This window comes from Anabas testudineus, chromosome 13 (assembly GCF_900324465.2).
Source record: "Anabas testudineus chromosome 13, fAnaTes1.2, whole genome shotgun sequence".
Taxonomy (NCBI): Eukaryota; Metazoa; Chordata; class Actinopteri; order Anabantiformes; family Anabantidae; genus Anabas; species Anabas testudineus.
In genome coordinates this window covers 17,970,433-18,026,785 of record NC_046622.1, presented here as the reverse complement: position 1 = coordinate 18,026,785, position 56,353 = coordinate 17,970,433, and the positions used below count along the sequence as shown (strand labels likewise).

The window sequence follows — 56,353 nt, the reverse complement described above, 5'->3', positions numbered from 1 at the left end:
TAATGGAGGGTGGTGTATGCTATACAACTTTGCTGGAAGATGAGAAGGCATCCTTCCTGGAGTCCTCCGGGAAAGCTCCCAACCAACAGTCTATCCCGTGTAACATACTTGTTCATAATTTATTTACGCGGCAAGCTTACCCTGGACTCTGCTGTCTCTCCCTCTCTATGTGTGTGTTTGTGTGTGTGTTTTATTGCAAATATGGGAGTTTCTGCTTGTGAACAAGACCAGCACGGCTATGTATCCAATACAATAGTAGATGATTAAACCTCATACTTTATTAACACATTCTCTGTGTGGCTGGCATGCCAGGATCAACCCAATCATGAACAAGAGGGTGGAAATTTGGAACATTTGGCCCTGTCAACATGCTGCTCTGTCGACCAGTTACAGCGTTTCTTTCTATACTGGCATTTAAGAGCCAGTACAGATGGTAGTGTATCAATACTCGGTTTAAACGGGGCTCACAGCCACATTTCTAAATCAGCCCCAGAGATACGGTTGGCAGTATCTGTTTCCTGTCTTTCTCGGGTAAATTTTACAAATTTGGTTGACTTGTGGCTCAGTGCGTCGTCATGATGTACGCGACTGCAGATGCCTCTTTTATCTACACTTGTTTTTTATTGCGAGGGATAAATTCATTACCTGTGTGCCTGTTACTCCCTCTGCCCGTCTTCCTCTTGCCTCTCTTTTCTCACTCATTAGCTTTTTTTCTACCTGAGCTGACCGCACAACCTTAGCATTCACACATACACACAATTTTTTCAGCCCCCCCCCACCCCCTCCATCTCCTCTAACCCAGCCCCTCCATACTTCAGTGCGTCGCTCTCTCCTCTCACAACTCTCCTTCTCTGCCCTTTCCTTATGCCTGCATCCCTCCTTCCTTCCTTCCTTCCTTCCTTCACTCTCTCTTCCCACTTTACCCTTGCTCCCCCTGCTCTCTTCTTGTTCGCTCTCTCACTCCTTCCCCTCCGTCTCTCCCCTCTCCCTCGTACTCTTTATTAATTTATTGGGTTGTTATTCTCTTTGCCTGACTCTGCTAATGAAGGCAGGATGCAGATGAGGGCGAAGGTCGTCTCCGTAGCGATCGACCCTACCGCCCCGCAGCATGGCACTCTGACTGGCACAGGTCAGTGGCAGCTGTCAATCAAAACACACACACACACACACATACAGACACACGTGAACATACAAATTCACATGCATACTTCCTCTCACACACACCATCACTAAAGTAAATTCATACATAAAGCAGCATAGCATTGTATGACAAATAATAACATTTAGAATAATTAGCTGTACTAATTCAGATTCTTTAGAAGAGAACTTTGTCCCAATACTACTTATTATTAGTTTATCACCCCTTATCATGAATTGTACATGTCTGTGAGATTGTAAGCAATTCAACTTTTTCATTTTGATGTAAAGTCATGAATTTCACAATAGTACCAGTTTATTTAGTAAACCTAGCAACCATATATTTAGTCTACTGTCTTTCATATAATGAGGTGAATGGTGAGACATGTGCGGCGTACAGTAGAAACACTTCTCTATGTAACAATTTAACAGTCTTCACAATAATTATAAAGCTGAATTGACGCATATAAAACATGCCATTAGAGTAGGATTTATTGCAGAGTTCTCCTAATAAACTGCATTAGTTTTAACTAATAAACTTGTACTGTAGCTGAAACTATTATGTAACGTTGTTCATCTTTGATCCAGTATGAAAGATCTTAAAAGACATTCATGGTGCACAGAAGATGAATGCCTAAATATTTAGTTTCTCACTCTTCTTGGTTAAAATTGCAGCTTGTAATCATTTCGTTTGACTAAAAGGCTGCACTACTGATGTTCCCGTCAGCCTCGGCTATTTTGTCAGATACTCTTGAGTTTGGAACCTGCCAGTGCTAATGTGCTGGAGTGAGGCGGAGAGTCTGGTAAACATTTTACCTGCTAAACTGCTGCATGTTGAATTTGTTGCTGTGAGTATCTTAGCACACTGACACTGGCATTTAGCTCATCACTAGTCCTAAGTGCAGCCTCGCAGAGCCACGAGCATGAGCTTTTCTGTCTTGTTCATTATATCGAGAACCTTTTGGGGGGTCTTGACCCGCCCCCTCTGATGGGAACTATTGTCTTACAAAATATCAAATGTAAAAGGCATCACCCCCACACCTATACACACTAATATAAACATAATACTCAGGAACATTCCTTTAGTGTATTAGCACATACAGGACATGGAGGCTGGTGTGTCCACAGGTTAAGTGTCTGCCCTGTTGTTCATTGGCCTCAACATGGTGAAGACCTCTGAATCCCTGCGTCCTGCATCTCAGCGCTTGTAGCACTTACAACCTCTGCTCTTCATCACAGCATGTCAAGAGATTGTGTGTGTGTGTGTGTGTGTGTGTGTGTGTGTGAGTGTGTTTGCAGAGGCAGTCTGCGTACAGACATCTTGTATGCATGTCGATTTTTGTTCATGGTTATTGTTGTGGGTTTATTTGTGTGCTCAGCCATGTTCTTGAGCGTGATCACCTGCATTTGGGCGCCTGTGAATATGCATGCACACACACACACACGCACGCACGCGCGCGCGCACACCCATATCTCTATTAGCAGTATAGTAGTGTTAACAGTGTTATGCCATGCGTGAACCTCCCCACCTTTCCCTCATATCTATGCAAAGCTGGGTTCCTGTCAATCAGTCACCTTGGTGACATAGAGCCCCACCTCCCCAATTAGAGCTGACAGGGCAGGATTAGGAGGGGGGCGGGCCCCCGCCGACCTGCCTACGTGTCAATCACGCACCGGGCATCCACACGCCTGTTTACTGTCAGATCCCATCTCCGTCTGTCAGACTGCACGGCAACCATCGCCCAGGGAGGAAAGGAGGATAGTGGGGGGGGGAGGCGGAGAGTGGGGAGGAGGAGATCTGATCGGAATTAACTATGCTTCTCCCCACAGACCAGCCGTGCTTTTAATTCATGAAAGGGATGAGAGGAAAGTGGGAAGAGAGAGGGAGTGATAGAGGAAGGAGAGCATTTAAAACCCAGAGCAGGGCCTTCTTTAGAAGTTTTCAGAGTGATGTTTCTTCTCGCCCTGACAATCACTTTTCTTCTCTCGCTAACTCTCTCTCCTGTCTTTCCCGCTCACTTAGACTTCCTTCGAAGGTGTGCTTCATGTGGCCTGAGAGCTGCTACGATTCATGAGCAGCCTCCCTCTCGCTCTGAAGTTATTTGACCCTTTTAAAGTCGCACAAATATGTGTTAGTATTTTTATTTTTTTTTTTGGTTAGAGAGTTAAGGTCAATTTATTTAGTTCTGCACATGCTCATGCAAATTTGTGTCTCTGTTTCAGTACGTGTCTGGGAATGAGGGTCCTGCCTACACACCTACAGTATGTGAATACATAATGCTGTTGTGCTCCTCAAACTGTGTGTGTTTTAAAGCAGTGTCATGTGTGCAGAGTTCACACAGTGCTAATGTCTGTGTGTTTTCCCCCTGTGAACCCCTGGCTCTGTGGTCCCCGGCCTGTGGATTTCTTCCTTTTTAGGCTCTCTGGTGGTGGCCTTACTTTGACCTTGGTGCCCCCACTCTAATCCTTTAGCAAATGAGGGCCTGTGTGGGGCTGAAGGGGGTGTTTGGGGGTCTGAACCAAGCCACAGTTTTAGGATTAGAGGAGCAGACTGAAGGTCTTGGGCTTATAAGGGATGAAGAAGAGGGAAACAATAGATTGTTCTGAAATAAAAGGAAAGATTATTGTCAGCTCCAACGCCAGTGGTCATACATGATGTCTCATTACCTCAGACGCTATGTTTAAGTCTCCGTATGTTTATTTGTTCTTTGGTTATCAGGATAGAAATCTAATTAACATATTTCACTGACAGTCGTAGAAAGGCCTACCATGATCCAAATAAGATTTTTTACTTACTGCCATGTTCTTGTAGACATAGCTTACATTACCTGGTTACTTAAATATAGGCCATGGTGAGACTGCAACCACAGTTGAAAGAATGAATGTGATAGCATATCATCAATAAACAATTTTTTGATTGGCTAAAGCTCACTTGCTAGTAAAGAGTCATGACTTGATGTCATTCTATAAAATAAGTCAAGAACACAGCATTCACACATCATCACTTTTTAAGTTGGTGCTGGTAATTAGTTGGACTTATTTTATTAGCCAGGACTTTTCATTTGGAGTGTGCTCTGTGATTGGTCTTCATCAGTTCATTAAGAAAATACTGTATCTGGAAATTTTTCTAGGTTGCTAAGTGTGTCCTTTTAGAGATTGTCCTGAAAAACAGCTAAACTTAACATAAAGATCAATAAAATCATCACTAGCAGTGACAATTCTGACATTGTCATGTTGTTTTCATGATGTCATTACACTAAATATGTTTTCATTTACTCTGATCCAGATTTTTTTAGGACAACATAACATAGATTACAGGTCACATGTCTGGAAAGTTTGGCAATTTCGAAAAATAAAACCACTAAAACTAAAATAATTTATTTGTTGATTTGCTTGAAACTTTTTTAATGGACAAAAATACCAAGAAAAGATTTTCAGTGATTTCACTGATCAGCTCTTTGTAAATATTAGCAAATTTATAGTTTGATGTCTGCAACAAACTCAGTATTTACCAGGTTTGTCTTTGAACTACACTTTTTTTAATCATTTGGGAACTGAGGATACTAATTGTTGTAGTTTTACAAATTTAATATTTGCCCCTATGTGCTGGGTACAAGACTTCAGCTGCTCAGGAGTCTGTTGTCGTCTCCTCTTCATGCTGTGCCATACATTTTCAATAGGAGACAGATCTGGACTGCAGACAGGCCAGTCAAGGACACACACACTGTGTCTACGAAGCCACACTGTGTCAGGATATGCAGAATAAGGTCTGGCCTAGTCCTGCTGAATTATCCACTGACCTTTCAGAAAAGGCGTTGCCTAATGACCTAAAATCCTAACATACGTATGCCTTCACTTCACTTCATCATATATACGCCAGTCAACTATGCCATACACACTGATGCACCTTTCACTGACAACAGTCTTGATGGCATTTAGCACTCCGGAGGCCTCTCATGCAGTGCCACCTCAGGGTGTATTTCAGGCATTCAATTCTAAATTAGCTTATATTTACAAAATACAATTAAGTTGGCCAGTAAAAAAAAATTTTTTTTGTACTTTTGTCAGATAAATAAAAGTTAACGAGAATTGACAAGTCCCATTTTTACTTTTACTCATGCACCCCAACACCAAACATCACAGCATACGGCAAACTGAAGCAGGGCACCATGTACTCTGCAGAGTGATGCCCACAAATGAGATAGAGAAGGTTGGGGTCTTGCAGTCTGTCATGGGCCAACACTGTCATCTCTGGTCTACCACGTCAATACAGCATTCAACAGTTAACCCAGAGGTCCGATCTTAAAAGCTGAAGGAGGCGTATAACTTTAATGTTTACAGCTATGTCACTTATTCACTGAGTCGCTCATGTGCCAAAATTCACTTGAATTTAAAGAAAATGAAATACTTGTATTCACAAATTGATGTGAGAAACTAGATAATCTGTTTTAATATAAACCCTTCAATAAATGGATGCAGTTATGAACAATAACTGCAAGAAAGAGTAATTTGTTGGAAAGTGCTATCTTAATTTTTAGTAAATAAATAATTACTTCTAACATGGTATTTGCCTTCTCCCTAGATTTACCAAGTATGTTTAGTAACTGGGGGACATTGAAGAGGTTACCTAGTAATATTTTCCTGTATTTCATAAAATATTACAGCCATGGCAGATGTATAACTCCATGTGATTCTAGTTATTTCTATTTCTTGCTTGCAGTGTCTGTTAAACATATCTATTGTATTGTGTCTGTATGATTGTCAAGGTGAATTAATAAATGTCAGTTTATCTTGAATCTACCGTTTGTCAGCTATCATCCAATATGCTGCTGACAGGTGTACATGTACCATGTCAGTTCTGTTGATAACTGTATGCTCTCACTATTTGTTGGGAGCAGGCGTATGTGGTTGGACATGTTTGTGTGTGGTTGCATTAGAGATGCGTTCCAGGGTTGTGTCTGAGACGCAGCTCAGGTGTCTGTTGGTGTCTGTTGTACGACCTCGCTGCAGGGAACGGGCTATCAGGCTGAGAGGGAGGCTATCATGTTAATTACTTTACACACACCCCGTCAGCCAAGCGTGCAACACAACTGCCGCGCGCACGCACAAACACACTTGCTCGGGGCCCCTGCGCACATACGCTGCCGAGCACACGCGCATATACACACAAGATCAGCCGTCTTTCTTTCATTTTGTCGTTTTTCTGTCTTCCTGCTCTCGTTGTTTGAAGACCTTGGACATCTATTCCCTTTTGCTTTCAAGAAAGATTGTTTTATATTCTAATCAATTCAACTCCGTCCTGTGAAATTAATTGACATTCATTCAATGATTTTATATTCCTCTGGGGTTGTTCTTTTGTTTCAGGCTGTCAGTGAGCTGCAAGTGAGTTCGGGCTAAATGTTTTGTCATCTCACACTCCAGGGTAAGCCTGCTCCAAAGCACGAGCTTGAGGTCAGCTTAACCTCCTCGCAATCTTGTCTCTCGTCGCCTTTCCCGCTCCTGAAAGGGTGGGGGATAACAATACAGATTTGTGATCAGAAACTTGTGTGAAGCTCATTCTTCTGTGGCAGCCTTCATATGTCTCCTCAGAAGGATTTTCAGGTGTTTGAAAGGCGGAGTCCAGCACTCTCAGGCCGGGGAAACAGAGGAGCGGTATTGGCTGGGGCAGGTTGATGGCTTTAGTTAAATGATGCTGGCACGCAGAGGGATTGCTTTGGGAAGTTGTCATCCATCATGATTTTAGAATGACTCAAAGCAGCGGTCTGCTTTTGGGGTTATGGTCTAGGGTCCATGATTGATGTGAAGTGGATGTGTGTGTTGGAGGGAGGAGTGAAAAACAGACTGTGAGTTTTTGTGTGCTATAAATATGCTTGCAGATAAACTGTACCTCTGTGTGTAGTGTAGAGTGTATTTTCTTCTTCTCTGTTTTATGTTTTTTTGAAGAAGCTAATGAGCGTCCTGTGGATTAACGTTACTCTCAATCAGCCATTTGTACATTAGTGCCTGGATGCATCCCTTTGTATATGTTTTTGTAATTCCTTAATCTGAAGCATTTTGTCTGTCTTTGCCTTTCTCACTCTTCCCTTTTCCAGAAGTCTCACCAAAGTAAATTCTTCAATTAGTCTGATCCCAATATTCAGGAGAGATCATGAAGAGGGGCCCAGCCAATCGATGTCCAATTAGCAAAGCTCCCTAGCCCAAAAAAGACCGGGGGTGACAACTATGGTCATTTTAGTACACAGGAGGTCAGGGTGGGGTCTGGAGTCGAAGGTAAAGGTTTTGGGAGAAGGTGAATAAAGAGGCAAACGGAGGAAAGAGGCGAAGCACCAAAAGCAGAGGTAGAGAAGAAAGCATTGAAAGTCTGTAAGTGGGTGGAGGTGAAGAGGGAGCATTGGGGTCTGAGGAGGTGGGGTGTAGATGTTAGATCCTCAATCAAGCTGTGTAAGGACAGTGTAATTAATCCGTTGAAGATGTCTGATTGCAGATGACTTTGGGAATACCAGAGTGGTGGCCAAGCCTGGGGGAAGGGGGAGGGCAGGACACAAGATGGATGGAGGGATGCGGGGAGAGGAAAAGTGGAAGGGCAAACAGAGGGAGAGAGGGAGATTAATTGAGACAAGGGAGATACAGTAGCTTTTAAATGAGAAGGATGAGTTTTGGTGACAATGCAGAAGAAGGAAGGAAAGAAAGAAAAAGAAAGATCTGATCATACCGGGGTTAGGTCGAACCATTACTCACAGCAGTGTAAAGGGATAAAGACCTCCACCAGACGCCACATGTGTGTAAAGAAAGAAAGAAACGCATCTGCTAACTCATTCCTGAGTTTCTCGTTGCTAAAAACCCTCTCTCCTATGAGACAAATGAGTGTCTATGCTGTTCTAATGCTAATATGCTTTTAAGGCACTATTAGCTGGCAGAGTTTTGCTTATATTTAATGGACTATTAATTTGTTTGAATGCATTTTGTCTCAGTGGCTACAGTACCGAGTTGGCTTGGCTTTAGCTCAGCTTCTGAAGAGCATGTGATTTACTTACCCACAGCTATTTGGAGACTGAGCCTTTTAAGTCTAATTAAATTTGATAAAGCAGAGTAATCATCGGAGTACTATGGCGAGTACTCATCATACTGAAGCAGTGATTTTGTTCTATCGTGATTGAATGTTTTCATCAAGGGTTTTTTTGTTTTGTTTTGCATTCGTGTCCGATTGGGTTTTAAGCTGCATTCGATTCTTTGCATTTTGCTGTTGATAGCAGAGCAAATGTTCATAGTTTTCAGACAGATTTGAAATTCCACAGCTCTCGCGCACGTAGGTAGAAAATGCTGACAAAAGTTGAACTCTCTAAGTGTTTGGCTTCTTTCATGGCAGAGGAAGCAGGCCAAATCTTGACAAGTCGAAAGGCACTTTTGCTCTCTTGACAATTCAAGTCAAATGGGTGCACACACCTGTACAAACAGTGCAGTCTGTAAGCGGTAGCACAATGACACATATTTGTTGTTTGGGCCCTGCGCTGTATTTTTTATATATTTGTGACGTCGGTTCTAGAAAGAACCTGTATTAAACTCCCTCACTGATGTACTTAAGCCAGCAAATTGCTTTTTAAATGAAACAGTTACTATCTGGTTGAAGCAGGTTTCAGCTTTAATAAGTGTTTACATTAATGGCAAGTGTACTGTGTAATGACTGCAGTTGTTTTGTGGGAGCAAATGAATCAGCGTATATATCTTTTTTACATTTAATTTCAGTGCACACACACATTGGATGTTTCAAGTTTCCATGGCACACTTGTATTAGTTGTATACAGGACTACAATTGGCTTTCCAACTCACATCTGTTATTAACCTGATGAGGCTTTTCTTAGCCTGTACTGCATTCAGCTTCACTTTGCATGTAAGGCTCTCTGCTTTCATTGTTCTCTTTAGCAAGTGAAATACGACGAAATATGACGTCAGGTGACTGACTTTGTCAGGCCCACTTAGACATACATGCCCTCAAATGTCTTGGTTGCATTGTGTATATGTTCATAATTGCTGCTCTGATGTATGGTTATGATTTCAAGGCTAACTGCAGGAGGTCTGCACCCAAACCTAATTTCAAGTTCAATTCTGAGCACTGAACCAAAACAATGTGATTACTGTCCGCATGCCGTCATCTCATATTAAAGATAAGGGAGTGATTGAACAACATCATTATACTTCAGACTGTATAGTTCGAGATAACAAGACGAAATGCAGCGTTTGGGTTTCTCAGCTATTCAGTTACAACATGAGTTCCATTCAATAATTAATGCAAAAATGCAAACCTTAACACATTCAATGAATAATTAAAAATGATCATGTTAAGTTGACTGCTTTTCATGTTTTCCCAACACTTCTTGTTTATTGAAATCCCCATGGCAACGATGAGAAGGGGTGGGATTGATGGCGATGCTGTAACACTGATCAGTATGACTATATTTACACTTGTGGGATGACATTGTCATACAATGTAATTTTAAATTGGAGTTCAGATTAACCCTCATTCTTTCTCTGTGACATTTAGTATTTGAATGGACTGATCCAATGATGTGATTACAGCAGAAATGAACCATCTGTGCAAGCCTGTTACCTCTAGACAAAATGCTTGTCATGTATGAACATGTATTTATATAATAACTTTCTGCCTTCATTGATACTGTAAATCTGCTAAAAGCTACATTTGTGTCCCTCCTGCCTCGAGCTGTTTGGCTTTCTCAGTAGAGTATAGCATGTTTTCTGAGAGAGAGCTGGGGATACACGAGGTCCTGAATAGGAAAAAAAAGGTGAGTAGAACGGGGGCAAAACAGGAATTAGTGGAGAGAAAGATAAACAGAAAGATGACAGTCTGAGATAGAGTGATAGGGAGATACAAAAAGACTGCGGAGAAAATTGTCCAGAGTGGAGAAAAACACTGACAGGCAATGGCAGAGTAGAGGGTGAAATGTAACAGACAGACTCAGGGAAAGCAAGGAAGAGAGAGACAGGCAGAGACAGACAGAGAGAGAGATAGACAGTGACAGAGGGAGAGATAGACGAGCTGTGTGAGGATGCAGAGAGTGTCCCCCTCTCTCGGCTGCTGCCAGAGGCAAACAGACAGCCTCTCTGCTGGTGGAATGCTAATGCAACAAGCTGCTCCTCTCTTGTCTTCCCTCCCTTCTTTACCTTTCTTCTTCTTTAACTCTGCTCTGTGCAGAAAGTTTAGAACTATAGACACAAGCATATACTTTGATAATGGAGACCCCAGCGCCTTCATGTTATTTGCACTTTTGCAGATCTGTAGTTGGTTCTGCAACTCAGGTTCAGCGGGCGTCTTCTCATTTGAAAATAATGATTTTATAGGGGGTGACTGTGTGTGTGTGTGTGTGTGTGTGTGTTGAGGGGAATTTTGGATTAGTTATTATTTGACCTCTCTCCTCCACCTCACCCCTGCTAAGTCTTACACTGACATCATGTTTGTCTGCAGCTCAGTAGCCATGGCTACGCCGGTGTCAGTGGGGGGTTGCCATGTCAGGGGCCAATCGCAGGTCAGTCAGTCGACCTTTCTCTGTCTGTGTCGCAGTCGGCTGACCTCTGACCCCCAGCTCTGAGCCTCAGCCTGACCAAAAGACACAAAGCAGTTGTTCGGAGGTGATAAATGTCTGGCTGGCTTTATGGTCCAGGCAGGTTGTTGCTCCATCATTTCAGACATTCACATCACATCACGTGGAGAAATGCCCGCAAGTAAAGACGACGGTTATTTTTCCTCTTGAACTCCGGCACATTTTCCTGCTGCGGTGACAGTCATCAGTTCTCAACTTCAGACAGGACATAACCTTGAGTGCAACGAGTCGGCTGAGCCTGCACCCCCCCGCCCCCCAAACCACCCTACCCCTTCCCCAGTCTGCCTCCCTGCCCGTGTGTTGGTCTGTCTGCGTGGAGATGGCAGCTTCTGAGAAACGGTGGCACACTCTGAAGTGTGATCTATTTAGATAGCGGCAAGGTTCTCTCCCTGCACACACGCACACAGGCATGCGCGCCTGAGCTAAACGCGCACCGCGCCACAAACAAGCAGAGGTGTGAGCACTTGCAAACACAGACCTGTGTGCGCACGGACACAAAGAAGCAGAAACGGATCTCTATTCTCTCTCTCTCCACACACACACACACACACACACACACATGGACTGCAGTCTCTTGACATGCACTTGCTTGCTTGACAAGTCATCTTAGATAAGCGTGAGTGACAGGTGGGGAGTGTTGACTACTAGTGTGTGTACAACAGATATCACCACTTTATGATTATTGTGTCCTATGTATTTAATCAGGTTTTGTATTATTTACTTCTAAAATAACAGGATCCATCTCTAATCGACGTGGAGCAGGATGGATTTATTCCCGTCTGGCTCTTCCTGTAGAGTTCGTCTTACATCGGGTCAATTTTTTTTTTCTCCCTCTGTTTCATTTTAGTTGTTAATTTCCCTGCCACCGTTTTCTATCGCTGTTCAAACATATTACACTGCCTCTGTCATCTAGATAGAATCTTGTCAGCTTTTTGGCAGCAGTTGTATGTTCAAACTGTATTTTGAGGACTCAGGCCTCGTATACCCACTCGCTTACACTCCCCTCCTCCACTTCCTTTATCCCCAGGCCTCCCCATGCTCCATTCCTCTATTTTCTTATCTACTTTCTTCTCCTGCTTGCTCCTCTATGTCATTGCCAAATCTCTCCTGTCTGCTCTTCTCTGTCTTCTCCTCTCCCTCCCTCCCTCCTACTGCTCTCTGTTTCTTTTACACACCCTCTTCTCTCTCTATCAGTCTCTCTATTCTGTGACTGCTCTGTCTGGTCCCCCTGTGGCACACCGTGTCGTGTCCCTAATTTATTTATAATTAGTGCTCTTTGTCGGGATGCGCGGGGAATGTTAAAGTACACACCACCTCGCTCTGGGTACAAATGGGCTGGTGTTCCTCCATCCTTTCCACCTGCCCCGGCTGCCCAACCAACACGGCCACTGGGATGAACAGACCTTACATCCCAGGCACAGAGTCTTAAAATTATAATGACTGTACACTACAAAAAAAAAAAAAAAAAGAAAGAAAAAAAGTCGTAAAACACTTATTTTATAAGAACAAATCTGATTTGACGTGCAGATTTTATTTTTCTCTGGTTTTAGGAAAATAACTCTTAAAGACCAAAACGACTTAATAAGGAGAGTTTGACTGACACCTGCTGAGATACAGATACACATTGTCAGTGCACTCACCTGTGCAACGCCTGAATGCAAAACAGAATAACAAGATGGGACAACATGTAATCTGAAAGTGTAATTTATTAAACATCCTGTTGAATTTTAATGGCCATCACTTGTAAAGTTGAGCTGTTTTGGTGGATGCAGAAAAAAAAAAGATATATATTTTTTTATCACACCACATTAATGTCAATACCGCCGTCACACATAACGTACATGACCAGGAATGACAGCACTGACAGGACGGCACTGTGTGTGTGTGTGTGTGTGTGTGTGTGTGTGTGTGTGTGTGTGTGTGTGAGTGAGAGAGATCAGCCAGGAAGAGCTTTTGTCCTTGGGCTGAGAGGGCACCTGGCTCCTCTTCCCGTCCTTGTGATCTCTCTGTTCCCCCACTCTCTCGTGCTGCTCTATCCCTTCTCTATCTGTCTCTTCCTCTCTTCTCTTGACTCGGATCCCTTCATCCCCCCATCTCGCGTTCTCCCTCTCCACTGCCCAAGGCGATGCCGTCCTGCAGGCTTTGATCAGGGGGCCAGGGAGGAGAGAGGAAGTGGGTCAGAAAGTTGTGCTGGAGACTGCAGGAGAACAAGGCTGGAATATCGAGTAGGTGAGGCTGGGAGAGGGAGAGATGGGGTAATCTAGTGAGAAAGTGATAGAGTGAGAGAGGGTGAGATAGTGGCGGAGGGGGAGGATGTGGGTAAGGAGGAAGAGGTGGGGGGTGAAATGGGGCAACCGTGAGAGGTAGTGGGAGGGGTCTGCCTGAACTCAACGAGTAGAAGGAGATAAAAAGAAAATGAAGAGAGCAACAGGAGGAGATAGAGGAGAAGGACGTGGGAAACGAGAGGTGTCTTCATTTGCTGAGAGGAAAAAAAAGGACAACACATTTGTCTTGAACGTGATGCTCAGCATTTAAACAGCAGGTTGGAGGATAAGAACCGGTTTTAACTAATCTACACAGTGCAGGACAGATAGTTCAGCACAGTGTGTGTGTGTGTGTGTGTGTGCGTACACAGGTTTGCATAGGCCTTACCGCGTGTGTGTGTGTGTGTGTGTGTCCCGGCAGTATAGCGCTTGACTGTGGCTCTTTGTTTTTTTAGAGATCATTAAGATGCATGGTTTATTAATATTCAGATCAAACCATTAATATTCGCAGAGTGTTTCTGCTCTCCTTGTGTCGTCAGCTCACCTGGGACCAGGGAGGGCAGAGGGGGAAGAATGGAGGAGCAAGGAGCGAGGATATGTGGGAGGAGGGGGGCAAAAGGAGGAGTTTAAGGGGTAAATGAAGGAGGAGAAAGACAAGACGACAGTAGATGAGGAACAAAGTGGGAGCGGTGGCGATGATTTAGAGGGACTTCTGGAGATGAGAGGAGCAGAAGGTACAGTGGGGGGCAGGAGAGGTCCTATGAGGGGTCGGGTGTATTGTGATGGACAATCTGGCTGCGCAGGGCTGCGGGGCGGGGTTGGAAGGTTGGGGCGTTCTGGGGGTCGACCACTGGGACTGTGAGGTGAGAGGGGTGAGGGATTTTAGAGGGGGAAGCAGGGAAGCAGAGGGGGTTTGGTTCTGGAGTAATTGGGCCAAAGGGAGGATAACCATAAACACACACACACACGTAAACAGCCACTCACACAACCATATTAAAACACACACACACACACACACACACACACACACACACACACAAACATAGACATTTATTTGCACACATCATCTGGAACATGTCCATTTTATAATATGAATATTCACATATACATTTAAATGCATATATTATGAAGGCTAACGACACATGCACGTATTCACACCACACACCGATGCAGCCGACCCTCACACCTGCTACTCTATAAACACTCTTCATTTTCATTAATTATCAACTCATTGTTTCAGTTGGACTCACATTTGTACAAGCAAATGCATTTCAGTGCCTCCTGCATGCATACAGTATACGTACACACACACACACACACAGACACACACACACACACACACACAGAGCAAGCACTCCAGTCAGTTACACATACACTCAGGCATGCACAAAGGCGGACAGCAAATTAAAGTGGTAATTACTTTTAAGCCCAGAAAGGTGAAGGATTGTATGGCAGGGAGCAATGGGTCACTGTTGAATAGAGAATAGCGGAGCAGGCAGACAGACAGTGTGAAAGACAGATATGCATCTCAATGAAATATGGCGGAGCATATGCAACAAAAGGCGAAATGGTTTCTTAATGGCCACATGCCCTCAAAGAGTTATTGTCTGAGAGATTTGGAATATTATCTACTCTATGGCAGCTATCTTTAAACACCCTTTTATTCTTATCGCCCATGTGAGCCGCTGCAGGGGAAGCAGGGAAAGAACATGCAGTGTTGGTCTGTGTACCTTTTTAGTTTGACGGGCGCTTTTCTTTGGTTGGTCTATACATTGAGATACTGTATGTTGACATCAAATTTCAATATGTCTGTGTCTGTAGCAAGGTTTGTTTCTGGAAGCATTTCAGTAGAGTGGTTTCATTTTCATCACTGTGGGTTTTGGCTGTTAAGGCTCAGCTACTTTTCCCCGTGTTGACTTCCTATGGAAACAAGAAGTAGTTCTGTTGTTGTTCAGAAGAGTCTTTATACAGTAACTGGGTCTTTAACGTAAAACTGACACGTCACCTGCAGCTTAATAGCAAAGTAAATAGCAGCTACATTATGCTACACATTCAGTTTTCTGATTAAATAGTTACAATCCCTGAATTCTACATTAACTTCATTTGCTAGAAAAACTTCTCCGACTCTCTTTACTTTCAACTTTCAGCAACATCTTCATCAGCAGATTGCACAGACTTTGGGTTAAGGCTCCTACGCCCAATTTCTTTAAAACCCACAGTCTTTGCTGGTTGTGTTTCAGATTGGAGATGACGTTTACCTGTTTTACCTGCTTTACCTGTAGCTGAGTGTGTTTACATGTGTTTTTGCTACTTCAAACATGTAAATATTTCTCCTTTTTTGAAAAAGTAGCTTTCTGTCACTACATCGAACTGCCCACAGCCGATAGCATGTGTAGACAGGCGGAGAAACAAGGTCAGACGTGGGTGTGACTGTCTCGCTGACTGCAACAAACGCCACATGCATGTTCTCACACACAGAAACACGAGCACACTGACTAAGGATCTCTACTTTTATTTACCTGCTCGATGTGCTAACATTTCTCATTCATCAGCCTGGGCTAATTCTGCACCCTCCAGGTTGTGTTTTTTGTTACTTCCACGAGCATCCTGATTTGTGAAGGGAACACCTGTAATGCTGCTCCACGAGGCGAGCCTCCGGTAGTAAACCAAGCCTGTGAGGGCTCAAACACACAGTGACACACACACACACACACACCCGCAGACACAGAGAGTCAGATATTCCCTGCAAGTCTCCTTCAAGGACGCCTGGGGAAGACTTGGAGGACAAAATCACACACTCCCTCTCCCAGTGTCTCAGACGCGCTGCACTTTTAATGCAGACAGAAAGCCTCCTCCAAAGAGACTAGGCACACACACACACACACACACACACACACACACACACACACACACACACACACACACACACACACACACACACACACACACACACACACAACTCTCTCCCTCTCGCAGACACACACCTACACATGCATACACTTAAACACACATATTCCCTGAAAGGCCTCTTCCACCTTCCCATGCATGCAAGAAAAACGGGACATTTTCCAAATGTGTTGTTTCTCTTATTGTCGCCCTCTCCTGCTCTCAGCTGTTTCAAGCTGTAGAGAGAGAGTGCATGCCTGTGTGTGTGTGTGTGTGTGTGTGTGTGTGTCAATGTGTGTGAAGTGGAGGGGGGACTCTTTGACGACCTCATTCACTCCCTTCTTCTCCCCCTCAGACACACCATAGCTGACATGGCCAACAATAAGGCAGGAGGGTGGGAGCCGGACAAAAACATTGAATGCGTCTTCATTTGCCTGAACTTTTCACACGTCTCTTTCCCTTTTGTTGCCGGCCGCCCGTTCACCACAGTGCTCAAGCCGCTCTGCCAGTTTCCGCTGGCAAGACAGCCAACCAAAGGAGCACCCCCACCCACCCACCCCCCCTTCCTCTGTCACCTCCCGCCCCTCCTTTCCACAATGTTAAGCCCATTTTTAGCTTGACATAATCTGAAATGGTACTTAAGTGAATTTATGTCTACCTCAGTGCATTAACTTCTTCTATTTCCTCCTTTATGTTGCTGGTTTTTTTTTTTTTTCTGTAGCGGGTGCAGTGATGGAGGGAGCGGTAGGGTGGGAGAGATTTGAAACTCAGACCACGGAGTAGACAGCCTATCAGTATTCAGTAGAGAAAGTGAGTGATGGAGTGAGAGAGAGAGAGAGAGACGGAGGGAGAGAGAAAAGGGAGGAGGGGGTGATGTATCAATATTCTGAGTAGTGTTTTTGAGGGCAAGGGGAACGAACAGAGGAGAGGGGGGAGAGAGGGGAGGGAGGGAGGGAGATTGGTGGGAGAGAGAGTACTTGAGTGAGTCTCTGAGTGTGATTATTTGTCCACGTACACGCCTGCATGCGTGTGTGTGCCTCTGTGATCGTAGATGTTGCTCGCGTTTGTGTGTGTGTGTTTGTGCGACGGAGCATATGTTGACTGTAGATGGTGCATGTGGTGTAGCACTGAAATCTAACTGCATGCACAAGTACTGTAGACTCGTCTAATTTGGAGGCACTTTATTTGTGCGTTTCCATTCTGTGCTGCTTTAGTGGGAGTGGGAAGGCAGCAGACTACTAAATATGTTAGACCATTTATTTAATATTGGCCTCATAGCTCCATCACTAAGCGAGGATAAAGTTGTTTTTAATTCTTCAGTAGAGAGCGCCCAAAAGAACCCAACCCACTGTCAAGTTCATCCAAGGCTTTGCCTCATATGATTGAAGAAGATCAATCAGGTTTTTTATTAAATCTGCAACTTATGAATCAACATCTAAAGATTTTATACTTAATGTGACACTTTCTGGCAGTTTTTTTTAGCTCATTCAACACAGTTACATTGTGGAGACTCATCCTCGATTTACCGATGGGCAAATAAACTGCTCAACAGTTATTTCAGTGCTTAAAACAACCTGTGTGTATGTTTATCTAGTGTTGTGATGTTATGATATTATAATATCATTGCTGGAAGTGATGGGTGACTGTGACACAGGACGCTGCTGGTCAAATCTGTTTTCCCCACACAGGTTTCTTTCAACCAGAATCTTTGTCTAAACCTAAGCGAGTAGCTCTTCTGCCGGCGATGGTTGATTAGGATGGGAGTGCTGTAATTTCAATGTTTTTATGGACGACTACATTAATCTGAATCTTGAACAAAGTGTTTTTATGTTGTTGTTGTTTGTAACAGTTGGGAGGCTGAGTGACAAACAATATCAGACGTGCATCAGTGGAATCAGATCAGATAAATCAGTCACTGTCGAGGTTGTTTATCAAGACATTTAGTTGGGATGAGTTGTTGGACCATGATGGGTTACCCTCAAAGGTGAAACATTACATTTTTGGAGTAAAAGTTTTTAGTTAGGATAAACCTCCTCCACCTGGAATTAAGTCAATACAATCTCAAGGTTTTGTGTGTGTGTGTGTGTGTTTGTACGGGATGGGAGTCACAGTTTACAATACATTTGGATGTGATGGAATCTCCCACTTGTTTCAGTCATCCTCTCTCCCTCTCTCTCCTTCTCTCTCTCTTTTACTCTGGCTGCTAATCAGCATTTGAAAGGCAGCTTTGACAGTGAGAAAGAAAGTGAGGGGGGTGCGGGGGGGGGGCACAGGGAGGTGGGAGTAAACGAAAGCATGAGACACAGCGAGTTAGGGAGGGAGAGCCAGAGAGAGACTGAGGCGAGGGGCTGTACAAGCATGCCTTTTATATTTACTAGTGACTGAGAGAGAGAGAGAGGGAGAGAAAGAGAGAGAGAGAGAGAGAGGGAGAGCAGCTGAAGCCAGAGACAACTGGTGTGCACGGCTTTCCCAAGAGGAAATGAAAAGAAAGAAGCTCAGCGAGGAGAGTGAATGAGTGAGCGGGAGAGAGGAAGGGTGGGAGGGAGCATGCCGGCTGGAGAGAGAGAGAGAGAGAGAGAGAGAGAGAGAGAGAGCACGAGAGAGACAGAGTGAGAGAGCGAGAAAGAGATTCTCACATTGGCTGTGTCCTAATCCGAGTCCATCTCCAAGAAGCAGCGGGGCAGAGTGTTAGTGAAGTGAGTCTGAGAGCCAAGGAGAGCTACATCAGCTAGCTCCACTCACACACACACACACACACACACACACACACACAAACACACGCACTCTCTCTCTCTCTCTCCCCCCCTGTCTCTTTCTCCCTCTCTTTTCCCCTTTTCACACACACTCTTGCAACGGAGAGTCCACGATGTGTCCAGCTGCGCGACCACGGCTTTTGTCAAAGTGAGGGGATTGACGGTGCTCCTGTCCCAGCCTCCTCGGCTCACGCACGCACTGTTTGTTTGCTGTGTTTAAGCTCAAGGTGGTGGTGGTGGTGGTGGTGGAGGAGGAGGAGGTGTTGGCGGTAGTGGTGGTGGTGGTGGTGGGGGGGCACGGCCAGGGCAGATCAGGGGGCACCGGAGACAAGGAGAAGAAGAGGAAGAAGAGAGAGTGAAAGTGGATCAAATCAGCAGCAGCAGACTGATCGCTGGAAATGCCCGTCAGGTGAGTGGATAATGGATCTAACAACTTATGGTCGCCCACATGAACGTGTGGACACACACTTTGTCGCTCGCTTGCTTGACTCACATACACACATGCACATGCTGGACTCACTGGACACACACACAGACTTTAAGTTGTCACCTTTTACCTGATTTCTGCTGTCAGATTAAATGTGTGAACGTTGATCTGTTGCGACATGTATTTTTTTTTTATATAAATATATATATATATAACATATTGTTGTAGTTCGTTCAGTCTAATCCTGAAGTACTTTTTTCTGTCCTTGATATAAAATATAGACAGCAGTGATAACTTTTTCCTGTGTTTCATTTTGGACAGAACATATTTATTACATGCATCTTACTAAATTACTATAAATTACTTTATTAACAGTTAGATTCAAGTTAAAATTATTATTTTCTTAAATAATAAATAGATTTAATATTTGCTTCTGTTTGCTCCACTCTCTTTAGTGTGTGACAGCATGTTTTGAATATAGGTTTGATAAAGAAAATTCATATAGAAATGTGGATATTTTTGCATAAAAGTGTGGATTTATAATTACCTATAAATGAATATTGATGTGGTTCTTTTGATTAGATAATTACACTAAATGTTTGCACTCCCCCGAAGGCACCATTATTGCTTTTTACACAGACCGCTTTGTTCTTTCCGTCAATTTAGTTTACCTGCCTGCAAATTGTCCAATCTTTGCTTTTCAGAGAAGCCAAATAATTATGCATTCCTGTGTTCGGTGCTGAATGACTTCATTAATAATCGCCCTCCACTTTCTGATAAATGTTGTGCGCTGGAGTTTGAGACATAGAAGCAGAGAGTGAGAGGCTGCATGTCCGTCTCCACCTGCAGAGGCTGAATTGGTCACAGTTTACTGGCTTAGTAACATTCGCTGCCTTCAGGGTGTTTGCAGCAGGTGGTCCAAATTGGCAGAATGACTGTGACGAACGCACAGTGTTCGCCGCAGCTGTAAAGTAAATAACAACATCAAACCATCACGTAGTGGTTCGACGTTTTTAGTTTGTTTTTTTATATAATAATTTTTTAGTCATTGTGTTTGGAGGTTTGCCACTTGAAGTAAAACTCAGAAACTCACAATGGTGGAAGAGTGTTTTTTTTTTTTTCCCACAAAGAAAAAAAGTGTGTGTGCATGTGTGTAGATGGGTATAAAGGTATTTTGTGTATTTTTCATTTTATTCCTGCAAAAATCCCTGTGTGCACACAAATGCACACAGGGACACGTCGGCATCTGTCCATGTGTAGATGTTTGAGTGTTAATTTCGCTCTCCCTGCACATACATCCACAATCTATGCGTGTTATATATTGCTATAAATTGCGCGCTGTTTGGTACACAACAGCAACGGCATCATTTGCACACACAGCTGCTGGAGTACCAGGTGCTTCACATAAATTTGAACCAAATAACTACCTGCAGTGCAGTCACTCATTCAGGTGTTTGGATGAAGTGTCAAAATGGTGTTTTTACACTGTCCATGCACACATGCATTTAGTTTTTAGTAACTTCCTGCCAGAGCGGTATTCACAAAATATAGATATTTGCCTTCATTTGTATGTAATAAATATTTCTACCTTACCGTCTGCATTGCATGGTACAGTTTATACCCCGGCCCACTGAGCCACTGAGCCACTAAGCCTCTCCACCCGCTTCAGTTCTCGCATGTGCAGGATGCTTTGGTCGTGACCTGCCTTCAGGCCTTTTTTTTATTAAACCCATAGCCAAGTTTCTTCTATGGATTTGTTTATGCCATCAGGCAACTGTGTGACAGACCCTGACTTTGCGAAAGCGAAAATGTTAACAATAAAGTGTCCAGTTGAAAGAGAATAGACAAAATAAGCTGAAGGACATATATTATAAAGATAGTCGGAGCTGGCATGTGGGTGTCACTCTTATTTTTCTGAAGATCAGTGCTGCTGTGTGTGTTTCTGAAGATGCTCTGAAATTATCAACTGTGTTTTCTTCACCAGGAGTTGTTAAATGATTAACGCTCAAAGAGTAGTTATGAATTCAAATATACAAAAGTGAGCAAAGAAAAAAAAGGAAAACTACAACAAGTTTCTTAGATTGCCTAGTTAGGGACATTTTATGAAATCTATGTTGCTAGACGAAAGCCAGCGGTCTTTTCTTGTGACTCATTGACAAGTTCTCAGGTAGGCATCTCACCTCTCCCTCCCCTCGCTTCCGCTTTCTATTCCTCTCTGGAAATTTTTGTCTCTCTCTGATGCTTCCTTACACTCGCACTAAGGTGGTCAGTGTCTGGCATGTTGACAGACAGCCCCTCACACACTTCTTGCTCTCGCCGTGCATGCGTGTGTGTGTGTGTGTGTGTGTGTGTGAAAAGCGTTGACAGACAGCGTGTGGGTCTGTGACAGAGGGTGTCAGCGCAGTGTCAGGGAGATGTGTTTAGTGTCACACTCTGCTGACCTGATCTCCGGTTGGACTGTCCACTCCGGCCCCGCTGTGGCTCCTTACATAACCCCCGCTGTCATTCACACACCGGCCTGAAGGGATCCACCAGCGTGCGTGCACGCCCGCTCACATGCACACACGCACACGACCTATAGGCATCTACGCTCAGTCACTTTTCCTTTGAATCGACTGTCAGATCAGATGCAGTCTGCACACTTGAGTCTTCCTCACTGTCACAATTTCATGTCTTTTTTCTTCATTCTCATTCTTTAATTTATTCCATAGCATAACGCTGGAGTTACATAAATTAACAATATATCTGGAAATATTCAAACGAAGTGTCAAGCTCCAAGCACTGTGTAGGAATATAGTATGAGGCCAGTGGGTATTCTGGGTTCCCCAGTGTGCTGCAAGACACCTACACAACTTGTGCAACTCTTATAAAGAGTTTGAAAGTGCTCTGAACTCTGACATTTGCACCATGCTAATTGATGTAGCCGTATTAGCATGTGGACTTCTCTGTGCTGGTGTGCACAATGAGAGTGTGCTTTCAAGTCCTGGTGTTCAGTACACACGTCGTGTGTGTGTTGGAGAGAGTGAGTGACCCCGTGTGCTGTTCTTTGGCCTGTGGTTATTTGGAGGTCAGAGCTGATGTAGTCTCTGCCTGCGGGAGTGGATTTACCATCTTCAGCCTTATAGAGAGCTGCATCCACTTAGCTGACTCGTCCGCAGTCAGAGGGAGAAGTTTCGGTCTCCCTTTCTACCTTTTTCTGTTTGTTCACCAGAAACTTTTACAAATTCTGGGGACATTAGAAAAATAAAAAAACGGTATTCTTCTTACATATGAACACATTTCCACTGTGAAAGAGCTGAAAATAAGACACTGCACTTTTCTTTAGACTTGCCATACTCGGAGGTCGGGGTATTTAACCCCAGGATAGATTGCAGCTATTATTTTGACTTGTGCTATTTTATGGACTCATGATTTTCCCTTTCAAGCTCAGGGTCAGGGATGGTCAACCATATGATGGACTGAGCATTTTCCTTAATGAATTCTTTTTTATTGCTCTCTCATGGTGATCTACTATTAGATGCGCTGTCCTTGTATCTATACCGTTTAGTTGCTCTGGTGAACCATTCTGTTTCTTCCATGTCTCATTATGCCCAGATTACTTTTATTAGTTTTAACAGCAGAGATTAATCGCAGGATGTACCGTACTACTTTGGAATTAGTGTTAACTGATTTCAGATACAAAATTATATAAATTTACACTCTTTGCCAAAAGTGCATGGGAATAAAGTGCATCTTTTTTCAAGTTATTATACTAAGACTAACTATAACTATATACTATAAACTATGCTGCTTTATCTTTTTCACTACTTTGAACAATAAGCAGCGAATCTAGTTTATTTGAGAAAACCCACAGGAGGGCAATCCTCGAGAATTGATTATTTTTCTAGTAAAAGTAGTTTTCTAGTAAATCTACTGTATGGTATTCTGCGCTGATGCTTCCAACTTCATGTTTAATACAGTGCAGGTGAAGTGGAGCATTTCTTTTGTGTATACTCGGGCTGAGATAGATGATAATTATGACAGGCATGGATGGAATTCTGCGTAGCTCCACGCCCGTGAGGAGTGGACATCAAAGCACGCTCACCAAAGCCCTCTGTAATAAAAGCGGAGAAAGAGAAAGATATTGATTACCAAGGGTGAACATTAACAAATCTCTTTCTCTCTCCTTTTTTTAAAAATCTATCTTCATCCGTCCATCATTTCTCTCCCTCTCTATCTCTTTCTTACCGTCTGATTTGCCTCCCTCCGCCTCCACTTATGCTCCCTCCATCCCCCATCTGCTCACCATCCACCCCTCTCCCCCTCTCTAATCATTTATTTATTACTGATCTCTTTATTCTGTATTCTTCCAGTTTAGGGACCGTCCACACTGTGACTGCACGGTGCTCGTTCGCTCATACAGGCTGTTATCATCATTCCTTTACACCCTTGCTGAACCCTCCTCTTGCTCCTCATCATCACAGAGATACCTGAGGGCGGGTGGGGTCACTGTGGTCCAATCTAATGCCGTATTGATTCCATTAGATAATTAATGACCCAGGCAGGGCCATGGAGGAGCAAATAGGGGGTTTGGAGAGATGGGCGGGGGGTGTGAGGATGATGGGAGAGGTAAAGGGGGTGGTGGGAGGTAGAGGGAGGGGGGTGACGCCAAGGCCCATGAGACTTGGTGAGAACCTTGGGTTGGGAATGATCCAGAGTTGTCAAGGTCAACCGCAGCCGGCGCTCCGATATGGAAGCAGAATGCCGAACGAGTCCGAATATGGAATACAGAGAGAGGAGGGAGAGAGATCTTCATGTCCAGCAGCTGTCGATTGATCAGCGGCTGAAAAATTGTACATTAAAAAGTGTTTTGACTTCCAAATCCTGAGGTCCAACCAGGACCGTAATGCATGATAAGTAGTTTTCAGCCCTCTAACCAGAATACCAAACTTCATCTCCCCGGACACTCCAGACACTCATTTACAACTACTCAACAACATGAAAGGCAAGATAGAAAACTAGCTACATCAAATATTCTGTTCATGTTATTTCTAACCATGTTTTTTACATCTTCCATGATATTGAACGTTCGCTATTTGGTAAAATATTATTCACAGGAATATCTTACATCGCCGTTGTATGTGCGCTTCACTTTCACCTAGAATTGGAGATAATTAAAGATGGGTGGGGCGCAGAGAAAGCAGGAGAGATGTTTGAAAACTGCTGTTAACAACTCTTTATTTGAGTTGACACTGCCTGACTGATCCAATAAACAGTTTTGCTTTCATCTTCAAAATGTAAACTTTTTTCTTGTGTTTCATACGTGCAACAGATGTTTTGCCTTCATGCACAGGAAAAAAAAACAAAAAAACAGGAGGGGCGGTTAATGGCACGCAGCAAAGGCCTCTGGCCAGACCCCAAATCAGGCTTTCCATTCCACCAAAATGATTTGCGAGCACTGCTTAAAGTCACATTGGAAGTAGTGAGAGCGGCGTATTTCATAAATGGCTGCCACTTGCAAATAGCGGAAACATTTGCAAGTCCTACAAGACTTCATGCTCGTGTACGGGTTGCAAGTCTGGTGTTTATGTTGATTAGTGAAAAGTGTCGAATTAACAGGAAAGGAAATGATCTGAAAATTGCAGCTTGCATATTGCGAATTTGAAGGAACAGGCCTAAGAGACACTATGATCACTGTATAAGCATAGAATTTGTCAAATACCATGAAAATCCTCTGAGTTGGAACTGTTCTCCTCCTTCTCTTGTAACCTTTACATTACATAGACTTGGTCCTTCACCTTTCTCGTCACCTATGCATGATCATGGTGTGCATGCCGTCTTCTGTGTGCTATGAGAGCTCCTCTGCCTCCACATTCAGAGTCTTGGCCAGCAGCTGAATTGGCCCCTAGGGGCTGGAGAGATGAGGCATAAAACAACCATGTCTCTACCTAGGGGAGCTGGTGGCATGGCAGTGGGGCTATTGTCTGTCTGCGTGCTGTTTGACTTAAATGTGTTCATTTGCCTGATGCCCCCGACTCCCTACGGGGAGGGGCGGCTCGGGCAGAGGAGGGGCACGCTAACGAACCTCTGACAGCTGGAGCCCTAATTAAACGTCCCTGCTGAAAATAAACAGAGCGGGCGCCAAGCGAGCAGCCAGAGAGCAACACACAGCAAACACCGGCTGTGAACGCTCGCCGCAGTGCCCTCCCTGTTGCTGTTGAGACCACGCCAAGAGAGCATGGCTCTATAAGGGTCGGGGTCTAAAAACACACACTCACATAGACACACACGTACGCCACACCTTTGAATATGTAACACTGCATTGTGAACACCCGCGGTCACACTTGATACAGGTCGATCTCTACAGCTGCAGGCGCGGAAGCCGCACTTTTCTTTTTCATACAGTTTATTATGTACACAGAATAAGTTGACTCTGTTCTATTGAGCAGATTGTTTCACACTATCTGTCTACATGGCACTTGTGACATTCAGCTTGTTGTGCTGCTAGCTAGCTGGGGCATTAGCAGTCAAAGTGGAGGAGTCCATTTGGGTGAGTGCATTAATGGGCCGCTCAACCTGCGACAAGGTTATGAGGCTGATTGAATAATTACTGTGGAGGCCCCTGTCCATTACGCCCCTGTGTCTGGCCAGATAGAGGGAGCGAGATGGAGAGTTAGATCGAGACAAAAAAGATGGAAATAGAGATTAGATAAGCACAGATAGGGTCAATTAAGAGATAAACATACAGGTATGGGATGGGGAAAAGGCGCACGTGTGTGTTTGTGAGGTGAAAAGTGAAAATTGGAGAGCAAATAGCTTCCTGCCTGTGTCCTCCTTTTGATCCCTCCGTTCTACTGTACACAGCCTAATTTGGCATGTAGTGCATTTATCCAGGTGAGATAGAGAAGGTGACAAAGGTGAAGTTGTTAGACAGAGGCGCGGTGCCCTCTGCTCGACCCTGTCTCCTCTTCACCAGAGTCTCTGAAAAGAGGACTGTCAATGTTGCAGGCTGGAAGCTGGAGGGGAAAAGATACAGGTTTCCTATAGTTGAATGAAGCTTTAGCCTTAAACTTTAACCCTTGGACAAAATATTCTGTCAATTTAATCGCCATTGGGAAAAAGGCTAGATCTAGGACTGGACCAATCGAAGAGTGAGTTTTTTATTTTATCATAAATAAGAGTTTACTGTGATTTATCAACCAACTCCACTAATCTACTACTCGACTGTCTCTTATCTAGAGGACGACTGTGACTGTTTAACCACTTTTTAGATTTGTCAGCAGCATGGCTGTGAAGAGCTAATGTCAGTCTGTCAGTCACTGTTAGTTTTGACTGAAATATCTGAATCATTGTTTGGAAGATGGTATTTCTTACAGACATTAACGGTACCTGGAAAATAAATTCTTGTAGATATTTCTACCTTAATTTCCTCAGCAAACATTAGATGTATTTACCTCATTGTTGCTCCGTATAATATTTTGTTATCTTTTATTTCTAACATTTACAAACAGTCTAAAACTCTGTTCAGCTATGTTTTGAACAGATTTCGTTTGAACACTGCAGCTGAGACCACACTGCGACTGTGCACATTAGAGTAAATGATCTCTTGACGAAGGCTGATTCAAGTGAATGCTCAGTTGTGATATTGCTTGACCTGACTGCAGGCTTTGATACTGACTCCAGGACTCACAGGGTTTGTCTGGGAACGACCTCAAACTTCCTACTTGTTTTCATTTCTCTTGCTGACCATGTTTTGCCCCCCTCACATTGCTTGTGGTAATATGAATTTTGAGCTGAATATTAACACGGTCTACCGTTTCTATCATTTTCAAAATATTGCTAACATGTGTTCATATCTGAGAATAACTGACACTCACACTAATACCATCAGACAATTTTTTCAATTCCTGATGTTAAGATAAGTGTAATGCTCTCCTAACGGGCATAAATCAGCAAACAATCCACAGAAACAAAGAGAAGAGATTCTATTATTCCACTTCTAATGTTTTACACTGGCTCCCAATTTGCCATGGAACCGATTTTGAGACTGACTTTAAACCACTTAATGGCCTGATCCCAGACTATATCTCTAAATTGCTAGTCTCATGACGGCCAGTCTGAGGCCCTCAGGCAAGAACCTATTGACAGTTCTGATGTTGAGGTGTGAAAGTAAAGCAGACCAGAGCTCTGAAATTATCTGCTTTATGAACTCTTTGATTTTAAAAATCAATATCCTTTTAATCATTGAAAAATTATGTTGCTTTTGCAGCCTATAGATTAATGCATTATGTTTGTAATTTTATTTTGAAAGAATTTTATAATGATGTTAAGTGTCATCTAACTTTACTCTCACTGTCTGTATATACAAAGGTAAGTAGATGATGGGATCTCCCCTTTCAACAGCTCTTCTCTCTGTGTTGAATCCCCCATTTACTCTGATGTCTTTGAAAATGGTCCAAGAAGTTTTCATGCATGAATTTAATGTTGGCGGTTGTAGGTCGTACATTTGTGAAATGATATCTGCTAAACCTGCTCAGCTTCTGCTGACCCCGCTTAGCCAAGGTCAGCATAGCCATGCTCAAACTCGAGACACTCTATTTTCCACTGCCCTGGCAAAACCCTGCTGGCTTGATAGTGCTGACCCAGCCAGGCCAAAGAAAGAGCAAGTTAGAGAGTGAGAGGCAGAAAGAGAGAGAGAGAGAGAGGGAAGAGGGGGCATCTCAGGCCCAAGGGCATGACACTGCGGTGCTCGGGGCCACACTAGCCCTTTAAATGTCAACACAGTACAGAGAGGAGGGAGGGGGAGGGCAGACTGGTGAGGAGCGGGGCTCTGTTTGAGGACAGGGAAGAATATTGGCAACTTCTAACGCAGGGCAGTCGAGGGTGGTGTTGAAGACTGGCAGAAGGCGGCAAAGGATGTGGGAGAACTGACAGTGCGCAGAATGTGGTTTGACTTTAGAGATATTTGCTTTAAACTCCAGCTGCAGACAAGTTTGAAGTAGAATGAGGGAAGACATTTGGAGATCTGTGATTTTCAGCTTAATTGTGACTTCAAAGGAGGCGCAGTGTTTTGTCTTATGTCTATTAGCTTGGGAACAGCCCCTGACCTTTATGTGGGGAAGTAGATCCAGTGTACCTAATTGCTCCCCCTCAACCTCACTGACTTTTTTTTCTCCCTCTCTTTCTTCAGACCTTCGGTCTCGACAAGCATTTTCAGAAAAGCCATTTTACAGATAGATGAAGTAAGAAATTGTAACATTGGTTTGCATCCAAGCATTTTAATGCAAATTATGATCTATCGTTTGAAAAGGGCTGAATGGAAACTGCAAATGGAATGAAATGTCACCTTTTCTATAGGGGGAAAAGAGAAACTCTTTATGTTCACTCCAGCCTTAAAAAGTATTTTACAAAAAGTTGTTATAGAAACATATTTGCTAATTAGAATGTGTTAAATTTGGTTTCCTGATAATGCAAAGGCCCATGTGTAGTTTGTCACTGGTGAATGAATCAATCACATATGATTCACTGAATTTTGCTCTTTTTCTTCTCTCTTTTCTTTGCTGATGTTTCTCCTGGATCTCCAGGTCTGACTCCGTCACATCCTTAGCCAATCAGAGCCTTTGTTAACAGCGGCGTCGGCATCGGGTTGAAGGATGGCAACCATGCCATTTGTCAGTGAGGGGAAATGCGTGAGTGTGGAGTGGGATTTCCTGCAGGGACTACTGGCCAAGCCTCCCACCTTGCCCTGGTGAGACACACACACACACACACACACACACACACACACAATGTCTGATACTGTATAAGCCTGTGAGCATGCCCATGAATTAATCTCTGCAAGGTGAAATCCATGCATTAACACCCTTGCACACACTGGCAGCCTGAAGAATTTCCTATCAATGAAACACATCCTGAAGACTTCTCCTCAGTGCTACATATAACCTGTATTGTTGCTCACCTGCCAATCCTGTCAGAGCTGTGAATCCCCTCCCTTAGTGGGAGATTAAGTAAATTTGGCTGGAATTATTAATGGCCAGTCATTTAGAAGCGGATATAAAAACTAAGCAGAATCAATGTGTGTGTATTGATTGTTCTCGGTGGCTGGGGTCGAGGCAGTATAATAATGAGATGTTACAGAGGCTGGCAGCATGAGTCCACACCACACACACACACACACACACACACACACACTGTTTTCACTTAGTCCAGAATAGCAGGGAGAAATACAGCAGCTGTGTCAGCTGATTAAGATATAAACAAATGTGCACACACTGCATGCAGCTCTTTTTTTCTTCTTCTTCTTTTGCTTCCACATACATTCACACACCACTCGTGGTCTTTCTTAGCAGCAGAATCAACACAGACAGAGAAAGGCTCGTTCTTTTTTCTCCTCTCGGTCTCATTCTCTCTCTCTCTCTCTCTCTCTCACACACACACACAGCACATACAGATTCACACACACGGACACGCACACTTTATTCCAGCGCAGCACCGGCACAAATTGTGAAGTGGCTGTGACAACATAATTCCACCACTCAGGCCCCATTGAGGAGAGTCAATACCCAATCAGAGAGACAGGCTACCTGAGCCTCGGCCCCCCTCTGTCACTCTGCCCCTCCTTCTCCTATTGATCCCTCAATCACGGCTTCAGCTCACTAGCCTGGGACCAGATGAGAGCGAGGGAGAGAGTGTGAGAACGAGCGGTTGGAGGGAGGGAAAGTGAGAGATAGGTAGCAAGAGATTGCGTATGTGTGTGTATTCACATATGGATTTTGAGGCAAATGGCATTATTAGGACTGTGCTCTGCTAGATAGAAGAAGAGAGTTTGTCTGTAATTACAAGGCCGGTCTGCCAGAGATGGGTCAGAAGGGAGATTGTTTCACTTGAATTGCAGGAGCCATTATCATTATATGTATTTATGAAATGAGTTTTCTGAATTGATACTCAGGTCATTTATACAAAGCATGAATCAATCAACAGGTGGCCAGTAAGTGGTCATTATGTGATGCCTGTCACCACTTCTTCCAGTTTTTCTTACACATTGCTGAATCAGACATTATATGTGTTTGGGTTTTTTTTCTCCTCCTTGTATTTATCTGTCACTTCCATTTTACTTTCATCTGTACCCTTCAACACCATTTCCCCCCTTGTCTCCACCACCCCCTTAATACAACCCCACCCCTACTCATCAGTCTCCAGAACTTGCGTAAAGAAAAGTCTCGCAATGCGGCTCGCTCCCGGCGGGGAAAAGAGAATTTCGAGTTCTTTGAGCTGGCCAAGATGCTGCCTCTTCCCGGGGCCATCACCAGCCAGCTGGACAAGGCCTCCGTCATCCGGCTGACCATCAGCTACCTGCACATGCGCACCTTTGCCAGCCAGGGTGACCCACCCTGGAGCCCCCTCCTAGAGGGAGAAAGCAACTGCAGCAAAGGTGAGTAAAGAAGGGAAAGGAGAGATCACTACATGCTATCAAGCAAATGGCGTTGGTTAACTTGAGTTGGGAGTTGGATTTTAATTTAGAAATGAAGAGGGTGTGTAACTTATCTAAAAACTATTCTAAATGTGTTCAAACAGAAATCGACACAACCTTAAGTCATTTGCACAAATGTGACCATAGGGCCTCCTGTGACTGTGTTTGTTCACTCCACACAGCCGATGCACTAACTACGTATTAGCTGCAAGGCAGCTACTAATGACAGAGTCTGATTGAGTGCACCAGTACATTTGTTTCCAAATCAGCCTCTGACTACTTTCAGAACACAAGAGAGACTCTGGTTCTTTTCTGGTTATTTACTCGTATCTCTGGCAAAACATGTACATGAGCCTGTGCCCCAGTTAAATTTATATCAAATCCCATCTCTTCATTGACTTTATATTTAATCATGCCACCATTACACAAAGTTAGTAAGGAAGATGAGCAAGAGACCGGGCCATAGATACTACTAAGGACACAGAGGTCATGTCCTTTCTACTTCCTCTGAGAGGTTTTGAGGTTTTAGCAAACTAGGGGAGTTCACATTCTGCACATTCTCTGGGCTGACTCCAGGATGCTTTATATTGGATATACTTTAATCTGATTAATTTTAGCCTTAGAAAGGATTCATTCTGTCATTTTCCCACCAGAATCTCATTCTGGCAGCTTGGATATGACTGGAAACAGTATTTAGACCCTCATGTTGGGCAATTACTAAAATGTATGTTTTCAGTCACATTTTCCTTTCAGCAGTGGGATCTGCCATCTTAACTCCCGCCTGCAGAGAGACCCAAAGCCACAAAAATTCCTGTTGTTTCCCTGTCAAGCACAAGCTCATTCACAAGCCTGTAAACATACATGTGCATATACAGTAATCATACAAATGCCTTCCAAAGGCAAGTGTGAGAATGAATAGGATGTATGGTGTATTGTGTGTGTGTGTGTGTGTGTGTGAGCGAAAGAGAGCGAGAGAACACAAAGAGGGAGGAAACTATTGGTGCGATTTGTAATTACAGAAATTAACTATATAACAAGGACAGTGTAATTATACAGCTTGTCTAATTGCTACTATTACTGAGGGGAAACGAAGCAGCTACAGTACAATTAGGGATGTGTGTGTTTGTGTGTGTGTGTGTGTTCATGCTTGTTCTTGTGTGATGTGAGGAAATGTGAGCATCAAACAGTCATGTTAACAGCATTTTTGTGTGCGACTGAGTGTGGTGCACTATTTACCAAACTCTTCCTGATAACATATAATGGTTTAAATCAGGTGGCCCACCCTGCTCCGCACATACACACATAGATGTTAGTTCAATTTTATATACGGAGAGCTACTGTACTCATCCTCTGCAAACAGCTGGCTTGGGAAAATAAAATATTTCTGACAGGAAATCTGAGGTGTGGCGTTTAAAACAAATTTAGACAAGAAGACAAGAACTTGCTAATGAAAAGTCACTATTGGTTGCATTATGGGAAATGCAGTGTTTTCTTTTTTTTTTTGCCATACTAAGGGATTTGATTTTCACTAACATCTTTTCAATCTGTCTGTTGTCAGCCTCTCAGTAGTAAGGAAGGGACGTGCAAAATCACTGGAGTGCCTCTTTTAAGCTCTCTTAATGCTACATTATAAGCATTTTGTGAGTAATAGAACATTTTGAATACATTAGTGGTTGTAGGAATAATGATAAATTTAGCTACATTCTATTAGTATTAGTCCTATTAATGGATAATTTGACTCGTCATGGTGGGAAAAGCCCAGGTCTTCTAAATAAAAATCACAATCATTGTGTTCTATTCAAGTGTTCTAGTAAAGCAAAACGGTAGAGGTACAAAAGAAGACTACTGAGGTTTGGTTACCAGCCATGATGATAAGTATCTGTCAGTTTAATAGCAACTCGTTACTTGGTATCTCACATGTGAGAATAAATACTCAAGCTATAGTAACACATATTGTACATTGGTATAGAACGCATTGGGATCCATCAATATCTAATCAGTGATGAAGTGCAGCACAATCTAAATGAGTGATATCCATACAGCATCACACTTACATGCAGATGTGGCCTTGACTGTGCTCTACGTATAGTAAATTGTTTTGCCTCAGAGATCCAGGCTCTGCTTGGCCTTGAAGATACCTGTTAAAAAAAGCAGGTGTGCAAGAAGCTATTCTGTCCTGTGCATGTACTGGAAGATGTGAGGTATCATACAGTATGTTGCCTACACTACAACACGAGGCACTCCTCGTACGAATGTGCACCATAACTGTAAATATATAGGACTCTGCTGAAGCTGCACGAAGGTCATGGAAGATTGTGAGGCGCAAACGAAATGAATGGCAAAACCAGAATTATCTTTATCTAGTAGCATTATCTTCTACTAGATCTGGATCCAGATCTGATATCTCGACTATTTTATTAAATGTTTCGCGATTTCTACAAGCAGGTCACAGTCTCCGTGGGGCCAGGGCTGAAAATGCGATGCTAATTTGGACATCAGTTTGAACAAGTGTGCCCACAATGCATTGGCAGGGTTTTAAGTGTGATGCATGACTTTAATTCCGTTAGTGGAATGTGGTCAGAGATCCAGCTGAAAGAGAGAGGAGGACGCAGAGGAGGGGAAGGGACAAATGTAGAAGGAATAAAGAGAGAACGAGAGGAGGAAGGAGTGCGGGGAGAGACGAGGACGAGGAGTGGAGTGGGGGACGTTGCATTCCTCCACACTCCCTCTTGTCCGAGGGGTTTTTGGATGGGTGAGGGCCAGGGGAGAGGGAGGGGAGGTGGAGGGGTGGAGGAGAGGAGAGGGATGGAGCAAAGGGGAGGGGCCGGTGTGGCTTTTGTCTGCTTCCCACGTTTCAAAGCTAGTCTTGAAAAATGAATAGACAGAGGAAAATCAATTGCATGACCTTCACAGAGAGAGGGAGAGAGAGAGAGAGAGATTGAGAGAGCCGGAGACAGGGGGGAAAGAAGGAGGAGAGAGACAAATTATGGAAGGAAGGAGCAAACGAAAAGGAGAGGCTGAAGGGAGGAAAAGTGTGACCCACGATGTTCATTCCCATTCAGTGTGTGTGTGTGTGAGTGTGTACGTATTTGCACGACTCATTCAAGGACTAAATCCTTTTATTTTAAATCATTAAAATTTTGCATCGGCGGAGAGTTTTGTTTTTTCTATTTTCCTCCTTTTTTTTTTTTAAACGTCCCATTAAATGATAACTCTGGTTCATTTTAACTAGTCTTATTTTTCATAGCTTTGATTATTAACTTCGTAACACTGCACTCACCACGCTGATTTCTGAGATGTGTGCATAGCAGCAAAATAGCTAAAAAGACGCCCGAGGAGACAAGAAGTGCAAGCTGTCAAATGATCAAACGGGTCGAACACAGCCCAACAGTTAAGTCCGATTAGCTGAGACACTTAGCTACAGTATGTTCAGCTTCACTTTTCTTCAAATTTGTTATGTTGCAGCCTGATTCTACAATCATTTGAATTCATGTCTTTCTTTTCTCTCATTACCGTACGCTCAGTAACCCATAAGTCAAAACTGAATTTTGGAAATTCTGGCCAAAGTCATGACAACAGAGGATCTTGTTTCTCACAGTCTGAGTCATTCATTTGTTTTTGTCCAAGCGGACTTTCATGTGTTTTGCACTGCTTCCATCCAACCACTCTGCCATAAAGCACAGATCGGTGCAGGGGCTGTAGGCAAGGCTCACTCATAGTGACCCATAGAGTCTTGGTCGGGCGACCGGCTCAGGGAAAAGTCTGGTTGTGTTAAACTTCTTCTTTTTGAGAATTATAGAGGCCACTGTGATCTTGGAAATTTTAGTGCAGTTGAATTTTTGTTACCTTCCCCCAGATCTGTGCCTTGTAATAGTATATACATATATATATATATATATATATATATATATATATATATATTTGTTTTTTTTTAACAATACCAATATTATGGCATCTCTGTGGCCCAATGATCAGACTGCACATCGGTTTATACCAAGGTATCAGTGGTAAACCATCCCAAAATAACAATATTATAAGTTATGTATATAGTGAGTGTAATCTTACCATAATTCATTGAACCAGTAAAATTCTTAGTAATAGTTGTAATTATATTTTAGCGATTGGATCTATTTTGTTTAAACAAAGCTGTTTATCGTGTTGTATATTAAATAAATAAATAAATAAATTCTCTCACCACAGTTATGTAGCAACTCAACCTTATGCAACCTTTACCAGGTGCAACATGGCAGCTGGAGAATCCCTCAGTCCTTTACAAGGTACAGTACAATGACAACTCACCGCCAGCAACAGGGCCAGCTGAAGTGTTTTACTGTCTCTGTTAGTGAGGTCAAACACACCTCGCTCGCTTTGCTAGTGCTAGTGACATTGACTTTCATTCTGCCGCCACTAGCTCCGTCTCTCCCTCTCCCTCTTCTCCATTCTTTCATTGCCTCTGTCCCCCCCCCCGCACCTCTTCGTGCGCTTCCTGCGTCTGCCTCCCGTCTAATTCACAGCGTTTAAAGCAGCCGAGGCTTTTAAGGGAAGTTAATTGCACTCAAATTATGTTCGACCGCAAAAGGAGTGAGGGAGAAGAGACAGAGAGATAGAACAGAGATAGAGGGAAGGAGGGAGGGATGGATGTCAGAGTGAGAAGATAATTGCGCCAGGGAAGGACACTGCGATTAGGGTCACTCTTTCTTTCTCTGTCTGTTGAACAGCCGAAACGTCACTTTTGGATGGTAGTAAACAAGTTGGCAGGTGATCAGGCTCTTGTTTTGAAAGGGTGAAACTACAGTGGTGGAGCCAAACTTGAGAAACAAAGATGAAGAAGACAGAGAGAGGAAGCTTGGAAGAGAGTCTCCTTTGGTTCCCATGGTTACATCCTAACCTGGTTAAAAAAGGTTGACATTGTGGGGGTGGAGAGGGAGAGTGTGTGTGTAAGTCTGTGTGCATAGGTAGGGGGATGTTTGTGTGTGTCCATACGTGTGTGTGTGTGTGTGTGTGTGTGCAACCATTACTCATGGACTTAACTGGGACTAAATTATGTATTAGACAGAGGTATAATGAAAATCATTCAAATGAAATTTCTATCTTTTCTTCTCATGGAGCGCTGGGGAGACCCCGAGGATTGACCTGCGAGTCAGACTATAATTAACGTGTCCGATCGCGCCCCGTCCCATTCTGTCTCCTATTCCCACAATGAAATTAAACCTTGCCGCAGCAGAGTCCTGGGGAGCTAATGAAATGGGAGTGTGACAGTACAGAGCGATCAAAGACCTCAGGTGCACACGCAGGTCTGCATCCAGGTGTGTGCACGGACGCGTACGTGGTGCGTGCAAACAGAAACAAAAGTCACTTAAAGCGTTTTAAAACGGGGGGTCTTGCCTATCACAACTTCAGTCTAAGAACATGATATTTGCCAAAGTAATAGCTCAGATGTGGGAACATCAGACAGACACAGGAAGGAATGAGTCATCAGGACAATCTGTGAACAAGCCAGCAGTTTATCCAGACTATGTAACCCACATTACCATGGGGGTAAAACCAAACTGTTTGTTTGACCACAGAAAATGTCTAGAAATCCCCTTTTGACCATTGAACACTATTCCTCAGTATTTTTATTTATTCAATTGAATGTGGACTTTGTGTAATTACATTAAGTTCTGGTTCAAAATGGTTCAATTTTTAAGCCTCAAAAAAACTGGGAGAGGATAAAATGTGTTGCCGTGTGAGATGCAATATGTAGTGTGCTTCAGTCTGAAAGCAGCTAAAATTGATCTCCACAAGTCAGAGATCCTCCAAAATCCTTTGTCTATCAATAGTCTATGCAGAAAATTCCCCTAGCTGGTAGTGGAGGTAATTTATAGACAGTCTGAATAATCATGTCTATTAAATCAAGTAACAACTCAGACGTTTCTATTCAATACTTTTCTATTTAGTCGTCCATCTGTGTACCACCACATGTATTTAGCCCTGTACACGGGAGATGTTTCTACACTGCTGCTCTAACCAGTTGGTGCTGTTAACATGCAAAGACGAGCAGCAATGCAGAAGACACGAGGGAGAGGACTTCAAACTACCAGACTTGGATGTAAACAGTGGATAATTTCATCGATAGGATTGGCTTTGCAAATGTTTTATGGGGAAGGACATGCATCAACACTCAAGATACACACGGTGCATTTCGATGAGATCTGTGCCCCATTTTTTTATATTCTAATTCATGCACTGCATAGTGCACAAGAAAGCTGTTTACACATACCACTCAGGTAAGTGTGACGGATCAAATTTAAACCACTGAGTAAAGTCTGAAATTTGTGATGGATGGCACATGAGTTTGTAAAGTTCGTCTTTGTTTTCTCGTATAATTATGTTACAGTCGGCCAACTGAAAACTGTCGGTTTGTTAACACCTGCGGATCGTGTGTTGTTTCTTGACCTGTATGTGACAGATCTCTGCGGGAAACTTGGTGATGGTTTTAATTCTGAACGCTGGACAAATGATGATAAGACCAAACCAAATGATCAGATTGAACAGATTTTGAGCAATGAATTTAAAATACATTTTCACCCACTGAATGAATTAATTAAACAAGAAATCACAGAAGCAATAATGTTAAGGAATAAAAATGGAATCATGCATGGCCCTCACACACACACACACACACACACACACACACACACACACACACACACACACACACACACACACACACACACACAGACACAGGGGTTCACAGCACTGCTACAGAAGGATCTTTGTTCTCTGGGTGAGATACCAACACCACTGTGAGACTCTCTCTCCCTTCACGTGTGCACACAGTTGTGCATGTACACACACACACACACACAAACCAGGTCCAGTGTTTTGGTTTCCTGGCTGCCCTATTGTACCCTGGCAGTCTTTAATAAATGGTCCGTATTTGTGTGTGTGCGTGTGTGCGAGTGTGTAAACTCATCCGTCAGCCCTCCTGGCCTCATGTCACATCCAGCATTTTCTTCGTCCTGCTAACACTACTCAGCGCTACCGATCACCCACCGTCACTTAAACTCCTCCGGGGAGCTGTGGCAGGACACACACACACACACACATACACACACAATACACTCCATGTACTGTATGTATGTCTATCTATTCTTGAAACAGGAAGAAACCGGCATCACAGTGTGTCTGTGTGTCCTGTTTGATTCGTTTTCACATGGTCAAGATGGGGGTTGCTTCCTCCAGACTCCCCAGTGCGGCAGCTTCATCGCAGCCCCACAAGGGAGCCTGACAGGCAGGCGGAGAGCGAGATGGGCTCCCCATCCCCCTTCAGCCAGCAACTGGCTAGGCTGAAGGGTCCAAGCACCAGACCCCCTTTCATAGCCCTGAATGGACTTGCCTTATTTATATTCACACTCTGTCACAGAGAGGGACCCCAATCTCACAATGCCACAGTGGCTTTGTCCGGCAACTCTGTATTTATGCGTGTGTGTGTGTGTGTGGATGCCAGTTGCGTGTGTTTGTGTGGGTATTTGTGTTGTTTAATCGGGGGGCATGTAGCCGCTATGTAGTCTGTGCATGAGAATTCATTGCTGTGTGTATTCCTGAAGTGTGTGTGTGTGTGTGTGTGTGTGTGTGTGTGTGTGTGTGTGTGTGTGTGTCTATAGCTCTAATGGAATGCCTCCCTCTTCTATTCACTGAACCCACATCACAAGCAGGCAGTTGGGTGATATATGTGAGTGTGTGTGTGTGTGTGTGTGTGTGTGTGTGTGTGTGTGTGTGTGTGTGTGTGTGTGTGTGTGTGTGTGTGTGTGTGTGTGTTGGTGTGTGTTCTGGCCCTCCCTCTGTGTTCAGTTGTAACCCAGAGCGGCGCTTTCATTTTCCTGTCATAACGTGTATTGATTTCCCTCAGCCTTGCAGCGACATACACACACACACACACACACACACACACACAGATTCGATGATCCTTAAAGTCACACACACATGCGCACATTCATATTCTGTTGTGCACACACACACACGCACACATAGTTTAGTTTGTCTCTGCTGGATAGGGAACATTGTGTTCAAAAGCAGGCCTGTTGGAGTGAGATTAGGTGCTACATATGGTCCCCATTTTGCAATTACACACTCGCAGGTGTGCACACACACTGTCACATACTTTTTTTTTGCCATAAAACAGTAAGTACAGCTGATTGCTAAATTAATCTTCCACGTCACTGCAGCCCCTTGTGCACACGTTTCCTTTAGAGAAAGTGATCACTCTCACCTTCCTTAGTGTTTTCTCATTTTCCCTGCCGTACCCTCTCTGCTCCTCTCGTACCTATCTTCACCCCCCCTCCCCTACCTAACCACCTCCAACTCTATTTATATTGTAATTGCCTTGGTAAACAGCACCACTTTGGCACTGAAGCAGCTCTGATAGCTTGTGTTTGGGATGCATTAAGAGTGGCGATGCAGACACTATGAGTGTGTGTGTTTGTTTGCGTGTCTGGCTGCTATTGAGTGGTGTGTGTCCTGCTTATGTGCAGATTTTTTAGACACACCACGGTTTCGGTCGATTCTTCTGTTTATCAGACATGATTGGTTCAAGTTTCACTTTAAATGTTGCTGCAGACATCACAAAGATGCAAGTTTACAAAGCCTCACCTGTGAGCAGATCATTATGTATAATTACTAATACGATACTAATTATAAGTTTATTAATATCACTTTCTAATCCCTACAAGTCAGTATAAGGTTTATCAGATTATTATTTCAATTCTTTCTTAGATATTAAGATTGTTTTTATTCAAGTCTGAGAAAATGAGTTGCTTCCACAGTATGTGCTGCTTTGTCACACAGTTTCTCAAATATGCTCTTAAAATGTCAAAACATAATTAGTATGTTACTGGTTAGAGTGACCAGATTTCTTGAATTATCCTTTGACTATGGCAGTATCTGCTCATTACTGTCAAAGCCTCTGAATGTGGACGTTTCTCTGCACTGTGCATGAACAGCTTTCTTTATAGAAGACGCTTTTAACATGTGTGACATGTGTGACTGTGGCAATATAAGACTAGAACGTTTACAAAATATTCAAATATCACTGTTCTGGATGAGTAGGTTAATAAGTGAAAGGCGTCTGGGTATAAAAAGGAGCATCCACTAAAGGTTCAGTCAAGATGACATCTACAATTTTTTTATTCAAGATTACAAGTAACGTTGGTCTTTCAACATCTACAGTTAGAAAACGTGTAAAGATTTAGGGACTGTGGGGAAATCCCTAGTGTGTACAGGCCAAGGGCAAAAGTCACCGTTGAATGAGAGCTGCCTTCCAGTCCTCAGGTGCCACTGCACGAGAAACCGTCACGGTGCATGTAGTGCACTGAATATAGGCACGTGTAAAGTATTTTGAGGAAACTGTTGTCATTTAACACAATCTGACGACTTTTCCAACTTTTCTGGAAACATCTGCTGTGAAACTGATGGAATTAATATAATAGATGATCAGCCTGATAGTGAAAATGTCATCACTTACTTTTGATGTGAGTCAGTGTCTGATGTGTGTTTGTCTTTTTTCTCCCTCCAGTAAGACGATCGTCTCATTCTCTGGCTACTGACATATTTGAGCAGCACCTGGGAGCGCACCTTCTGCAGGTAACAACCACAGCACCCCCCAACCCCCATTCTCTTTGATGATTAGACTGATGTCTTGTATTACATTTGTCAATATTATTAGTGTTTCAGTTCAGATTTATGTCTGGATGTGGTTTATTTTGAACCGTGCTTCAGAGTTAATGTTTCCCCCCTTCAGTCTCCCGGTCTTACATTTCCATAACACATGCACCCAGATGGGGATACCCACATATCATAAACCTCGGATGCTCGGACGATATCGCTGGCTCCCAAAGAATGCCTTCCTTTTTCACAGACATATGAATAGTGCCTGAGGGAGATTGTGGGGCATCAGGGCTTCAGGGATGACGAAATGCAGGATATACAGACAAGGACTTAGAGAAAGTGTGAAGAAGGTAACAGTGCAGATTGTGCTTTACACTAGAAGGAGACTAAGAAAGAAAAAGATGGTTGGACGAACAACCAGAGCAGAGCGGGATAAAGAAAAACTTGGAAGGATTAAGTATGAAACAGGCAGGACTGGGAGCAGGTTGATAGAGAAAAAGGAAGAGGGAATACAGGTTAAGAATTTAGAAGTGAGGAGGTTGTGGTAAAACAAAGAAATGTTGCGTATGTCTGCTCTCCTCCAGCATTTTAAAGAGAAACGGAGGCTTAGGGAACAGCGCTGATAGAAATCAAATTAACGCTCCAGAAAAACTGTATGATTCTTCCCTCCCAGCCGTCCTCCCGCCGTAATAGCCTGATAATTGCACTTTAGTTCTCCGACATTCAGGCGGCTGGTTTCTCCTCGCCGAGACACGCGACACACGACGCCCCACACCCCGGCCGCACATTTGCATACTGGATGTGTCAGTTGCATAAATTACTACTGCCACTTTAAGCACTGGGCCGCCAAAATAGCAATCATTCTTCTAGGGCAAAGTGGCCCTGGTCTGTGTATGCGTGTGTGTGTGTGAGGCCGAGGCTGTGTCAGCTCACTCCTGGACGCTTGTTATGACGATTAATATTATTCTCTGAAGCAGTCCTCTCTAATGGGTTGGCTGTATACCTTTCACTTCTCATTAGAATCACTGCAGGTTGTAATGACTCTGGTTCTATCTGGATCTGTCCTGGCGTGTGTTTAGATATGTGTGTGTGTGGCTGGAGACACATAATGAAGCCCTGGCTCTAAGTTTATTACAGTTGATTGAAACAGCTCTGGCCGATAAGCTCAGCTTCTCAAGTGTCTTTACTCCATTTGTTTATGTATGTTGTTGTGTTGCTTGTCCTGCGTATGCGACTTTTGTTTTTCTTGTCTCCGTGCTGCTTTCTGTGTGTTTAGTAATGCAGGTCTTGTTTACAGCTGTTGTGTGTTGCTGCTTCCTGCATCTATGGGAGTTGTTTCATGTCGGTTCACATTTATGCGTGTGTGTGTGCGTGTGTGTGTGTGTGTGTGTGAGACTGCACTTGTGAATTGAGAGAAGAGAAGAGGCCGAGGGGTGACGGGTTGTTTGTTCTCTAGCTCATTGTAATTTGTTCGATACACACTAATTGCTCTAATTTGTCTGTCTTGTTTCTGTTTGCCGTTTTATGTATGCGTGTGCGTATGTGTGTGTGTGTGTGTGTGTGTGTGTGTGTGTGTGTGTTTATTGGTGGGTGTGATGTGTGTCTTCTGATGTGCACAGTCTCTGGATGGCTTTGTGTTCGTGGTCAGTCAGGAGGGACGGTTCCTCTACATCTCGGAGACAGTTTCTATCTACCTGGGCCTTTCACAGGTAAGACAACCTCATCTCTCTGTGTCTCTTTCCCTCACAAACACACACGCACGCACATGCACACACGAGAATAATCCTTTGTATACAAGTGCATTTGCACACATGTGCCTGACTTCTGCTTACGCTTTCATATCCCCTCCCAAGAGTGTGTGTGTGTGTATTTGTGTGAATATCTTTGACTACACTCTTCGCGCTCATCTCTGGAGTACAGCTCTCACGGGGGCAATGCTATTCTCTCTATCTCTCTCGTACGCCCTCTCTCTCTCTCTCCAGGTGCTCACCTCTGTTGATTGCCTGTGGCCTCTTGTACTGCGAATGTTAAGTCCTGCCATTTTGCCCAGATGCATAAATAATAACAGTAATTACTGGCCCAGCAATCAAAGTGTCGCCCCAGCGCGCTGGGCCTGTCTAGGGGAACAAATCGATAGGCATCTTAAAAGCCACATTGATTGTAGGGAGGGGGAAAAACACCAAGGGGGATGGGAAGATAGATAGAGACAGCCAGAGAGAGAAAGAGAGGGGGAGGAAAGGAGGAGAGGTGTGATAAGAGAGAGATGTTCCGAAGTAAGACGAATCGGTACAGCATGAGAGAGAGAGAAAATAACAGTGATAGTTTTTTTAATGCGGAAATTTGCTTTGATTGAGGGCCTGCCCTTGGCGACATTAAAAGAAAAGTTTGGATTTTTTTTTTTTTTTCACTCTGTCTTTGCGCAATACTCACATGTCACATTAACATGGAAAAAGTCATCGGTCACTGCAGTAATTATGCTACTGGCTGTGAAGCAGTCCTAACACAGAGTGACAAAATCATCATCATTCGTCTTTTAGGAGTCGCAGAACCCAGAACCACGGCCACGGTGCCATTGGGCAACAGACAGGGTACACACTGGACAAGTCCTGACTCACCCGTCTATCACAGACCTGATAGAGACAGACAACCATTCACAACATGCAATTTAAATTACCAGTAAACCTTACTACATGTCTTTGGACTGTGGGAGGAAACCCACCAAGGCACATGGAGGACAGAACCCAGGTCCTTGTAGCTGCGTGGTGCCAGTGCTAACCACTACCCCGCTGCGTCACTCCTTATTCCCTATGATAGAGAAGAGCAATTAGCAGGTGCAGGCTTGCAGTGGAGGTGTTTTACTAATACGTTTACAGAGTGTCTCTTTAGCTTCCTTAAAGACTAACCTGACACCAGAAGTGTTTGTGTCAGTGTGATGCGTGAGAACTTGCTTCGCCTACAAAAAAGCTGCCAAGTTCAAATTCAAGTTCACTTTTTAATATGTCTTTAAATTCATTAGCAATTACATGAATGCGGGGGACTCGGAGGAGAAATCGGCTCACACTAATCGCAATTCATGCAGTGTTCATGTTGCATCACCTGAGCCATCATATACAGCGCAGTATACAGCCGATATAAGGCATAGCCTCTGAAGCTACACCACGACCCCTTAATTCAGAACTATAATCCAGCTTAACACCTGGGTCACGTTAGATAGAGAGCTCCTCACAGTTAGTATAGAGAGGAGGAATGATTGCAGTGACCAAAAAGGCCTCTAATGTACATGAAAATAAATAAATAAATCAAAATCCAAACGTATGCTTTAAGCTGACCTGAAACCAAGCACTCATTGTGCATGTTTGTGTATAAGAACAGAACAACAGTTGTTTGGCCCTCTCATTTCTGCACATTACCCAGATGCATGCACAGACGAAACACACATACACACACAAACATATGAATAAAAAAAAAAAAGTAAGGGCAGATATAGGAAAAGACAACCAAAACCATTAGAAAGAGTTGTGGAAGCCAGAAGAAAACAGAGAGAAGGAGACAGACAGTTAGGAGAGACAGTGGTAAAGAGGAGAGAGCGTTTGAGTGTGTAAATAGAGTTTAAATGTGCAGTAGGAATGAAATTCGCCTTGGGATTGCCTAGGTAAACAAGACAGCCGAGGCTTTGGTAGAGATGCTAATAAAACAGAGCTGTTCTTATCAGCTGAGCAGATGGCCTAACCCATCACATCTACGCAAACAGGGACTAAGCCATCAGCATTCTAATGAAATTATTTATGATCGAAGATTACGTTCAAAACCTTGAACATACAACCCCACGTTTACCTTCCTGAAAAGATGGGAGCAGGCGGGGATGGCAGGGGTTTATGATGAGAATGAGAGACAGCCAGGGAGAGGTAGATAGAGTGAGTTAGAGGATATGTGGGAGACGAGTATATAGTGTGTTTATGGACACACAAAAAGAGAGAAAAGGCCACGGTGGGAGGGAGAGGATAAAAACACTTCGATATACTTTGTTGGGGAGTGGAGGAGGACACCAGGGGAGAGAGGAAGGACAGACAAACAAACGATGTTCTGAGTGAAAAAATGTAACTGGTGGTTTGTTTTAGAGGGCATGTTGCCCCTGTGGACCGCCCTTGCCCTTCCGTCTCCTGTCCCCCCCCCCCATCTGACCCCTCTGCCCTGGCTTACACCCTGGGCTGCTCCCCTGACAGGGGGGTATTTTAACCGGCTTAGCCCAGGTCAAGCACCTTGACCAAGGGCACAGCCTGCCGCCCACTCCCCTGGTACCTCCAGGTATCATTTTTCTTCTCACCGGGTCTCCAAGCTGAAGGCATGAAAATGAACTTGGGGTGGCCATGTAGCATGTAGAGGTGTGGGGGGGTGTAGAAGGATGGATGAAGTAGTGGAAGAAGAAACAAAGGCAGGAGAAGATGAAGAATTGGGAGGAGGAGGAGAGAAAGGGCCGGGAAGTAAAGGTATGGGCAGGCAGGAGAAAGAAAAGGGATAAATGGGGTAAAGAGAAGGGAGGAAGGATGCTAGATTGAGGGAGGAGAGAATTGATCTGGGAATGGTTAGTATGCAGCCCCCACTCCCCCTCCCCTCCTCATCTCCTCCCCTCCTCCCTCCCCCTCTCCTCTCCCATCAGTCAGTGAGGGCTGAGGGTTGAGAGTGTGTTGTGGACCACTGCCCGGATGCCTCATACATATTAAAGCCCCCTGCTATTATTTATATCATGTCTCTTCTTCCCCTGCTCGCTGCCCTCCTCCTCCCGCTCACCCCCCACCACAGCGCCATATATACATGCGCGTGCACGTACACACACACACACACACACACACAGGTTCACACAGATGCACAGACAGACAACTGCTCACACAAACAATGACACGCAGAGACACAAAAACAGACAGTCTGGTCACATACGCAGGGAAACAGAGGCGCCCGCCGTGCACTTGCATACGCACTCGCGCACCCTGAGATTTGAATGATCTCAGTCTCTCCTCACGTCTCCCTTCGCGCCACGTTCTATACCTGTTTTTATGTGTGAGCCTGACTCATCCTCTCAATCGCTCCGTCTCTTTCTCATCTTCTCATTTCTGTCTGATCTTTTTTTTTTTTCAATCCTTCCCTCCTGCTTGTGATGGAGTGATATTATTCGGATAGGTCTTAAGCCTGGTAAAGCCCATAAGGACCTGTTTGTCTCTCTACCTTGTTTTCCAATATCACAAGGCCAGGGGACTGTGTCTCTTTCAAACACCGTGTCCGGTGTTTAAAAAGGACAAGACTGCCTTTGCAGAACAATCGCTATTCATAGAATACTGACATATATATATCTTATATCTATATCTCTCTCTATATATATCTTGATATAATCAGTAATAAAAGTTGCCCAAAGCCATGTTTGTCCAGAGTTTTAGAAACCAAACTCAGTTCATTTACTTGTCAAACATTCAGCCTCGTCAGAATCAAAGAAATGCAGAGAAAAAACAATCCTGCATTTCCACAACACAGAAATGAAATTTTATGGACCCTGATATTTGAAGGATGTTTACTTTTTGCTCTTAATTTTCCTTAAGATAATGTTACAGTATGACTTTACAAAGATCAGCTTCACTTGATGATCGTACAAATAGTTAAGAACAATATGAAATAAAGTGAAAGGGGGCCGCATGTAAAGATGATGTAGAGAGCCATACAGAGATTTACAGTACAGCAAGTTTCCACTTCTTGTTTAACTGTACGACTTACAGCAGTACGGTTTCAGTCCACTCTCACAGCACTAGATGTTTTCACTGGAAGAGGTCTAAAATCCCACTGCACTCTAACTCCACACAGCAGTCAAAGTTTGCAGCTTGTGAACATGCTGCAGCATTTAGCAGCTAAAAAATGACTTATTCCCCTCAGTAGATGGTAGAGACCAAAAACTGAGCTAAAGGAGAGTGAATACTGCTCTCTGTTCAGGAGAACTTAAATGAATCCTAACCTTGCTGTATAATTACTGAGTGGATAGAAAAGTATAGCAGAAATATACTACCGATCTAAGTTACAAGAAGAATTTCTAGGAAATATTTCAGATGTGATTAGTTCATTTGAAAATTGCGACTGGACTATCGGCATCTCCCTCACTATGGCCCTCGAGCTAACATTTTAATATGACAGGCAGGTTACAGCTGCACAAAAACCCACACATTTTCAGCAATGCTGTGGATCTCAAAGAGAAAGATAGAGGGAAAGGTTTTGATACAAAACTATTCAAACTTCAACATACATTTCACTTTTCACAAGACACGACTGCACAATGAGGGGAGAAAGAAAAACTGAACACCCCACTCTTCCATCTGACAAAGGTGGCAAAAAAATCATATGCAATTATTGGGTTTTAAAGGTAAGAGATATGTACGTAGGTGAGTCGATATTTTTTAATAGTAGCTAATTTTTTAGTGTAGGGAAATGACTCTATATGGTGTCCTGTCTAATCGAAGTATTCAATAATGTATTTATTACATGGGGCACATTTCCAAAAAAGTGGGCATCCCCCAAGAGATTAAGCCCTGCATGACTGAGATTAAGAGCCTCTATCCCGTCTCTCATCCTCCCTCGCTCAGTGGGGTTTTCCTCCATCTTCACCCCTCTCTGTTCACTCGTCGTCCGCCAATCTCGTTCCTCCGCTGCCGCCTTCCCCATTCCCGTTCTTCCTCTCCCCGGCTGTGATGTCCTTGAGGGCCTGCTGAAGCTCCCATAAAGCCTGCAGTAAATGGCTCTAATCCTGTAATAAATGGCTGTGTCCTACAGACAAGGGTGTGAGGCTGCTGCAGCCACGGCTTTATCAGATGGAATGGTATTGGCACACACGTGCACAGGCGCGCACCCCGCAATTCGCGGATGTAATAGGAGCTGCATATGTGTGCAAGCAGGCATGGTCTCGCTCTCCCCCCTTCTCCGCCACACACACACACACACACACACACTCATTTATACGGCTTCAGACGGAATCACACCTGCAACAATTGCGCTGATTTTATGGATGCCATGCAAGAGCAGCTCCATTATTACCTTTAAATGATTAGAGATGCGACTATGATGCATCATGATGATAGGATCATATAGAGCTGTATGAGCTGTTGCGCTGCTCTTTATGCCTGCCAGGATAGACTGTAACTGAATGAAGGGAGGGAGGGACAAGAGGAATAGCAATGTGACCTTTGGAGATACTTAGAGTTCACCTGTTTTTAATCAGCAAATACAATTGATTTTTATCTCCACTGGTTTTATTTGTGTAATACTGTAGTCACTTGGTCCTCTGAGAGTGGACTTAAATGTATGTGTGTGTATGTAGGAATGTCTTACAACTTCCACACTCCTTGTTGAGCTGTAACCCAGAGCAGTGATTTCATTTTCCTGTCATAACATATATTGATTTTTTCCTCTGTGTATGTGTGGGGAGGGCGGGGATCCGTGTGTGTGTACTAGCCCATGTGTAGATGCTTTAAGCTTCTGTTTCTGATCAGTGCGTGTGTGTGTTTCTCTCCAGGTGGAGCTGACCGGCAGCAGTGTGTTTGATTACATCCACCCTGCAGACCACGTCGAGATGGCCGAGCGGCTGGGAATCCGGCCGCATCTGAGGGCAGAAGCCGGCTGCCACACGGCCCCCGAGAGCGCGTCCAGCTCTGCATCGACCTCGTCTCTAGCTGGTACTCCTGAACCTGGTACTGTGTGAATTTAAATACACACATTGCTTGCATCCACAAAACAACAATAAAACACAAATAAAAATAATCTTGCGGCTCGAATATCTATTTTCTTCTGCTTTATTCCGAGCAGCTCCATCAAGTCCTCATTCTCCTGTTGACGATCCTCCTGACCGTGGCTTCTTCATCCGCATGAAGTCCACACTCACCAAAAGAGGCCTGCATGTCAAGTCTTCTGGATACAAGGTCTGAGGAAAGAATTTATCATAGTTTAAAAACATAGCTTGAGTGATGCGTGCTTCTCCATTCACCTGCTTGTTCTTGGGATGTTAAAATGACAAGCAGACCCTTGTCATTTTGTTTGCTGCTGTCAGTGTTTCATAGCACTGTCAAATTGGTTGTTTTCAGTGTGTTTTATGGCTGTGACCTTATTTCACACTGGACTGCTGCATATAAAACACAGTTTACTGCACTCACTGCTGTAACGCTAGTGCTGCATTCTCTGACCTGTATTGTTTTTATATTAAATATATATTAATGAATGTTATACTTTCAAGTTCATCTCATTGCTGCCATTCCTCTGCCTGGACCGTGTCACTGTCTTGTCAGTTCAGTCAATTAAAAAAAAGAAAAAAAAAACACGTTGTTGACTTGTGCTTGTCAGGTAATCCACGTCACAGGACGAATCCGCTGCCGCCCCGCGCTTGTGCCAGGCTCCACACGCTCAGTGCGTCGACCAATGGGTTTAGTGGCGTTGGCACACACGCTCCCACCCTCCACCCTTAATGAAGTCCGAATGGAGAGCCACATGTTTGTCTTCAGAGTGAACATGGACCTACAGATCACATATTGCGAGAACAGGTAACGCTTTTGTATGTTTTGAAGTTTAACAATATGGACACCGAGTCTGCATATTTAATTGTCTTGTGTTCATTTTCTGGACTGCTCCCAGTTTTTTTTTTTTTTTTTTTTTCATGGGTAGTTGGCAGAGTAGCCTGCCAGATTTAGAAGACGCATCTGCTCCTGTTTAGTACACAGATGGGTTTTGCTTTCTTTTACAGGATTTCAGAGTACATGGATCTGACCCCAGCAGAGGTGGTGGGACATACCTGTTACCACTTTGTGCACGTAGAAGACCTGGAAAACCTTCGGCAGAGCCATGAGGACTGTGAGTCATATCCATGTGAATGTGTTGAAGAGCCTGTTGAACTATCATCCTGTCCTGTTGTGATAGGCGCCCCCTGCTGCCATCATCATGAAGTGCCAAACCACTGACAGGCCTTCCTCTCTGTTCTTCTTCTCTTGTCTCCCGTCGTACATCTTTTCGCTCCACCTTCCACCGGTCACTTCCCAGTGCTGAGGAAAGGCCAGGTGGTGTCAGGCTACTATCGTTGGCTCCAGAGGAGAGGAGGCTACCTGTGGATCCAGTCCACTGCCACAGTCTCCATTAACCACAAAGCCCCCCACGAACGCAACGTTATCTGGGTCAATTACGTCCTGAGGTCAGTACCACCACAGTCTGTACTCCAGATCCAGGATATATTCTGTGCACCATGCGGGCACCATACTGTGGACAGGCATCCTTTGAAGGAACAGATGATGAAATCCAGAGGAATCATGGGAAAAGTTTCACTCTGTCCAACTTTCAAAATAGTGACATCAAAGCAAAGCCCATTATCAGGGTTTATTAAAGTTAATTTACACTTTTATATAAATATTAAATATAGCTAAACATGTTTTATTTTGATTGCATTTAATCGTGTAAAGTAACTGTTATTATCTTTTTAAACTTTTACAGTGTGTATTGTTTCCTTTTTATCTTATCAGTCAGTCGAGTGTCTACTTTAATATATTTATTGTACATCTATCAAACTGCAGCTCTAAAGTTGGTACTTAATCACAGTTTACTCTGAATTAGCAGGTAGGATCTATGTAAAAAGTTGTGAAACAGTTAAAGGAGAATTTAGGAATGTGCGCTTTTAGGTAGAGGTTGTGTTTAATTCCTAAATGTAGTATCGCTTTGTTTGTGGCTTAATTCACTACTGCAGTAATCTCAGTAAAATATGCTTTTCCCTTATTTCCCTCTTGTATGCACACACACACACACACATGCACATATTCACGCCCATATCACACTGGTGTAAATCTACTCAGAAGCACACACACGCACAAAGTACATTACAAACATGCGTACACAGCGACAGAGCAGTCAGACAAAAACAAGAGGAGTAGGCTGAATTTCAATGCTAATTGGACTGAAGCTATATAATTACAACAAATGGATGTCAGAATTTTGGGTCTGAATGGTGTTTTAGTTAATTAGTGCTGTAATTACAAGAGCTCATTAACTTCTCCAACAGCCTCCTCCTTGTCTGAGCTTAACTGTGTATAGGTGGGCTGCTGAGTGGGGCATGGTGTGTGTGTGTGTGTGTGTGCGTGTGTTTTTCCTGCGTGTGTATCTGTCTTGTCGGCTGCCTGTGTGTCTGTTTGCACATGTCAGTGCTGGTGTATGTGTGATAAGGGCTGTTGTTTGGACAGTTGGGTGGAGGTTAGAAGGGTGTAAGGCAGTTTGGCTATTGGAGGTTGTCATTAGGCTGATTATATGTTGTTTCCATCTCTAAGTATTCACTCAAATCAGCACAGCACTAGTGTTTTTTTCTAGATGTAAGTGGTTTTAAGTGGTAGATGATCATTTTGTGCATACGTCTACCTTTTCTCCCTCCCCTTCCTGCTTTTCTCTTTTTCACATCTATCCATCTCTCCATCCAGTCGAACGGAGTTGCCCGACACTCCGCTGGATCTCCTGCAGCTACCAGAGAGTGTAAGAGCAGAGAGACTTCGCGTTAGCTCGTCTCCCGCTGAAAACTCCCCACAGACCCGAGGTAGGATGCCACAGACAAATGACTACCTTCCCATGATGCCCCGCTGCTGTTGTGTATGCCGCTTCTTATCATAAAAATCTCCCTTCCTTCTCAGGCTCCCAGCCAGTAAAGAGCTCAGGAGGTAAGAGTGACCCTGACAATAAAAGCCGAGAGAAATTCACTGCCACCGCCATCCAATCAGAGGACAGGAGGAAGCGGCTGCTGAGGTCTGAGCCCGAGGGGGCTCCTCCTGAAACCCGCCGCAGACTAGAGGAGCTCCGTCATGCAGAGGAGAGTGTATCAGCTTCCTCAGACATGGCAAGTGAAAGTGAGGCGGAGGAGGAGGATGAGACAGAATGGGACCAGGGGGGAGACAGTAACAGATTGAAACAGGAAGACGGTGGGGGAGGAGGGAAACAAAGTAGGGGAGGAGACACCCCGACCAGAGGGGAGAGGGGGGGAAGGGTACACAATGGCCGGGCTGTGATCCAGCAGCTGAAGAGTGTTGTGACCCCCTCTCCCTTGCCTGGGAGCCCAAGCATCAAGACTGAACATGAAGCCCTCGCCACTGGGGGGCGCTGGGGGTCACACACACAAACCTCCACCTCACACACCACTCAGCCCCAGCCCTCACATGCACACACACCCTCCAGCAGCCTCAACGGTGACAGCCCCACCACCCCGATCCCCGACTCTTCTTCCAGCAGTGAAGCCCCTCCAAAAGGTTTGTTCACTCCCCCGTCCCCGGCTTTGTCCCCCGCCATGTCCGTGTCCTCTCCGCTGCCCCGTGAAGACAGGGCAGTGTCGGGGGTGGTCAGCAGAAGCAGTGGTGGTAGTAGCGTTGCAGGTAACGGTCCTGACTTTGAGCTGCTCCAGAGACTGGCTGCAGGTGGAGCAGCAGGGCGGGTCCTCTTCCATCCCCCTTGCTCTTGGCCCGCAGGGCCCTCAGAGCCTCTACGCCCCCAGCACCATCCGCTACGCTCCACCTGAGCTGCCCCCTTCTCACCATCACAGTGCAGGACACAGCGACGGCCTGCAGCTACGCTCGGACCACCACAAGGGAGCCCCGCCAGCGTTTTTCCCCCACCTACAGCGGCTAGCCGGCCTGCCACCCTTCAGTGGTTTCTCCCCATCTGACAGCCCTTTCTCCTCCGGCCTGCCCTTCTGTATGAATGGACTGAGGGGAGCAGCCGGCTCCGAGGAGGACTGAGACTAGGAGGGGAGGAGGGGAGAGGAGAAGAAAAAAGGACAGAACGGAGTGACAGAACAGAAAGAGAGACATTGAAAAGGGCAGGAGAGACAGAAGTGGCAGGACATTAAGCCTCTAAGGACGCTACTAATTGGACAATGAGTTGAATAACTGCGATTTAAAGTATGTGACAAGTTGCTGCCATAGGGAATTACTGTGACAGTGACTCTCAGAGAAAATGGGACATGGAAACTTCTGACTGGGTGTCCCCTAAGTCTTTCTGTCTCTACAACAATAATGAACTCTGCTCTGTGTCTTTCTCTAGATGACTGTGTTGATTTCTGTGTCTCTTCCACTCAGAGAAGCCATATTGTATATAGAGACAAAACCATAAAAACCCTCAGTACACGCCCTCCTCACTGTCACTCCAATTAACCCAATTAACCCTAAAGCCAGTGGGAAGAGATGGACACTTGTCTGTGGGAATGAAAGTGACTTTGGAATATGAATTTTTATTATTGCAGTATTATACAAATCATCTCCTACACAGAGATCCAGGTGAGACTTTGATTATAGGGTTTCCCCTTAAAATAGATGGAGACAACCCTTTGGTGTTTTTGTATTGATATTCAAAATAATGATAATAATAATAATAATGATTAAAAAAATCAAGTATTCATCAGTCAGCCATACTTAAAGCACACTGTTGGGATAAAAATATGAATAATGTCGTCCCAGACATTCCATTATATATATAAGGGAAGAAAATGCAATGCAGACAGGACGCTATTTCTGTTGATTCTAGGAAGATCATTTGTTTAACTGAGAATTAATTCTGGTATATTTGGTATGATGCTGCGATTGTATTTGCGTATGAAAGCCATATTCTTGTTTGTTTGTTATTCCTAGGTTTTTATTGATTTTGGACCAGATGAAACAAACTGAAGGACGATGTGAAAGAATGTTATACAATGTTGTAAAATTATGATTTTCTGCCTCGAAAGGCAGAAATACATTGTTTTATTGGATGCACAATATCAACATATTGCTTCTTTTAGTGTTCTTTAAAAAAAAGATATGTCTGCTTTTAGGAAGAGGAAATGGTGCTGGACAGCAGAAGTGTTTTATTATCATTGAAACCTCTGTGTTTTACTGAGCACTTAACTGAAAGTTGTACTGGTGTGAACTCAAAGCACTTCATCACTTAACACGTGCCGTGTAATCCTGTTAAAACAGAAGACAATGCCCGAGTGCTCGCTTAATATCGTATCCTGACCACTGTGTAGTGGAGGGGATAAATGAGAAATCGAAAAAAGGCAGGTAAATAAACAGACCACATGTGGTCATTAAAAGATGACCAGGAGAGGTCAATAAAAACAACCAGAATTCTGGAAATAAAGTTTTAAATTAAAAAACAAAAAAAAGTTCAAATCCTAAAACACTTCTTTCGTGTCGATTAATTGGGATTCCTCTCAGAACTGGTTTAAAAAGCTGTGTTTTTATATTCAATAACAGTTTTTTAAATTGGTGCTCAAAATATTTCATCTCTCGTTTGAACTCGAGTGAGTCACAAACCGTTTAAAAGCTACTCTGACGCTGAGAATCGTCCTTGCAAAATATAATGAACACTTCAAAATTTGACCCTTTTTTGACTAAATGTTGGTATCAATACACATCAGAACTAAATATTGTAATAACATAGAACAACAATTTTGACATACATATTCAGAGAAATGGATTCAAGTCCTTTTGATCAGTGCACACTTACCGATACCGTAACAACATCACCGTACGTAAGGGTTGGGGTTTTTTTTTCACCCCAAAATTGAGATTATTCTTCACTGTCTGATCTGATGGCTCAGTTTACCATGAAATCTCTGATGTCTGACAGAAAAATAAGGAAAAAGAACATTTTTAATTGTTCCCATCTGATGTGCACTACACACCCATGCTGTCACTTACACAGAAGAATATGTGTGAGCACACATATTCTCAGGTGTTTAATGGTCTGATGTGTGCGTATGACTGTGTGCATGTGCATTTGCTTGTTCCGAGTGTGAATGTTTTGTTTTTTCTTTGTTTTTTTTTTTTCTTTTCAATTAAATATCTAACCCTTTGCCCATCACTGTGAATCTAATGTTATCCTCCCATCTTTGTGAATACTCCACCCACTCATCAAATGAAATGAACAAATGTAAAAAGAAAAAAAAAACAAACAAACAATGATACAGATGACGCTAACAATAAAATATTCCAGTAGAGGAGCACAACTCAAGGTTTTGTTGTTTCTTTCTTGCTTCTGTGCAGCAAATACATTCACAAAAGGACGTATGTAATAGCATGATTCCTAATTGTTGTTATATTTGTTCACACAGATAATTAATATATGTGATTCAGATAGATCAATACACATTTTAAGATGATAAAAGTTTGTCTGTCACTCACTGTTCTACCATACATCTCCTGTATTTGAGGCAATTAACACACATTTGTATGTACACACACACTAATCAGGGTAAAATAAATATGAAAGACTTTCTAAAATTAACAGAGAGAACACATGAAGAGCGCCTCACTGCTGAGAGACTATATGCGGGCGTGCATCACTCTGTGTGTGAGTACGTTGGTGGTTTGTTTGTGTGTCTGAGTGTGTGCATCTCCATGAATTTGTGAAAGTGTGTGTGTCTGTGTGTGTGTGTTGTCTGAAGCAGCCCCAGGGAGGGGCTCTGACATTGAAGACGGGTTAAATCCTGTTTTACATTCAAGTGGCAGGCCCTAGTTCATTAGAGTGAGGATCATTCCTCCTCAAGACCAAAGGAAGTGCATACTAAACAAGAGCAGTTGTTGGGGAGAAAATGCCATTGTACGTGCAAAACCGTATGTACTGTATAAGTGGGAGGGTGTGTGTGTGTGTGTGTGTGTGTGTGTGTGTGTGTGTGTGCGTGTGCGGGTGCGGATGTGCTGTGAACGGAGCAGTGAAATAACCTCTGATTTCTTCTTTATCTCTTGTATTTTTGTGGAGAACAGTCTGTACGAAAGCAAGCGAGCTTTTACAGGTGAAATGATTATGCACTATTTATTTACTATTTACGCTGATGTGAGTGCATGTGTGTGTGTGTGTGTGTGTGTGTGTGTGTGTGTGTGTGTGTGTGTGTGTGTGTGTGCACGTATTTGTGTGTGTGCGCAGAGTCATGGCAGCTCTCCTGACTGTCTTCTACTCAGCCTGTCAGTGAGTCACCCTTACGCCCCCTCTGTCACTGACTTTGATGGCTTATCTTACCCCCTGAATTGGAGTCGCGCTCCCGGGGGAAATACCTCAGCACATGTAAATGCATTTGAAAGAGTGAAAATATGGGTGGGAATAATAGAGTGAGAGATGGAGGCAGACAAGCAGACAGCTTCCACCTGACGTGAGCCCACTACACCTCTACTACTCTCTCATTCATCCATCCCTCTTCCACTACTTCCACTATTTTCATCTTTGTCAGTGTTTCCCAACAATCCCCTCTTTCTCCTCTCAGCCAGGAGAAGGCCAGTCCACACCTCCTGCTCTTCTAAAGGCACATCCTTTGATCCGTATGTATGGCATTTAACACCTCAGAGCAGATGAGCAATTTCAGCTCCTCCGCTCAAAATAAGCAAAAGGCTACGGCTCCCGCTGTCAGGGCTAAGAGCACAGATGTGAAGCTGAGGTTTTGAAGATGTATGAGGCTGGACCTGGACTTGGATCTGTGGCTGCTGTTGTGGTTTCAGTAGCTGCTAGGGCTCTGGGGTAGATGGTGTTTGTCAGTGAGGGCGCGTCTCCTGCCTTTGGGCGCCCTGCCCTTTAGACGCGCCAGGCCTCAGGAGCCTCCTGCATGCCAAACAGACCTGTGCAGTCAAATGCAGCCGCGGAGGAGCGAAGAGGAGGAGAGGAGGAGAGGAGGGAGGGGAGGAGAAGTGAACGTGAGGAGGAGTCTAGAAAGAAAGAAAGGACTTGAGGGCGAAAAGGTGAGAAAAAAGAAGAGGATCTGAGGGAGAGAGATGAGGAGAAGGCGCTCAGGTGGAGGTGATGGGGGTGCTGGTCACACTGCAGCAACCATCCGGACACACCCTGCATGTGAAACACAACTGCACTGAAACGCCCTGGGAATCGGCGAAGGAGCGATGGGACGAGAGGAGAGAGCGAGAGAGAAGGAGAGAGAGAGAGAGAGAGAGAGAGAGAGAGAGAGAGAGAGAGGAGGGAAGGAAGAGAGGGTGACTCTGAGGTTAGTCTCAACAGCAACACTGTGTGTCGATGGCTGGGAGATATCACAGACCTTCGCCCTAACCCAGTCGGTGATACTTATCACAGACAATGCCCTCCCATCATCAGCACCCCTCCCACACACACACACACACACACACACACGCTGCTCAGACCGGTTAATATATTTATACATGTTT

The 56,353-nt window shown here is 43.9% G+C and overlaps 1 protein-coding gene across 1 annotated transcript; it reads left to right on the top strand.

The window, feature by feature from the left end:
• The first annotated feature begins 18,976 nt into the window (after positions 1 to 18,976).
• Positions 18,977 to 51,949, top strand: npas1 (neuronal PAS domain protein 1). Its single transcript, XM_026377708.1, is given in 13 exon segments — positions 18,977 to 19,063; positions 28,645 to 28,808; positions 30,253 to 30,491; positions 40,087 to 40,154; positions 41,798 to 41,887; positions 47,722 to 47,896; positions 48,009 to 48,124; positions 48,543 to 48,739; positions 48,940 to 49,046; positions 49,233 to 49,380; positions 50,648 to 50,760; positions 50,855 to 51,657; positions 51,659 to 51,949. Coding segments are annotated over 12 exon segments (2,442 nt in total). The 5' UTR covers positions 18,977 to 19,063; positions 28,645 to 28,713.
• Positions 51,950 to 56,353: the final 4,404 nt, after the last annotated feature.